General features: G+C 43.9%; 6 protein-coding genes and 2 long non-coding RNA genes across 13 annotated transcripts in view; 3 read left to right on the forward strand and 5 right to left on the reverse strand.

Moving 5' to 3' along the window:
• Positions 1-5000: 5000 nt before the first annotated feature.
• LOC122870975 lies at positions 5001-7081 on the reverse strand. Its single transcript, XM_044185442.1, has 5 exons — positions 6991-7081; positions 6664-6765; positions 6497-6574; positions 6050-6409; positions 5001-5323 (listed from the first exon to the last, which is right to left on the reverse strand). The coding sequence occupies exons 1-5, from the start codon at positions 7079-7081 to the stop codon at positions 5193-5195; spliced, it is 762 nt and encodes a 253-aa protein (XP_044041377.1). The 3' UTR covers positions 5001-5192.
• An 11264-nt stretch (positions 7082-18345) lies between these two features.
• si:dkey-9i23.8 (visual pigment-like receptor peropsin) lies at positions 18346-33779 on the forward strand. 2 transcript variants are annotated; one of them, XM_044185965.1, is made up of 8 exons: positions 18346-18829; positions 24966-25105; positions 25284-25347; positions 25548-25673; positions 26917-27055; positions 31025-31189; positions 32152-32239; positions 32372-33779. In XM_044185965.1, coding segments are annotated over exons 1-8 (933 nt in total). In that variant the 5' UTR covers positions 18346-18828; the 3' UTR covers positions 32582-33779. The 2 variants fall into 2 exon arrangements, with proteins under 2 accessions (XP_044041900.1, XP_044041890.1); XM_044185955.1 differs by lacking the exon at positions 18346-18829 and having other exon boundaries at positions 24941-25105.
• Positions 18847-29010, reverse strand: LOC122871342. Of its 2 annotated transcripts, none has more exons than XR_006376849.1 (3): positions 27164-29010; positions 25533-25658; positions 18847-21255 (listed from the first exon to the last, which is right to left on the reverse strand). It is a non-coding gene; the product is annotated as an uncharacterized LOC122871342 (long non-coding RNA). The 2 variants fall into 2 exon arrangements; XR_006376850.1 differs by lacking the exon at positions 18847-21255 and adding an exon at positions 25102-25333.
• tmem187 (transmembrane protein 187) lies at positions 32869-35066 on the reverse strand. The gene has a single exon (XM_044185950.1). It carries the CDS (start codon positions 35064-35066, stop codon positions 34299-34301), a length of 768 nt encoding a protein of 255 aa, XP_044041885.1. The 3' UTR covers positions 32869-34298.
• A 2993-nt stretch (positions 35067-38059) lies between these two features.
• On the forward strand, positions 38060-50088 carry LOC122871070 (cilia- and flagella-associated protein 251-like). Of its 2 annotated transcripts, XM_044185658.1 has the most exons (10): positions 38060-38162; positions 38389-38460; positions 38570-38731; positions 40192-41045; positions 41276-41433; positions 47657-48009; positions 48797-48879; positions 48977-49076; positions 49289-49407; positions 49497-50088. In XM_044185658.1, exons 3-10 carry the CDS (start codon positions 38620-38622, stop codon positions 49596-49598), a joined length of 1881 nt encoding a protein of 626 aa, XP_044041593.1. In that variant the 5' UTR covers positions 38060-38162; positions 38389-38460; positions 38570-38619; the 3' UTR covers positions 49599-50088. The 2 variants fall into 2 exon arrangements, with proteins under 2 accessions (XP_044041593.1, XP_044041602.1); XM_044185667.1 differs by lacking the exon at positions 38060-38162 and having other exon boundaries at positions 38448-38731; positions 49292-49407.
• Positions 38357-43628, reverse strand: LOC122871352. The gene is made up of 3 exons (XR_006376852.1): positions 43109-43628; positions 38653-38707; positions 38357-38453 (listed from the first exon to the last, which is right to left on the reverse strand). It is a non-coding gene; the product is annotated as an uncharacterized LOC122871352 (long non-coding RNA).
• A 750-nt stretch (positions 50089-50838) lies between the features above and the next one.
• saraf (store-operated calcium entry-associated regulatory factor) lies at positions 50839-55422 on the reverse strand. Of its 2 annotated transcripts, XM_044185925.1 has the most exons (7): positions 55174-55422; positions 53936-54114; positions 53206-53404; positions 52821-53114; positions 52471-52624; positions 52234-52331; positions 50839-51612 (listed from the first exon to the last, which is right to left on the reverse strand). In XM_044185925.1, the coding sequence occupies exons 1-7, from the start codon at positions 55238-55240 to the stop codon at positions 51587-51589; spliced, it is 1017 nt and encodes a 338-aa protein (XP_044041860.1). In that variant the 5' UTR covers positions 55241-55422; the 3' UTR covers positions 50839-51586. The 2 variants fall into 2 exon arrangements, with proteins under 2 accessions (XP_044041860.1, XP_044041871.1); XM_044185936.1 differs by lacking the exon at positions 53936-54114 and having other exon boundaries at positions 55174-55374.
• Positions 55423-67423: 12001 nt separating this feature from the next.
• The window catches only part of galnt7 (UDP-N-acetyl-alpha-D-galactosamine: polypeptide N-acetylgalactosaminyltransferase 7), a 21677-nt gene continuing 19097 nt past the window's right edge, over positions 67424-70003 (forward strand). The window contains exon 1 of one of the 2 annotated variants that reach the window (XM_044185634.1): positions 67424-67932. In XM_044185634.1, the coding sequence (XP_044041569.1) occupies positions 67810-67932 (123 nt within the window). In that variant the 5' untranslated portion in view covers positions 67424-67809. The remainder of the gene's footprint in view (positions 67933-70003) is intronic. The other variant, XM_044185642.1, reaches the window with a different exon arrangement.

Below are 70003 nucleotides of genomic sequence, written 5' to 3' on the forward strand. Positions count from 1 at the left end.
AATTTCTTCATAATGTACTCTGCATTGTTACGGTAGCGAACAGGTAGGTTTTGCAGCACCTCGCTAGCAGTTTTATCCAACGTTACTTGCTTGTCTTCTCGCTGATTTTCTTGTTCCCCCGATTCTTGGGTTAGAGTCAAAGTGATACGGCGGTCACCTTTCTCATCTTGTTTGAGTAATGCTAGGTATCTTTGCAGCAGAGCATTGTATTTTTTAATTTTATCATGAGCGTTCAAACCCTTTTCATTTAACACCTCCCTCATTTTTACATCCAAATAATTTTCTGCCGTACGTCTCATCGTTTCCCCGGCGCCGGGAGCAGAAGCTACCGACTGACTCAGACGGTTTAACTGTTGCGGCAAAATCAAAAACATCTTTTGACTCATGATTTATCTTCTAATAAGCCCTCCCAGCAACTCTCCAAATATCGGCACCACCGCTGACAGTAAAGGTAAGAGAAAACCTCCAGACTGTTTTCTCAGAGCCTGGTGTTTGGTTTTTAGACTGTTTTTTTTATTGGCCAGCAACTTGATAATTTTCTTTTGTTTTCTGAGTTTTTTATATTGAGCCGAGGTCAGGGGAATTTTTCCTTTTAAGAGGTTTAAGGAGAGCTCGCACAGAGACTGCAGAAAGTCAGATGAACAATGGTTGAGAATATCTTTACGTTTCCAAGGCGTGGCGTGACATAAAGCGCGTAGTAAAGGCGCATTTCTTTTTAAGCGCGCCGACATACTGGATCAGGACTTGGATTTAGGTAGATAGACGACGGGCCACTGATGGGGGAGTATTCCCGTCCTTAGTCTGTATTGTTCTGGGCACCCGGGTGTGAGATCGATGATTAAATACCCGTGAGGATCTTTGGTAGCATCTTCAAAACTTTCTAATAAAAAGGCTTTTCGTCCGGGAAACATTTGTTGAGCCAATATATTCAACTGTAATCTGTCTTGAGGGTTTTTAAACAGTACCAGATAATTACTGTTTAAACTGATGGTGCGGCTGTGCTTACCTTGATGGAAAAGATTTTGAGTCAGCATCATGACGGACATGTTCTTGTGATGTCTGTATTGTGTAAAAATTTTGACTACATCGGGATGGTCAGAGGCCTGAAAAATGACGTCGTCCAAAATAATCAAATGATTTTGGTCAGAGGGAAACAGTTTTTCATCATCAAAAGAATGAGGCAGGCCTTCAAAAAATTTAATCTTTTTATTCTTCTTTTGCAGCTCAGCATACAACGGTTGAAACGATGTAAAAATCCATACAATGTTATCAGGCAGTATATCCATCACATGATTACAGTTTTCCAAAACAGACTTTACAAAATAAGTCTTGCCACAGCCACTCGGTCCTGTGACCAGACAAGAAAAGGGCACTTTCAGTCTGGGGTCAAAGTCAATTTCTTCGGATGAAAACATTTTCTCCTCAATAACCAAAAGGCAGTGTATGTCCTAGACTCAGCAGCCGTCTTTTATCATACACAACTCTGAACTTTTTTTGGAATGACGTGTTTTTTAGAAGGAAGCCTTTCTTATCTCGCACAATATTGTGTTGAGGGATTTCAAGGACTCCCCTCTCATCAGAGTTTTGCACATAATCCTGAACCAGGTCTTTGACGCTATCAAAGTTGACAATTTCACAGCATTGGTGCGTCTGCGTAATGCCTTTTATGCGTAAAACAACCTTGTTGTTTTGAGTTTGGTAAGCATAACTTTTTGGACCCGCCGCCACAAATTCTTTGATGCTATCTCCCCCTAACTCATCCGTCAAATCTCCCAGGTAATTACCCAGCTTGAGCAGCGTCTCTCCCTCTTTTGTGACATAGATGAGGCTGTCTGTGTCGCAGTAAAGGACTCTATCTTGCAACTGTTCCAAATACCTGTACAAAGTCAGACGTCCGTAGGCTGTGGTGAAAGCGGCTATAAAAACATTATCTACCTTGTTTGGTAGCGGGATACAGCGGTCTCCGTAAGACCATTGAACCAAAGCCACTTTGTCACTGGCGAAGGAGAAGTAGTTGACTTTATATTTTTCAGAAAACATGAGGTTAAAGAATTCTTCCGGGTCTGTGACTAGTTTGGTTTGTGTTTGGTTGCTTCTCTGCGCAAACTTACCCCAAAAGGAGTTCAGACATAATTTAGACACTTGTCTTTTAGCAGGGTTTGGTCTGATTTTATCCGCCTCCAGCAAAATCCCTTGGTTTGCATGATAGTCGCTGATGTACTTTTCTCTGCTTTCCTGATCTACAGCGTCAGAAGGGTAACCCGAAGCTTCCTGTATACCTTTCAGAAAAGTGTGCATATAGTCAACAAAAATAGAATCACTGCGTCTATCAAAGTGCCATACCTCAGTTATTTCAGCTATCCGATAGCCCATCTCCAAAGCCTTGTTAAATTCAGTAGTGACCCAGACACCGGTCAACGCCCTGTCATCATCGCTATGCCGACACGGATCCTCCTGCAAATTGAGCTCGGCGCATGCTCGGCAAAGGGTAAACACAAGCTTACCCACCGTCGTTCTATAGGGCAGGACTGGAAAGTACAACTCTCTCGGCGGGTAGACCCTTGCCCTGATTAGCCCAAAGTAGCTTTGAGGTTCTTGGAAATCTTTATAGATTATTTCAGGGTATCCGAGAGGATAGGGGAAGTTGGTGTTACAGTACGGATAGAGAGATGTCACATCTACATAAGAGATTGTCTCGTTCGACGCAGCGGTGTGTCTCAACTTTATAGCAGAGGTACGCCCTCCGTACAAAGCTTCGCGGGGTGACAACGGCTGTGGAGCATTATATTGTTTGAGAAACTCCTTCAGCCCGTGATGAGATTTTTTCAGCATTGTCCACGTGTGCTCACGCATGATGATGAGTTTTACCTTGTGCGTGGCTTCTAACTCACGTAATTTCTCCTCGCAGCGCGTGTGCAACTCTCCGAAGGGGCGACCCGTCAGAGGACAGGTGTCGTGCGCTTGATAGCAAATTGAACAGCCGTGATAGAAACATCCTAGAAACTCATAGGCATATTTCACCCCAGCGATTTCAGCATACCTGTCTACAAAGAAGCGCCCCAGCGAACTGAACTGACGCCTGTAGTCGTCCGGAGAGGGGATCGCTAATGTTTTAGGTGGTAGAAAGTTTGTCAGAAACACCTTCATGCATGCCGACGCAATGGTCGCACGGCTGAAGGGGTCTACGGCGGTTTCAGAGATGTACTGTTTTCTGAAAAGCATGCAACCCTCAGCGAGAATGTCTACATCATTTTGACAATAGAGGCGAGCCTCTTTCATGAAGTTGAATGTGCCGTGCCGCACCGTCGCATACCAGCTGTAAAAGTCTGTTAGTTGCTCCATTGTCATGGTTTCAATACCGTAAGCCTGAGGGGGAGGGTACTCACCTGTATAACTCAAATGGGCCTCTGAGCTGAAACCATGAGGAAAGTACCCCTTTACTTTATCATTGAAACCGAGCGCTTTCGGGAAATTAGCTAAACGCATGGTTAAAAAGGATAGAGAGTCGATGTATCTTTGTTTGTAATCGTTATCGGTGATACAAATTACTTTTGATCCTTGCATAATCAAAGAGGGCTTTAATCCCTGTTCGACCATGGCTTTGATAAGGAGGTAGCTGTCAAACCCTTTGGCATTGTGGGCTATAAACACTGCGTTTTTGTACAAAGGTCGTCTGAAATGCAACTCTTTGGCACAATCTGCACCCTGAGAGCTCCATGTTTTACCATCTAAGGTTCGTGTACACACTAAAAACGGAACGTGAATGCCGTTCTTGTCAACATATGTTTCAAAATCATAAAACACCACTTTTTCATTGTGTTTTGTTTCAGGGGGTATCGTTTGGATGTAGCACTGATGAACCTCAGTCTCAGAGTCAGAGTTCAATTTCTCGTCGCAAATTTTACATTTCGCAGTCTGACATTTGTGTTGTTTACCGTTACCGTTTATAGCACAGCAGTACAGCCTTGCACATTTGGTACATTTTTTGTACAAAGCACAAGCGCTGGCATATGTTTGAAGCTGTCTACCGCGTTCGAGGGCTTCTCTATCGCTGATATCAGGATCTAACAGATGAGCCAGACAGATGGCAAAACATAGTTGATTCTCTCTGTTGTGGACAATGTACAGAAAACGTCTTTTTTTTTTTATGATTTCACTGTCTAGCATTTTCCCAAGAACTCGTTTCCCCCCACCCCTAGGGTTCTGGATCACTTCTACAACAAGTTCTAGCTGACCATCGGCCATAACGGCCCAGTTAGACTGCACAACACGGAGTAAGAGCCTTTCAAAGTCGGCTAGGCTGGGGAGCTCGTCATTAGATAAGACGGCCGAGACGTTACTAGGGAGATTTTCCCCGCGCAGCTCTAACTGTACCGCGTCTCGAGGAGTCACGTATGCTAATGCATTTTGTAGTAACGCATCGGCATGCCGTAGAGCTGTATTGTAAAAAATGCTGTAATCCACTATTCCATCTGCGTTAAGAGGGGGTGGAAAGTTTAACAACTGTCTGATTTGATAATTTGCAAATCGGCTTCGCCGCACAACGCGTGGTTGTGGGGAAATATGAGCACCACCTTGCTGCACGGGAGGACTGGGTATGCTGAGATCGATGTAGTTTGGAGGCGTCTAAAGGTCTGATAAAGTGGGACTTTGTTCGAGTTGGACATTATTTATTCTGATTGTTTCATTTGGTGATGATTCATTCTCTAACTGTTCAAGGTTAGCAAGAGCTTGATTTAAAGCAAGGAGAGGATCTACAGGCTGTTCGGAGCTGTTAGATGTAGCGGCTGTGTCGTTTTCATTCAAATCATTTTCAGTTAAATCGTTTTGAAAACCCGACACATTCTGGAGATTTTGTGCTACTGTGTCTGTTAAACTCTCTAACAATTCAAGGACATTATTTATTCTGATTGTTTCATTTGGTGATGATTCATTCTCTAACTGTTCAAGGTTAGCGAGAGCTTGATTTAAAGCAAGGAGAGGATCTACCGGCTGTTCAGAGCTGTTAGATGTAGCAGCTGTGTCGTTTTCATTCAAATCATTTTCAGTTAAATCGTTTTGAAAACCCAACTCATTCTAGAGATTTTGTGCTACTGAGTCTCCATGACCTCATACAAATCAAACGCTTTTAAAAACCTTAAATCAGCATCATTGCAATTATACAGATGATAAAAATCACAGTCTGAAACAGTTTACAAATTGTCACTTTGTACACCTAACTTCTGACAAATGAGCCAAAAGGCTCTAGACATCAGCTCCAATTGCTGGTGTGTAGCTCCGCAGCACCGAGGACACCTGGATGGTCTGGACCTGGGTCTGTTTGCTGGAGACAAAAAAGAAAGAGAGAAACAAAAAAGAAAACATTAACTTCATAAACGGGCAGATCTCATAAACACAGCAGCCCCTTAAGGTATGTAAACAAACAGTCAGACCATGTGCACGCGCGCACGCGTGTGTGTATGTGTGTGAGTGAGTGTGAGTGAGAGAGTCACAACTTGTTGTGAAGACAAGAGTAAGGACCAAAAACAGCTGTTTTTACTTTAAGAGAGACTGATGAGAATAACAAAAGCAAAAATCCCAGAATTTATAGCATCTTATTTGTAAATTAAAAAACACCAAGATAACGCTATAACTCAACCGTCACAATTAATAGCTTATAACAACACACAGTCAAATACAGCTTATGAGACTCCGCTTTTGTAGAAAATTACGTTTCAAAGCAAGGCCTATTTAATATCACACATACAACTTATCTCTTTATATTTAAAAAAACACCAGGATAACGCTATAACTCAACCGTCACAGTTAATAGCTTATAACGACACACAGTCAAATATACCTTATGAAACTCCGCTTTTTGTAGAAAGTTCATTTTTAAGCATGGCCTATTTAATTTCACACATACAAAACCTTCCGTGTATGCTTATGATGTAAAATGAGAGAAAAGGAACGTACATTGCTCCCTTCTGGGTAATTATTACATTTATACGGCATGATTGAATCGTCTCACAATGCACTGTAAAACAATTTAAAAAGCAAATAGACTTACAGCGTGCTGATGGAAATCCTTCGCTGGAAGCCCCGCGGGATCTCGGGTATGGAATCTCAGAACTGGTTCTCCTGCGGTTGCGACCTGATGAGAATCCTGGATCCCTGTCCGCTGGTTGAGGCCTCTCCGCGGTCATCAGCGGTTGATTAGCGGGCGAGACAGACTCCCGGTAAAATGGCGGTTGATCTTCAAAATTCTGATGCGGTATCACATCAGCTGGATCTCTTCCGGTTAACCGGGCAGCCTCTAAAGAATGTATAATGTTTTGACTGTCTGAGGTATGCCCCGTTGCGTCATCCTGTGGCTGTGATGATGGCGATAACCCTTCTTGGAAATATTGGTCCAAATCGCCCCACAGATCTAGCATGAGAAAAAGTTTTTGATAAATATTCTGCGTAAGTTTTAGGTTTAAAAAAAAAAAAACTGGTAAAAAATGTAGCAACTCACCGGGTACTGCCTCTGAAAGCACAGATGAGGAGTCAGTATCAGACGAGGTCTCGGATGTTGAGGTATCAGTTGATGACTCTGAAAGATATAATTTATAATCACGGTAGGAAATAAAAGTGTTTTAGATATTTCAGTATTAAAAATACATAATGTAGACCTGTACTTACCAGACTCCTCTGCTTGAAGGTTCACCCCTCCGTTAAGAGTCACTGCAAAGAATGAAAAAGTCCCTATGTTTCTGCCTAAAGGTTTAAACACATAAAATTTAGCTTTAAAGATATAGGTAATTTACCGGATGCTTGAGCCATTCTCCGCTGTCAGGTTCAGAAGTCCTATTCTCTGCGTCGTCTTTAACTAGTATTTATTTCCCCCAATACGGATAGATATGGAGACACAACACAGAGACCTCTCCACACACTGTCCCTGCTAGATCTGAAGCAGCTGGTTATATACCTTGAGCTCCTCCAGGTACACAATACTATGTAAATGCATACATTTCACACTTCCTCCAATCTTCTTGATCTTCACAGGACGCTGCATTCCATTCTCCAAGTTTTTAATATCCACAGTCACTAGGTACCCCATATCTTTATAAGTTCCTGTGTGTGTGTGAAAACAATGCAATGACCAAACAGTCTATATCGACAGGATATACTGGTTCCGGTCTGCCAACAGTCATATGCATACATTCCCATTTCTAGCTAAATTACCCCTAATTAACTGCAGATGCAGGGTGACAGCTACAGGGTGCCGACTCCGGCCTGTTAACACATAACCTCTTGATCTTCTCTGATTCCCGTGTGTGTGTGTGTGTGTGTGTGTGTGTGTGTGTGTGTGTTTGATGCAGAGATTAGCCTCTGAGATTTAACATTTAATTTACTTTCTTGTCATTTGAGATGTTTATTATCCAGAGCTCCAATACGGGGCTTCACACAGAAACATACAAATGTACTTTGACATTTGACATCAGGCTCAGTGTTAAAGACACTTATTGTAATTTCCTATTATGATATTGTGAAACTTTAAAGTATAATCTTTTTTAAATATGCCTTAAGACCATAAAAGAGACATTTCTTGATCTGTCTTCATACAAAGGGCTTTCAGAAAGAGCAGGAAACATTGGTCCTTTTAGGGACACAGGATGTATAGATGATTGAGAATTGCCTTAGGCAGCTGTGTCGTCAGAAAGAGCAGGGAAGATTGATCCTTTTAGGGACACAGGGTGTATAGATGATTGATAATTGCCTTAGGCAGCTGTGTGGTTTTCTTTACTCTGTGTGTGAGGAGATTCACAAGCCGATTTCAAACTGTCTTTAGGGCGATAGTATTACAAAGGAAGATCTGACACCCTCATTCCTTGATCTTCACACAATCTGCACAGGAGTTGCAAGAGATGCTGCCTGTAGACATTCATTAACGGATATCTGGACATTTATTCAGCTTCAAAACTGTAATCATTTATTTTTTATTTCACATTTTCACAGAATCATCGCCTCACGCAAGTTCCTCCTAACCTATTTTCCCATTGGCTAACCCTCCCTTTGGTTCACGCAAACTCCGCCTACCCTCCCACATCTTTCCAATTCATTCACACCTCACTCTGCACCGGACAGACAACAGAGAAGGACGTGTCTTTTGCTCCTGAAAGATTAGATTTTACAGATGGTAAATTTGTCAATTATTTTTATACTTTTGATACTATTGATTTCACTTAAATGATTGAATTATTTAATCATATTATTTAATTTACAGGGTTTTTCATTCCCACGCCTACTTTACTCCCATTCGCTCCTGCTCACCACGCATGCTTCACGCTCATTGGCTCCTGCTAACCACGCCTGCCTCACGCTCATTGGTCCACATAAGGCCACGCACTTCCGGCATGACGCACTTCCGACGCGGACGCACTTCCTGTGTGACGCACTTCCGGGGGGGGGGGGTTAATCAAAGGTCAAAGGTCACCATCCATCATCCTTCAATTAAAAAGTGGCAGAAGGTATTGTTTATCTCTCTCTCTCTTGCCCTCAGGAAGGAATCTGCCTGAGTATCTGTTAATAGCTAGTTTCACCTGAAACTGACCTAATAGTTTCCAAGATGGCCCAGTAATCAGTAATCAGGCCTATTGTTTTCTGGCTGCATCTACTTCATCACTGTTAAGTGCCTGTGATTAGCATGTGATAGGTGTGACCAAGGTGATAATACACTCAATGACAAGGAGAATGACTTCCGGATGGGAGCCGAAACGTCTCGATTCTGAAAACAGTGTCCAGATGACTACTACTGAAACCTTTTCTATGATTTCACCAGTGCTGTCTCTGTGCAATGATGCTCTCAAAATCCTGACTGAAAATCCTCAAATAAACTATTGTTTTTTAGAAAGTCACACAACTGATTGGCGACTGCTTTCTCAAGGATCTTAGAGAGAAAGGGAAGGTTAGATGTAGGTTTATAGTTGGCTGAAACCCCTGGATCAAGAGTGGGTTTTTTAAGAAGCGGTTTAATTTCAGCTACTTTGAAGGATTGTAGTACATAGCCTGTTAATAAAGACAGATTAATCACATCTAGTAACGAAGTGCTAAGGGTAAAACTTCTTTAAGCAGCCTAGTTGGAATGGGAAGATAAGATTTTATTATTAAGAAGCTCATGAAGTCATTGTTACTGAGGGCTATAGGAATACATGGCTCAGTAGAGCTGTGACTCTGTCAGCCTGGCTACAAGTGCTGAAAAGAAACCTGGGGTTGTTTTTATTTTCCTCTATTAACGATGAGTAGTAAGCTGCTCTGGCATTACGGAGGACCTTCCTATATGTTTTAAGACTATCTTGCCAGATTAAACGAGATTCTTCCAGGTTGTTGGAACGCCATTTCCTTTGAAGTTTTCTCAATGTTTGCTTTAATTTGCGGTTTTGGGGGTTATACCGTGGAAATGTAACCGCAAGGGGGCACAAGCCTGTGTCTTCTTGTGCCAGTCCTAAGTCTGGATAAATGCAGAGGAAGGAAGGGCATCTGACGTAAAACACATACCAAATAAAAAATGCGAATCGTGAAAATGACTTCCATACCGGATCAGTCGGGGCCCGGGTTGACAACGACCGCCACCGGTGCTGTTGACCTGCAGGGTACCGGTGGAAATTGGACTACTGTTGGTCAAAGACGAAGAAGGAGAGGAGGAAGGTGTGTTTGTGGGCAGAGAGAGAAGAGGAAAGCTAAGAATGTAGGACTGACAGTAGGGACTTTGAATGTTGGGACTATGACAGGGAAGGCTAGAGAGTTGATTGACATGATGCAGTGAAGGAAGGTGGACATACTGTGTGTCCAGGAGACCAGGTACTCGGTGAGTCATCTGGAAAGAGGAAAGCGGACAAGGAGACTTGGTGGTGGAACGAGGAAGTGCAGGAGTGAATACAGAGAAAGAGGTTAGCTAAGAAGAAGTGGGACACTGAGAGGACTGAAGAGAGTAGACAGGAGTACAGGGAGATGCAGCGTAAGGTGAAGGTAGAGGTGGCAAAGGCCAAACAAAGAGCATATGAGGACTTGTATGCTAGGTTGGAAACTAAAGTGGGAGAGGTGGATTTGCACAGGTTGGCCAGACAAAGAGATAGAGATGGGAAGGATGTGCAGCAGGTTAGGGTGATTAAAGATAAGGATAGAAATGTATTGACAGGTGCCAGGAGTGTGATGGGAAGATGGAAGGAGTATTTTGAAGAGTTGATGAATGAGGAAAATGAAAGGGAACGAAGAGTAGTAGAAGTGACTGGTGTGGAGCAGGAAGTAGCAAAGATTAGCAAGAGTGAAGTGAGGAGGACGTTGAAGAGGATGAAGAGTGGAAAGGCAGTTGGTCCTGATGACATACCTGTGGAGGTATGGAAGTGTCTAGGAGAGGTGGCAGTAGAGTTTCTGACTAGTTTGTTTAACAAGATCTTGGAGAGTGAGAGGATGCCCGACGAATGGAGAAGTGTACTGGTGCCAATTTTTAAGAACAAGGGAGATGTGCAGAGCTGTGGCAGCTACAGAGGAATAAAGCTGATGAGCCATACAATGAAGTTGTGGGAAAGAGTAGTGGAAGCTAGGCTAAGGGCAGAGATGAGCATTTGTGAGCAGCAATATGGTTTCATGCCTAGAAAGAGTACAGCAGATGCAGTATTTGCTCTGAGGATGCTGATGGGGAAGTACAGAGAAGGTCATAGGGAGTTGCATTGTGTCTTTGTAGATTTAGAGAAAGCCTATGACAGGGTGCCGAGAGAGGAGCTGTGATATTGTATGCGGAAGTCTGGAGTGGCAGAGAAGTATGTTAGAGTGGTGCAGGACATGTATGAGAGCTGTAAGACTGTGGTGAGGTGTGCTGTAGGTGTAACAGAGGAGTTCAAGGTGGAGGTGGGTCTGCATCAAGGATCGGCTCTGAGCCCCTTCTTGTTTGCTCTGGTGATGGACAGGCTGACAGATGAGGTTAGACAGGAATCTCCATGGACTATGATGTTTGCGGATGACATTGTGATTTGTAGTGAGAGCAGGGAGCAGGTGGAGGAAAATCTAGAGAGATGGAGGTCTGCTCTGGAAAACAGAGGAATGAAGCTTAGCCTTAGTAAGACAGAATACATGTGTGTCAATGAGAGGGACCCAGGTGGAACGTTGAGGTTACAGGGAGCAGAGGTGAAGAAGGTGCAGGACTTTAAGTACTTAGGGTCAACGGTTCAGAGCAATGGAGACTGTGGAAAAGAGGTGAAGAGGCGAGTGCAAGCAGGTTGGAACGGGTGGAGAAAAGTGTCAGGTGTGTTGTGTGATAAAAGAGTATCAGCAAGAATGAAAGGAAAGGTGTTCAAGACGGTGGTGAGACCAGCGATGTTGTACAGCTTAGAGACAGTGGCACTGAAGAAAAGACAAGAGGCAGAGCTGGAGGTAGCAGAGCTTAAGATGTTGAGGTTCTCTTTGGGAGTGACGAGGATGGACAGGATCAAGAATGAGTACATCAGAGGGACAGCTCGTGTTAGATGTTTCGGAGATAAAGTCAGAGAGGCCAGATTGAGGTGGTTTGGACATGTTCAGAAGAGAGACTGTGAATATATTGGTAGAAGGATGCTGAGGGTGGAGCTGCCAGGCAGGAGGTCTAGAGGAAGACCAAAGAGGAGATTTATGAATGTAGTGAGAGAGGACATGAAGTTAATTGGTGTGAGTGAAGAGGATGCAGAGGACAGGGTTAGATGGAGGCACATGATTCGCTGTGGCGACCTCTGAAAGGGAACAGCCGAAAGGAAAAGAAGAGGGGGTTATACCATGGAGCTAACCTTCTTGGTTATATTATATTCTTTTTTAGAGGTGCGATAGAATCAAGTGTTGTTTGCAGTGAACCTGCAGCACTATCAACAAGTTGGTCAATTTGGGAGGGGCTGAAATTAGCATAGGAATCCTATGTATCCTATGTATCGAGACATAGCATTGAATTAAATGCAGATGGGATCACTTCCTTGAATTTAGCCACAGCACTATCAGATAGACATCTAGAGTAGGAGTTTTTGCTTAATGCCGTGTAATCCAGTAATAGCAGTTCAAAAGTTATTAAATAATGGTCAGATAAAGAAGGATTCTGTGGAAAGACTATTAAATGTTCAGTTTCAATGCCATATACCAGAACAAGGTCGAGGGTGTGGTTAAAAGAGTGAGTGGGTTTATGTACACTCTGACAAAAGTCAATCGAATCTATTAATGAGATAAACGCAGTAGTAAGGCTATCATTTTCAACGTCCACATGAATATTGAAATCACCTACAATAATTACTTTATCTGTTTTAAGGACTAAACCTGATAAAAACTCTGAGAATTCAGATAAAAATTCAGAATAAGGACCAGGAGCGCGGTACACTATAACAAATAGAACTGGCTGGTCTTTTTTTCCAGGTCGGGTGTGAAAGACTAAGAACAAGGCTTTCGAATGAGTTCTAATTTAGTTTAGGTTTAGGGCTTATTAATAGGCTTGAGTTGAAGATGGCTGCAACTCCACCTCCTCGGCCGGTGCCTTGAGGAATGTGAGTATTAATATAACTGCGCGGAGTGGATTCATTTAGGCTTACATATTCTTCATGACCCAGCCAGGTTTCAGTAAGACAAAATAAGTCAATATGATATTAAATCGTTCACTAGAAGGCGGGGACCCTCTGGAGGCCAGTGGCAAAGGCGGGGACCCTCTGGAGGCCGGCGGCGAAGGCAGAGACCCTCTGGAGGTCGGCGAACCAGATCAGGAGCCGGCGGCGGAACAGCTGTGATCCAGCCGGGAGTCCGGGAATGGACAGCTGCTGCGAACCGGCAGGGAGTCCGGGAACGAGGAGCTGCTGCGGTCCGGCAGGGAGTCCGGGAACGAGGAGCTGCTGCGGTCCGGCAGAGAGTCCGGGAACGAGGAGCTGCTGCGGTGGGCCGCTGGGCGGCGGTGCAGGCGAGTAGCTGGTTAGTAGGCTGAAGATTGGCAGGTCGGGGTGTAGGCTGATGATTGGCAGGCCGCCGTGCAATCTGGTGAATGCGTGGACCACCTCGAGCCAGACGGGTGCCCCGGTATGAATTTGGCCCTGTGGGCTGCCTGTCTAGCGCCGATGGATAGAACCACAGGACACCGTTGTTATCCACCACAGAATCGAAGAAGGGCCCAGTCTGGCGCTTGGCATCGTGTAGCGGGAGGTGACAGAGCAACTAAGGAAGTGCTGGCATAGTGCGTCGGTATAGGTCCGACCTTCTATTACGGACAGACATGCAAGGGACACAGATATGGAGACAGATGGTTGTTTATCAGGTTGTGCAGGTATGGAGATGGGGGAGTCTATTGGAGGTGGTGTGGAGATCGCTGGAGAGGGTTATGCAGAGTAGCATGGGGAGTCCTTGTACCAAACAAGGTCGGACAACTGGCTGAGGTGAGTGCTGGGTTTTTATGCTGGCTGTGATTAGGTGCTGATGGGGAGCAGGAGTGTGATGGGAGCAGGTGTGGATGATTAACAGATGGTGGAGCCTGGCGTATCCGTGACAGCAAGTGAAAGAAAAGTTTTTTACTTTCTTATTTCTAACTTGTAAAAATGTAAAGGATGAAGCCAGAGCTTGCTGCTGTTGCTGGCATTGGTAAATATGTCACTGGCTGGTCATTGCTGTATTCTGTCACTGGTGTTGCATTGTCTGTGAGGATATTTAGCTATCACCAGGAGTCTTTGAAACACTTGAGAAACTTAGTAGTAGTATTATTCAGTAGCTCAGCAGATGCATATTGACATCAGCAGACATCAGCAAATGGTCGCTGGTTGACATGCACAGTAAAACCAGTACCAATAGAAAGTTTGAGTCTTCTACAGTAAAATAAAGTTTATAAAACTAAAAGTGAATACAACGTGACAGTGAAACCAAGTCACAGTTAAAACCATTAAGTGATAGCAAGTTCTCTTTCTACAGTGGGAGTTATGTATATTATGGGGAAAAACAAGGTTTAAAGTCTTCCTCTGTTGAGTTTAAACCAGTGAGTAAAAGCCTCAATTGATGTTTCTGGGATTACATTAAAGACTTTGAGTGCAAAAAAGCAGAGGGCGGGTTCCCATCTGGTCTGATGTGTTGTCACTGTGAGCAGTAAGTCTCTGGATCTGAGGTCTCTACAAGAAACATATTGTGGCAGCACATCAGGTATCAAGCCTGATGAAAAGTGCACAACTTAAAGACAGATATTAAGATCTTAAAATAAATAAACTCAGACTAACTGGAAGCCAAAGCAGAGACTTCGCAACTGGTGTGTGCTCTTGTCCTTGCTCTAGTTGAAACCTAGTAACCTTGCAGGACACCTACTTAAAATTACAGCTAAATAATTTACCATTTAACTGGTTAGCCAGAGAAGCGCTAAATTGTAAATCGCAGTTTTGATAGTTGCTTCACTTTCAGTATAATTTACTTTATTTGAACAGTATCAATATTGCTTTCCATGGAGTCATGGTCAGTTAACTGAATTCATGTAAAGAGTGAAGACACTTTTTCTGGTTCCAGCTTTTCAGATGTATTCCTTATTTCTTAATCACAGCACTGTAAATTCATAGCCTCGGGATTTTTAGACTTTTGGCCTGAGTAAATAAGGAGTTTGACATATGAGAATGGGTGCTTGATTAAAATAAGAGGAATATGTCATGGAAAGAGTTGTTAGTTTGAGCTCTCTAGCAGTCAAAATGAATGCACATGCATCTCAGCAATTAGGGGAGTAACAATAAGTCTTTTTTTAAACATTGTTCTTCAGAATGTTAGAATACTATTTAACTGAGATTCCTAAACCTGCTATTGTTCTGCTGATCAGAATCAGAATCAGAAATACTTTATTGATCCCCGTAGGGAAACTCTTTGTTACAGTAGCTTGCCTTTACGTCAGTGCACACAGGAGAAAGTACTAGAAAACGATATGATACACTATAAAACAGGTCAGAAAATAAATTAAGTATCAGGGTCTGAAAATAACAAAAATAATGTGAGGATAGAAAAACTAAAGGGAATAGCATGAGTATAGAGGCCCTAATGTGACCATGCTTTAAACTCTGAGAAGTAATAGCATTTGGATTAAGTAAGCACAGTAGTATTACACGTGCTGCAGATACATTGTTGCAGCCAAGAGAGACCTCTTGTGGACATTTGGAGTACTGTTTATAACACTGTGTAGCCGACTGTTTCAATAATAGCCGAAGTGCTATTATTGTGGTTATTTCCTCCTATTCAGAACAGTTTGCGCTAATTATATATGTTGTTTGCTTATGTTCCTTCAGATAACCACAACTTTACAAACTGATAATCAGCAGTCTATTAATACTGGATACGCGATTCAATGTACACATCTGCCTTTACTCCAGTGGAACATTATTAAAGATTGTTGACTGAACTCCTGGATTGCTGGAGTTTTTCTGACAGAAGACTTAGGTCAGACTTGTGAACGTGAGCATCATATATACAGATATATTTCACACAACCTATACATATCACTTTGACTTCAGTGAATTTGACACCCAGGATTCATTAACCTTCAATGTTTCTGTACGTTATTAATAACTCAGAACGCTGCTTTGTCACTTTTTCGACCCGCCTGCCTGAACCTGTGATATTTTCTAGGAAGCTTAGCCAAACCCGACCCGCAGGTTATGGGATGACCCCCGCATCCCTACTGTGTACATTAAACTTGCCGTGAACTTGTTTTTGGGTGCTGTCTGGGTTTTCGTCTACGAACTTTGACCCTTTCACAGTGTTTTCAGTTTATGAAAGTTAATTGTAACATTTTGGTTGCCTAAAAATATCTTGTTCAGCGTGCGGTTGCACTGAAAGACAGTCTAAGGAGTCGGCTGTTCTGGTAAGTACATTTTGTTTTAAGCCTGTTTTTCACTGGCCAAAATTGGCATCCCAATTAATATCACAGTTAACGTGAATTATGGATGCACCTTGCTAACCAAGCTAGCTAGTTCCACCCTCTCGTCCAATTATGGTGACGGCCAAAACGCCAAACTTGAGGCTTCAAAATGGTTGTCCGCAGACCAATGGGTGACGTCTTTTATACAGTCTATGATCTCTACCAGCTGAGGAAGTTAAGACCCAGTGGACCCACTTTGTTTGATGAATGTTTCCACAACAACTGGAAAGCTTATATGTGTGTGCTAACCATTTTACCTCAGACTGCTTTCTCAACTAAGGCCAGTACAAAGAAAGATTTGCTTCAAACCTGAAGCTCAAGGATGGATCGACCCCAACTTCAAACTTGGAACCTGTACGTTTTGTCATTTTTTTTATGTTGCTTTACTGTTTATTTTGCATGTTGGCCTGTTGAACTTGGCATTAGCGCATTCCGCAGCTAATGTGGCTAGCCCACACACTGGAGCAATGTTGGAGTTTGTAATAATGAGGGACAATCAAGAGAAATTGTGTTAACGTTAAGCCTCATTTGAAGCCAATTAAATAACCAGAGTAGTAGGTTGGATGTGCAGGGTCCGAAATTAACACCCGCCAAGCACCAAATATGGGTGGATCTTCCGTTTGGCGAGTAAATCTGGAAGATTATCCGCCACAGTGGAGGGTAAATGTTTGTACCAGAACAGTCATGTAATAACAAACTATGCTGAGAGTCTCGACGCGTCTTGGTGTCATTTACAGGCGCGCTGCTTCTGTCCTCTGCTGTCTGTCGGAGTTTGACACACACACACACCATATGTGTTTTTCGTCTAATCGGTGCCGCGAAACTGACCGAGTGCTCCTAGTTTCCCGGCACTGTCTACCGTACGGGACATCAAATACTCTGCTAAACTATCACTCGCCGCCGGTCTGCTGCTGCAACCCGGTATCACAGCAAAACATGTAATACACACGCCGGTCCACCGCGGCAGTGTCACGTTTTCAACACGTTCTCATTCCGCGGTCAAGTTAGCAATAACAAATATGCAACGTCTGGTAAGAGTTTCAAAATAAAACCTGCTGAGAAACATTTCAGGTGACAGTCGCAGTTTGGTTTAGGAAAAGATCATGGCTTGGGTTAAAATAAACTTCTTTAAAACAATCAACGTTGATTTAGCAAAACAACATTTATGTATGTAGTATTTTATTACGATGATATTGTTAACTAAATTTAGTATGCTTGTTCTTTAAGAGTACTACTAACTGGATTGATTTGAAAGAGAAGAAATCTATATTTATGGATTTGGAGCCAATCATGCAAGGATTTCCATGCGTTAGTTTCATAGGTGCTCATACAGTCTATGGTGCTCTGTTGTTTCTACCTTTACGTGGGTCTGCTGTGGTGAAACTACAATGGTGCGTCGCTGCTGCAAAGAATTGTGGGACAGTATTATCTCCTTTCCTTTGGTAAAGGATGGTCCAGTGTCTCCTGTGCTAGGAGATAAGAAAGGAAGCAGTGAAGCACCGTTCCTTAGCATCTAGATAATGCGACCAGCTCTTATCATGGCTGCTGTCAGCATGTTCGTTTATTTGCAAAAGAAAAGTCTGGAGAGAAGCTATTCCTTAATTTGGCATTTATTAAAACATTGGAGAATCAAAACATATCTTGTACAAGGATCTTTTCTATTCAGAAAACCACAGTCAGCAACCTGTTAATCTGTAGTCAACATTGTAGGAAAGAGTGCTCTTCTTAACATTACACAGAGTTTTAAATAAGAATGTGCAACTATCTGATAGGTTTCTACAGAGGTGGGGAGGAGCTGAGGTTTAGGCTTAGCTCTCCCTTCGGTGGTGCACAGGCTGGTCCAGCCTATTGGCACACGATTACACCCTTCTGGGGGGGGGGGACAGCGCCCTTGGGGAGGAATCCTACACTCCCTCAGTTTGTAACCTGCTAAACTCTCTGCTTCGTTCCCCACAACTGATGCTTTTCCTGTCATGGTCATTACAATACATACTGTCCTCAGTACATGATGTTCTTTCTGATCTCCCTGTTTCTTTGTATAAATGTAAGCCTGTTTGCAACAGCTAATCAACTTTTCCCTGCAGTCAGCAAGTCTGCAGGACAACACTTTGAATTGTTAAGCCTCGTGCCCTGTGTGTGTGTATGTGTGTACAGAAGTTTCAACATGGTATTAATATAATAGGCAAGCAACCTTCATTTAAATTATTAATTCTCACACCTCCACAGCCCGGGTCTGGGTTGAACCATGGGCTCAAAAACTCTGCAACACACACTATCAGTAATACAACTATTACAACCATTATTAATAAGAATAAGATTGGAGGTTTTAGCAACAATACAGTAATATAATAGACCTAAATATAACACAGTTCATACAAGAAGATTTACTATGTATGTCTGTCTACCTTTCCCCTCATCTTCACTCTGTCAGAAAAAAAGGTACAGAGTTGTATTAGGGTTTGTGGGTTAACTGTACTTGGGTATCAGAGGGTTTATTAATTAAGAGACATTTTATCTCTTACCAGGTCATCGATGTAAACCTGCCCCGTGAAGGTTAGCTGCAGCAGCAGTGATAGTAGCAGCAAAAGTATAGTGGTTGCAATTCTGGCATAACTTTCTTAAAATACAACTGCACAGAGAAATAACTAATAAAAACTACAGCTTAAAGACAGATTGTTTGAAATAATATTTGCATTTGATTCCTAAAATTAGCTTATCTTCCTTACTGTTGATGTTACCATCACCTACAGGATAATGGCAGCAGTAGTAGTTAGAAATAGTAGAAGCACACCCACAACGTGCGTCAGAGCCATTCTAGTTGAGTTAAATGGAGCATGTGAATTTTAATTGAAAATGGTTTTGATGACACTTATATCTGAGCTCTCCACTACAAACACCTAGTAACCGCTGTTGAAGGCTGTGGACTGGCGGCTCACAGAAAAAGTAAGTGTAGCCTTTTCTCTATCAAATATCAAATACTGTAAGACTGAGGTTGAGATTTAACCCTGCCTGTGCCCATGCATGAGTAAACTGGCTTCGTCTGTGTGAAAACATCGGGGCTGGAAGATAAGAATAATGGTCTGATGTCATCAGTCTGAGACCATCTCACCTGATCACTTTAATTTACATTCAGTAGCTGGTAAATAAGGAGAATACTGCACCAGTGCCAACTAAAACACACACCATCCATCAGTTGCTTTGTCTTTGTCTTCTGGACTGATTGTTCAATCATCTCTGTATATGTTCTGTAGGTCTTAGGAAAAAAATTGAATTCAGTCCATATCCACACAACCTGTACATAAGCTGTAAATTCACACATTTGTTGTCTTTATTTTTCATATATCCCGTTCAGTATGTCAATATTCATTATCGGATATGTTTATTGTATTTTCCACATGCCATAGAAAAACATACACTTCACAGTGAACATAAAAGGCACAAAAAAAGGCACACCTAAACAAAACACATAAAGGCACTTTGAATATAATGGAAGTTCTGCTGTCGTACTTGTTGACCAGGTACTAAAATCACATCTTGGTGGATAAAAAGAAATGATCCGACACTTAATAATCACATAACCGCTCAAAAGTCAAAATGATAATAAAAATAAACAGCAGTTAATTGCAAGGCCTCAGCAAAATCTTCCCCTTCCAGAAATGTCATGAATGACCCCCAAATCTTTTCAAAAGTGTTGTATTTCCCCTTTACTATAGATCTCCATAGCCAGACATTGCAACAATCCATCAACCCAACTTGACTTGCTTGGTCTATTAATGTTTTAAATCTGTCACAAAAAATATCGTCAGCATACAATCCTACTTTATTCTCAAAATCATTCATTTTAATACCTGCTATCCTGTTGTTGTCTCTAATTCCAATAACTAAAGGCTCAATGGCTAGAACAAAAAGTAATGGTGCCTCTGTAAAGAGAAAACTGTATAGATACTATATATTTGGTCATTACGGATGCTCTTGAATCATAATATAAAATTTTGATCCAGTTGAGTAAGTAACTGCCAACTCCAAAATGAGCGAGCACTTTATGTTGAATCCTATCAAAGGCTTTTTCAGCATCAAGTCCTGCCACGGCCGTATCTGGTGCTTCTTTCTTCGCATGTATGATGTTCAACACTCGTATATAATGAAGCCTTGTCTTCTTTTAATAAAACCATTTTGATCTAAAGCCTCAATAGATGGCAGGTGTTTCTCAAATCTCTGTGCAAGAACATTTGCTATTATTTTCACATCAGAGTTGATGAGAGAAATGGTGGTGGAAGGATGGACACTTTGTGGAGGGTTTCCCTGGTTTTCATTTTAGTGGCAGCTGACCCCTTTCAACCGATTCTTCAAACATGTCTAATAATGGGACAAGGAGTTTGTCCTTGAACTTTTTATAAATATGGCCTCTGACAGCTCTGATAGTTCAACTGGAGAATCTTTAGCTCCTGAAAAACATTATTCATTTCTTGTGGATTTATTATTCTTGTCCCTTCCTCCGACTTACGCAACTTTACAGATGTGTAGTTGAGGTCAAAATGAAGGCTGAGTTCGAAGATGGGTGTGATCCAAGCACACACACACACACACACACACACCCCTTCAAGGGCAGTTAGGCATCTTGAATAAATCTGGCACAGCTTTGCCAAACTCTTCTCTCATGTCATGTGTTGATGTCACCTGATCATTTGCCCTCAGATAAAGGCTTTAAATGCCTCCCATGTAACTGATGCTGAAGTTTTTAGTTAACTTTAACTGAAAATAAGTATCAACATTTATTTCAACAAATTTTAAGAAGTTTTTATCATGCAACTATCGTGGGCTTAATCGCCACACAGAAAGGCCCCTAGTAGCAGCGGATACTTGTGTATCTCTTGAGAATCCAGATCACGCAGTCCTTGGTTCAGCCTGTCGACAAGTTTCAGCTGCTTTTGAACTTCAGCTGATAGGTCCGGGAAGGACATAACGAGGCTGTCCTGAAGACGACGCGCTGCTCGCATTACTCTGTCTTTGTCTCGGTACATCAGAAATTTCACAAGGAGAATCTGCGGCAATGTCCCCTGGGCCTTGTCCCAGTTTTGGGCCAGCTTGCCTATTCTATAGGCCTGCTTGATGGTAACTGGTGGTTCTGCATCCGTGTTAAGAGGTAGCCTCGGGTAGCCACTAAAAATGTTACTGCGTCTCCGTTCTCCAACCCAGGCAATCCAACCAGTCTCAGGTTATCTATCGCCTCCATATTGAAGGTAAGCTTTTGGTCATTGCTCCGTGTTGCGGATGCATCCGTTGATAGTGATGTGATTTAGTCCTCCGCCGTGCTGATGCGGACCTCTCTGAGTCTTTCGGAAAAAGCCCCAATAGCTTCTTTAATCCCTCTATTAATAATAATAATAATAATAAAACTTTATTTATAGAGCACTTAACAAAACAAAGTACAAAGTGCTTCACAACAAGAGAACAATAAAATAAACAGCCAGTTCAGGTAAAATCAGGAACTGCTTTCAGATAAAAATGTGTTTTGAGAAGAGACTTAAACGAAGACTCTGACTCAGACAATCTAATTTCTTCGGGCAAGTTGTTCCAGAGCCTCGGGGCCCTGATAGCAAAAGCTCTGTCCCCCTTAGTTTTCATCAGTTAAAATAATCAAGGCGTGAGGAGATAAAAGCATGTACAACAGTTTCTGCATCACTAAGATTTAAAATAGATCATATTTTTGCAATATTTCTGAGGTGATAAAAACATGATTGGACAAGCTTAGTGATATGTTGCTCAAAACATAAATTGCTATCAAACAGACACCCAGATTTCTTGCAGCAGGCTTGATATGTTGTGACAGGTTACCAGTAGATGGCAGTATTTTTTAGTGATGTGTTGGGGCCCAATAACAAGGATTTCAGTTTTATTTGAGTTGAGCTGAAGAAAATTTATCGACATCCAGTTTTTTATGTCAGACAGGCAGTCCTGCAGAGAACTCAGCATGCTAAGGTCAGTGGGCTTGACAGGGAGGTACAACTGTGTGTCATCCGCATAACAATGAAAAGAAATACCATGTCTGCGGATTACATCACCCAAAGGAAGCATGTATAAGGAGAACAGTATTGGTCCCAGAATTGAACCTTGAGGCACACCGTACTTGATATGGGAAAAGAATGACATGAAGTTATTAATGCTGACACAGAATTTCCTATTGGAAAGATAAGATGAGAAAAAGTCTAGTGCAGTGCCAGATATGCCCACCAAGTGCCTCAGTCTATCTGAAAGAATGCCATGATCAGTTGTGTCAAAGGCAGCACTTAAGTCCAGCAGCACAAGAATTGAGCACATGCCTGCGTCTGCATTCATTTAAAGGTCATTAGTGACTTTGAGAAGGGCTGTCTCAGTGCTGTGGTGCTGACAAAAGCCAGATTGGAACTTTTCAAAGGTATTATTGTTTTCCACAGCAGCAAGAAGCTGCTTGGATACAAGTTTTTCGAGAATCTTCGAAATAAAAGGCAATTTGGAGATTGGGCGATAGTTATCCAGGAGTGTGGGATCAAGCCCAGGTTTTTTTAGGACTGGCTGGACACAAGCTGTTTTAAAGTAATCTGGGACGCAGCCAGTAGACAGCGAGCTGTTAAAAATAATTTGTAAAAGGGGCGCAATACAATCCATAACTTCCAATAAAAACCTAGTTGGGATTTTGTCCAGAGGGCTGGAAGATACTCTCATAAGAGACATGATGTCTGCGAGTTCAGGCAGAGTAACAGCAGAAAAATTGCTCAAAGAATCCCTGAGCGGGTGATCCACATCAGGGTTATTAGATGAAACCACTTTGCATACCTGTGTGGAAAAGTCATTTCTCAGCACTTGGCTGACAAATTAGACCTTGGTCATGGTTAGTCTCATCTTGAGTTAGCATATTTTCAGTTACCGTTGGCTCGTCCATGCTAGCTTCAAGTTCCTCCTTGTAGCATGTCTGGCTTTCTTTTTGGCTTGTATGTACATATATACATATACATATACATATATGCAATAAAGAAGGGACCTTATTTTGATGGAATGGAATCATGGTTTATGCTACATAAATAATTACAGTTGTTTACAGTTGCTAAGTCACATTTCTCTATAGTTCACTTTTTCAAAACTCGTCACACAGTCAGCACAGCAGCAGTCAATGTGGACTAACTGGATCACTTTTTATTGCTTTTACACAAAATGCATTCAGTGATCAAATTTTTCTAATTTCATGAACTGTTTTCTCACTCAAACCTCTGTGTATTTACACTCCATTTTGCATGTTTACATACTATCACAAATCTTTGGAATTAGTTTTTCTGCCAGACACAGAGAGATGCGGAGCATGACTTTTTATTTTAATTTTTTTATCCGCTCGAGAGACCGACGCCATCCGTCTTATTAGCATCTAAATATACTTACAGTACTGAAAGTAAAAGTACTCATTATGCAGAATGGCCCATTTCAGAATAATTTATATCACTGGATTATAATTAGTGATGCCTTAATGTGTAAGCATCACTAATGTTGCAGGTGGTAAAGATAGGGCTAAATTTAAGTAGGCTACTTTATATACTGCTGGGTACCTTAATCCATAATAATATATTATAATTTATTAGTTGATTTATATTTTGTAATAATAATCTGAATCTATAAAGTAACTAGTAACTAATGTTGACAAATAAGTGTAGTGGAGTAAAAAGTACTCAGTATCATAAAATGGAAATACTCAAGTAAAGTGCAAGTACCTTTAAATTGTACTTAAGTACAGTCCCTGAGTGAATGTACTTACTTAGTTAGTTAATTAGTACTTGGTTAACTATTCCACCACTGCCCATACAGGTATACTACAATCACACATGCTCTGCAGAGAAACACAGAGAGAGACGTATTCTGGTATTACGTGGACAAGGTGGATATTTTACAAGCATGGACCAGGTAAAGCAACAGTGAGCACACCTGGTTGGTGCAGATGTCATTCGGTACCACGTTGGTTTCGATCGTTTCGATAGGCTACTTCATTATCAACAAGCCTCCTCCACACGCGGCTCACCTGTTACTGTGAAAACGGAATCGCGGGTGAAAAAATCCAAAACGCGAGTTGTGTTTTTGGGCCGACTTCATAAAACATACTGCTGACAAAGAAAGTCAACAGAGCAGACATACAGCCTGTTTGTGTCTGTCCCTGTATGATACAGCAAGAGAGAAACAGAGGCGGGGCGGGGCAAGCTGGTGTGTGTAGGCAGTGGTGTGCAGTAAGAGACAGAGGTGTAGGTGTGTGTGTGAATATCCAAATCCCAAAATTGAAAATCGAATACCTAGAAGGATTTTCACCATCTCTTCCAGTCACAGAGTGGTTTACAGCCCATCCCAGGATGGTGTCACCTTTCCCTCCACCTTACTCTCCTCAGCCCCACAGAGGAAATCTTTTCTCATGGAGGTGGAAAGTTCATGACCACTAGCCACGTGATCAGATGTCCCTCTTGGACACAATGAATGCTGGATGTCTGTATAGTTTTGTGTTGCATTACTGGAATTATTTCATTTTATTTTCTGCACTTGGAATTACTCTATGCAAAAAAATAAATAAAGCCTATTGCAACATTTCTTATTCATCTCTGTGACATATAGTGAGGTAGCACAATCCAGTGCAATAAAGAACTGACCTTATTTTTGTTGTAATGGATTCATGGTTTATGCTATATGAAAAAACTAAAAGATATTTTTACAAGGACAATAGTGACACTAATTTTAATGCTACCTGTTGTAAGTCATTTTTATGGGCAATATAATGAGTAACAAAGTGGTACTGTTGGCAGACAAATGTTGTCAGTGTTCTGGTACAAGAGTTGATCCTGAGATGTGTATCAAGTGTTTTGGTTGCATCAGTGAATTTTGGATGCGAAGTGAACTGTTGTGCTGACTGTGTGAAGAAAAAGTGAACTCCTATAAAGAAATGTGACTTAGCAATTGTGAAAAACTGTGAACCTCAGTCAGCAATACCGTCTAGTCTGGTGGACATGAGTTCCCCCAACTCTATGTGGTTATTTTATAATAAACTGTGCTATGCTCTGTATTCTTTGTCTTCCAGTGAGTGAGTGGTTTAATGGGACTGTGTTCATGGAACGCCCGTGGCCAGAGGCAGAAAAGTGGATGCTGGTGGCTGTGCTGGGACTGGAGATGGTCATGGGAGTGGTGGGAAACTGTCTTGTTCTGCTGGTCAAAGTCATGGTAAGGTGGTATGGTTGTTCCTTACATTGGTGTGAAATGTTATTAATGGTAGTTGTGTCTGTAAGTACAGAAGACCATAATGGGCCATGGTTGAAATTAATTGAATGTTTTGGGAGATGATGATGTTTGTGTGATCTCAACATATGTTCACTTCTCCTCTTCTGTCTTTCATTTTCAGTGCAGGGGTCAGTTCTGCTGTCGTTATTCGCTTCCTTTCATCAGTCTCACCTTGTCAGATTTAGGTACAATTTACACTGACATCAGTGCTAGTGCATTACAGGATTATATGGTGTAATTTACTTTCTTGGTGTATCCCACTATCTCTCAACCCACCTCATTATTTCATTTGATTCTAGTATTGTAACACATTCAGCACAGTGTTGACATATAATCTCAGTGCAGGAAGTCTTCATTTCTGATAACGAACCTCTGTGTTGTGAAGGCTGCTCCCTCCTCATCATCTCCGGCTCCCTGTTGGCCATGCTGACAGAAGGTCAGAGGTCACCGTGGTGTGAAGTCGTCAGCCTGCTGAAGTTTGCCTTCATCACCTCCTCTATAGGGAGCATAGGTACCACACAGCTCTATAAACACTCATAGAGACCTCTTCATCTTGTTCTCCATACAGTGGAAGCCACAGTAACAGTCCTACATTAAGGCTTATATTCATTCTGAGTTTAAGGATAATCTAAGATTTATTGATCCAAGTTTATGTTTAATCCTTTGTTTCATGACTTATTTTTAATCTCTAGTTAACAAATCTAGGATCATTAGTCACCATTTTGAATCTGGAATATAGCATTTGTGTACATTGCACTTAGGCTATGCTGCAGTTAGTGAACATTGTAACTTGTGTTATTATAAGGGTTATTATAAATTAGTTTATTTAAAATTTAAAGTTGTTTTCTCACCTTAAATTACTAGCAGACATTGACCCATTTGTCAAATAGGGTACTATGGAGAGGTACGTGGCGTGGGGGGTACATCGGACAAAACTGATTAAGAACTACTGATTTAAGAGACACCCACACAGAGACGGGTCACTGGGGGAGACGTGCACCTAAAAAACACCAAAGGAGTCCAAACTGTGTAAAATGATGAGACCTGAAGAGTGGTGTGAGTCCTTGTCTTGTGACAAAAAGGTGAAAATATCTAATCTTTTCGCACATATAAAAAAAAGCCAGGAAATGCAAGAGTAATGGAAGACTGGAAGCAATGTGTTTTTGGAGTGATTACTATCTTAGGTGATTAGGTTTAAAATATGAGTCATTTTAACATAAGTTTTAAACTCCAGTACTTTAAACTGGTGATATTCTATATTTTACTTATATATTAGAGATATAAAGGGAATTCAATTCAATTCAATTTGATTTATATAGTGCCAGTACATAACAGAAGTTATCTCATTGCGCTTTTCCTATAGAGGTCTAGACCGAACTCTTTATAATTAATTAATTACAGAGACCCAACAAATCCCACCATGAGCAAGCATGGAACAATGGGAACATGGGAACAATACAAAATATGAAATGGACAAGCTGCCCTTCACAGAGGCCAGAAAACACAGTACTCTTGTTGAACCAAGCTAAAACTGAAAGCAGTATCAATCTTTCTTGATACATATGTTAACTCTAGCTTCTGATGCATCTACCTGCTTTACTCGAACAGAGCTAGTCATGAGAACCATCCCTGTGTCAGTACTACAGTAGTAGCCATGGTAACAGCGCTGTATTAATAATACCATTATACTAGGCAACTGTCCCATAATTCCTTTGATGCAGTCAGTTTGAGGGTTTCTTTTTTTTCCTTTACAGCTGTGCTCTGTGTGCAGCGGCTGATGGGCGTGGCATCCAGAGGAAATGCTCTCTTTGTTGTCATGGTGACAGCGTGCTTGGCTTCTTGGGTGACAGGGGTGGTGTTTGGGAGTGTCCCTGTTTTCTATGCCTGGATCAAGTATGTAGTTTACTTAATGCTTTCAGTTAGTGTTCATCATGTCTTCTTTCCTGGCAGTGGCATGATGGTGCCTGTGTTTGGCTTTGCCGCTATCCTGTTTTGTCCTACCTGTCCTGTGTGTTGTTCATTTCGTTTTCCTGTTTGTCACTGATGGATCGCCAAACTCTCCTATTCATCAGAGTGTCTATGGTGGATCAAAGTGCTTCAAATCCATGGGTTAGTGTTCTGCAATCCTCGGCGGCCCCCGTTTGTGCCAGCGGCCAGCAATCCCTGCAGTGCAAAGCACTTATCTGCCCAGTGAATTCACCAGTGTTTTTGTTGCTGTTGTTTACATTACCCCAGATACAAATTCAAAAATGCACTGCAGGAACTGTATGAGGTCATCAGCAGTCACATGACAAAACAACCAGATGGTGTTTTTATTGTAGTTGGTGATTTTAATCAAACAGACCTCAGAACTATTTTACCTAAATTCCATCAGCATGTCCACCCCCACCAGGGGAAGTAATACCCTGGACCATGTTTGTACAAACATTTCTCGCAGCTACAAAGCCCTCCCCCGCCCCCACTTTGGTCAATCAGACCACACTTCTCTGCTTCTCCTGCCTGCTTACTCCCAGCTGAGTAAAAGGGTCAAACCATCAGTAAAAACAGTTAAAGTGTGGACAGATGAAGCTACAGAAGCTCTACAGGACTGTTCTGTCCCAGGAGAACCACATCAACCTGAGGAATATACATCATTAGTGACATCATACATCAGCAAATGTGTTGATGATGTAGTGATCACAAAGACACTGAAATCATTCCTCAACCAGAAAGCCTGAATGAATGGAGAGGTGAGAGCTCTACTCAGAGCCAAAAAGCTGCCTTTTGTTCAGGTGACAAGAAAGCTTACAGCACCGCCAGAGCAAGACTGAAAACTAGCATCAAGGAGGCAAAGCTGAGACATCAGGACAGACTGGAGAGAGACCAACAACACCAAATATGTGGCAGGCGATCCAGACCATCACAGGCTACAAAAGCAGGAGCGCCCCCATCATGTGTGAGGCCACATTACCAGATGAGCTAAATACATTTTGTGCTCGTTATGATCTCCTCAACACAGAGTCAGCTGTCAAGACTACTCCGCCTTCAGAGGTCCGGCCACTGTCCAGTATCCACAGCGGATGTGAGAAGAATCCTGCTGAAAGTGAATAAAAAGTCTGCAGTGTCTAGTCTAAACGTCTATTGCTCTAAACGTCTGTGGCTCTCACCCCCATTCTGATGAAGTGCTTTTTCTCCTGCATATCAAAGACAACATCCCAGTCTGCCTGGACCCTCACCAGTTTGAATTCAGAACCAACAGATTCACAGAGGATGCCATCTCCACTACCCTCCACTCAGCGATCACACATCTTGAAAATAACAACACCTACATCAGTATGCTGTTTATTGATTTCAGCTCAGCATTCAAACAGACCCCAGTCAGTTCGGATTGGCGGTCACACCTCCTCCACTCTAGTGCTCAACACCGGAGCCCCCCAGGGCTGTGTGCTCAGCACCCTCATGTTCACGATGTACACCCATGACTCTCTTGTGAAGTTTGCAAATGACGCTACCATCATCGGCTGGATTACAAACAACGATGAGACTTCATATCAGGAGGAAATCAACAACTTGCAGAGTGGTGCACAGAGAACAACCTACTGCTCAACGTCAGCAAAACCAAGGAGCTGATAGTTGATTTTAGGAAAAAGGAGACAAAGACACACACCCCTGTCTACATCAGTGGAGCTGAGGTGGAGCAGGTGAACAGTTTTAAGTGCCTGGGAATCGGCTTCACGGAGAACCTGTCATGGTCCTCTCACATCTCCACGCTAGTAAAGAAAGCTCAGAAACAGCTGTATTTCTTAACTTAAGAAAGTTCCCGTGCCAAGTTCTTGTTAACTTTTACAGAGGAGCAATAGAAAGCATCCTGACTGGAAACATCACAAACTGGTAGGGGATGTGCATGGCCCAGGACCGGAGGGCTCTGCAGCTGGTGATTAAAACCGCTCAGAAGGTCATTGGTACCAACCTACTGAGCATCGGTGATATCTGTGAGGTGCCTGCACAGAGGCCAGAGCATACTAAAGGACAGTACCCCCCCAGCCACAGCCTGTTCACCCTGCTGCCGTCTACCAAGAGATACAGAAGAGAGATACACACAGAGAGACAGGGGACCGACAAGAAACACAGGGAAGGGGAGAGAGGCATAGCAGGACCCTGACACTACCTTTTGTATAATAGGTATATAACTGTATATATTGTTTTTAGTTTTATTTTATTCTAATTTTAAATATTTGAGGGAAGAGGGAAGCACAATGCAAATTCCACATAGAATTTTGAAAATAATAATGTAATGTTGGTGGTAATATTAATATTAATAAAATAATAATAATAGGAATGATAGTGATAGGAAAAATAATGATAATAAGACTAATAATAACAATTGTAGTAGCAGTTGTCGAGCAGGAACACGGGGGCAGCAGGTGGCCCACAACCACAGATCCAGTCTCTGCAGCTCCGGAGGCAGAAATACCTGCTGAAAGCAACAGAAGGGGAGAAGAGAGAAACGAGAAAGCACAGAACTACAGGAGAGAGAAGATGTCAAGTTAGTAAAATGCAGTAATGGGATAAAAATGCATACAGATGGAAAGGGAGAGAAGGATCATCGTGGGATCATGGGAAGTCTCCCGGCAGTCTAGGCCTACAGCAGCATAACTAAGGGATGGTTCAGGACTCACCAAAGCCAGCCCTAACTATAAGCTTTATCACAGAGCAAAGTCTTAAGCCTACTCTTAAATGTGGAGATGGTGTCTGCCTCCCGAACCCAAACTGGGATCTGATTCCACAGGAGAGGAGCTTGATAACTAAAGGCTCTGGCTCCCAATCTACTTTTGGAGACTCTAGGAACCACAAGTAACCCTGCATCCTGGGAGCACAGTGTTCTAGTCGGATAATAAGGTATTATGAGCTCTTTAAGATACGATGGTGCCTGACCATTAAGAGCTTTGTAGGTGAGGAGAAGGATTTTAAATTCTGTTCTGGATTTTACAGGGAGCCAGTGCAGAGTAGCTAATATTGGAGAAATATGATATCTTTTCCTAGTTCTTGTCAGTACACGTGCCGCAGCATTCTGGATCAACTGGAGAGTCTTAAGGGACTTATTCGGGCAGCCGGATAATAAGGAATTGCAGTAGTCCAGCCTAGAAGTAACAAATGCATGCACTCATTTTTCGGCATCATTTTTAGACCAGATGTGCCTGATTTTTGCAATGTTGTGTAGGTGAAAGAAGGCAGTCTTGAAGTTTGTTTCATGTGGGAGTTAAAGGATAAATCCTGATCAAAGATAACTCTGTGGTTCCTTACGGTGGTGCTGGAGACCAGGGCAATGCCATCTAGAGCAACTATATCTTTAGATAATGTGTCTCGGAGGTGTTTGGGACAAAGTACAATAACTTTCAGAGTTTAACATCAGAAAATTGCAGGTCATCCAGTTCTTTATGTCTTTAAGGCATGCCTGAAGTTTAGCTAACTGATTAGTTTCATCTGGCTTGATCGATAGATATAATTGGGCATAATAAGACACTTTACTGGTATCGCCTTTTACTGCTAAGCAGATTATATTCAACTATACATCTCATTTAAGCCTCAAAATATAGCTAAATTGTCAGTTTTAAATACCTGCCTAGACGCTATAAAAAAACTGGATGGCAGATAATTTCCTACAGCTCAATGCTGACAAAACAGAAGTTCTTATTTTTGCTCCTCCCTGTCTTGTCTCTAAGGTAATGGAAGGTCTCTGTTCTCTTTCCTCTCCTGTTGTGTTTTAATCTTCCTAAGTCTGTTATGTCTGTATTTATGTCAGTTGCATTATTTCTTTTGTGAAGCACTTTGCTATTGAAAGGTGCAATTGAAATAAAGTTACTTACTTACTTTCTACTCCAGGTATGACCCTGCAGAGATGCTGTGTGCTGTCTTCTGGGAAAGCAGCTACTCAGACATGTTGGTCTACATACTCTGTGCTTTAACTGTCTGTATCTTCCCTCCCTTCCTGGTCATCTTCTTCTGCTCTCTACTGAGTGCCACCGGCTGCCGATCGAGCTGCAACAGGTAAAACACTTCAAAAAAGATCATGTCAAGTGACACAACACAAGCTGGAAACTGGTCAGATGATGTTTCAGTCAATTAAAAATACAGTAATTGATGTTGTTTATGCCAGGGGACCTAAAATTAACTTTAGTCCAGTGATCCTTTAGTTGCTATTGATTTTGTATTGAACTGTGTTATCTATGCTGTATGGTACAGTATATGAGAAGATAAAATCAGGTGGGAGTAAAACCTAAAATTTTAAAAGCCATTTGAAAACGTCACTGCAATTGGTATTTTTAAATTCAATAATCATGAACTTTAAAGGTACATTCCAACATTTTGGGAAATTGTATAGTTTGCCATCTTATACAGGTTCAAAAGAGAAGATCGATATCAATTTCATGTCTATGTGTCCAGCACAAAGATAAGTCCAGGACATGTTTAACGTAGCTTAGCACAAAAACTGGAGGCAGAGGGAAACTTCTAGTCTAGCTCCATTAAAAGTAAAAAAAATTAACCCAGGTGGATGGATGCATCAGTACAATTATCAGTGCATCACCGTTCAAATGCACTTCAGTATGTACTGTACAACACACAATGAACGTATTTCACCATTCAAATGTACTTCATTACATACAACAGTCGGTGAACACGTAACTGTTCCAATTCACTTCAGTACGTACAATGGTCAGTGAAGGCATCACTGTTCAAATGCCCTTCAGTACGTACAACAGTCAGTGAACATATCACCAGTGAATGCATTACCGTCCATTACAACATGATGTTTGCGTTGATCCTGGGGGGGTGGGTTTACCAAAAGATCTCTACTCCCTGATACCATGTCTAAACCACCTAACACAGTCCTTCTCCCTTCTTAACCGAGCAATCATAACTTATTTCTAATATGTATTGAAATAGCTCTGTACAAGTAAACAAAGCCAGTGTTACTTCATCCTCTCCATCTTGTTTCCTCTTTGTCTCAGTGATGATGATGAAGCAGATCTGTCTGCAGTCACTCCTCTGCTGGTGGCCTCCTACATGCTCTGCTACACTCCCTTTGTTGTGTCTGAGGTGACACATGCACTCATTCACTAGACATGAGCTACTGTATCTGCGTGTACACAGATGTAAAAGCTGCAGAGTGAACCCATATTTGCCCACTCAGAGACTGACTTTGTTTCTTTCTCTCCATTGACCAATCAGCTGATCCTACTGGGCAGGATGGACCTGTCACCGGCACCTTATTGGTTAAGGACACTGTCATCAGTGATGTCATACCTGGACTGTGGTCTGAATCCTCTAATCTACTGCTCCCATCAGGACTTCCGGGAGGCGGGCCTGGCCCTGCTGTGGACCAATAGGAAACCATCGTCAGAGCCTGTCCTCACTGCTATCACTAAACATGACCTGTAAGCATGTGAATTTGTTTTTTGGGATTTCAGAGAAATGAAAGGCCCACTTCTTTGTTCTCCGTAAGATATATAATATCAAGTCTTTTTTCTTTCTTTTTAACATGTAAAGAAATATATATTCTAATTGCTACATTTTATTTTTGTTGCAGTCATCCAATTTTCCACCTGAAATGTTTCAATTATAATTTTATCAGTTCAGACACTACAGGTTTTCTATACCTTTCAGCCTGAAATGTTTTTGAAACAAGAACATACTTTGTAGTAGGTAATAGTGACACACCCAAACTGTTTTTGTTTCCAGCTTTTAATGAAATTAGAATGAAATTGGTGTACCAGTAATTTATAATGCGAACACACAATGTTGACAATACTCTTTTCCTGATGATGTCATCACCTGGAGCTCATAGTTTACAGTTATTTATATCTCACTATGTAGCCCAAGGGTAACTTATTGCAGTAAACCCAGAAGCAATGGCGTTAAGTAGGCCACTTACAGTGGAGATTACATTTTATTCTCTGCTGTTCATGCCAAAGTCACTGTCTTCCAGAAGGCTGTCTAATGTAATGTACTACCAGAACTTGGCAGGTACTGAATCTGAATTTCTGAGAGAAGATTGACAAGGTGTTACCTGTTTAACAGCAAGTCATTAGGGAACTGACAGGACGGTCAGTGTGTGGATTGTACATGGTGTTGTAAACTGTTGTTTCATGTGAAAGATGAGTGTTGTCTAACATTGTCTAACAGTATGTACATGTAGTATGTCAGTGTTTTGTCCCTTGGCATATATTTGAATGCAATAAAAAGATTAAGATTTGGAACGTTGGTAGTTATACAGTAAGCCACCAAATGCTCAGTTCCTAAGGAGGGCCCCAGACAGGATCTTAGAAAAACTGCAGCCATGAGTTCACACCCCCTCAGCGGTTCCCTCCCCTGCATTTTTAATTATTTGGATTTTTAATTTGAATTATTCAGTCAGGTGTTTAATGTTATTCCCCAGCATGAAGGTCTAAATCCTGCTCCAAATCCACCAAAAAAGCAAGTGGTTAAAAAATATTATTTATGTTTGTTGCCTAAAACTTGCCATATTTACCTTTACAATGTTTTCACACCTGAAATGTCCAAAAACCACACGTGCTTATTTGTGAATTAATCACATGTGAAACAGCAATGCACATTAAACGTTATATGTGAAATCTGATTTCACATGTGATCTTTTACATCCCATATGTGAGATATGAGTTTGAAGCATGTCTTCGTCATCGTTTATCACACGTGAAATGTCCGAAGATCCAGGATTTGGATTTAAAGGCCTTCAGTGTGTGGGGGCTTCCCAGCTGGTGTCAGACTCTGCAGCTAGAAAGAGTTTTCAGAAATACGTGTGAAACCTGTTTACACACTAGGCTATTTGCATTATGAGTCATATCTAACATTTAGTCTGCATATAGCAACTTTGATTACAGTCTGGACTGTGGCAGAGCCGGGGGGGGGGCATCATGACTTGGGGCTGCACTGTGGAAGTGTGAAGCCTAGCTGCTGCTTTGATCGCTCTGTGTAGCTCTGAGCCGTTTTATGTGAATATTTGGACAAAGGCGTATCATGACAGACTCAGAGCCATGTGGAGAATGTTTAATAGCCCACTGAACTGCTACTAAATCATTGTCGTCTGAGATGAATTCGACTTTTCCTCTTCTACACGCTCATCTCCCCCGCTCGGTTCTCACTCCCGCTGCGCCCTCTGTGGCAGCGTGGTCAGGAAACAGAAGCTGAAGTGGAACTGGAGCACATCGCACACTTTGGACCAGAAGTGTCCGGTGAGCCGCTGGAAGAGCCGGTGCCGAGCGAGCCGGTGATCCAGCAGCTTTAGCACCACGAACCCCGCACATGACAGCACCGCCAGCAGCAGATATCCCCGCGTGCGACCGTCCCCGAGCCGCAGCTGCACGCGAACTCCCATGTACACCGCAAGGGCGACGTGACAGCCCAGCGCCACTTCGAACCCCCGCTCGTGCGCCAGCGCCAGGCCGTAGCTGAGGATAGAGAACAGCTCGAGCGCTGCCGCGTGCGACGCGCGCCACTTCGCCGGTCCGCGCTCTATGAAGCGGATCCACACAGGAACCCACGCGAAGATCGGCAAGGTGAACCACTGGTCGAGCACGGCGGGAGCGCGCCGTAGCACCGCCAAGCGCGTCCACTGCACATGTCCGTAAAAGACAGCCATGAAGGCGAACACTTCTCTCATGTACCGGCTCTGTTCTGTTTCTTTGACGCCTCTGTGCCACAGCAGCCAGTACAGTCCCATGTAGATATAAGCCACGTTAACCAGACAGTTACAGGGCATCGCCAGGAAACCGGGCAGATAATCAACCCGTTTCTCTGCATAATGCTCATAAGACAAGTCCACGTCGACATCGGCGAACAGGCTGGTGTTCGCCAAGGCGGCACAGAGTAGAAAAGGCGCCAACACGTGAAGCAGCGCCGACTTCATTGCTGATTTATACAAAACGTATCCTTCGCTTTTCCGCAAGTTTCCAGACAGACTGAAATCAACAGTCGGAGCTGTTGTTGTTATTCCGGGTTCCAAAATCACATGATGGAAAATGGAGGGTTTGGATTGGCTGCCCTGCTTCTCGGCCCACCCCCCTGAATTGACTGAAGTGTGAACGCGCACAAAAAAAAACATATACAAGGCCTTTCTCATTTCTGTTTGCACCTCCTCTCCTGTCTCCTCTCCTGTCCTCCTCTCTTGTCTCCCCTCCTCTCCTCCTCTCTTGTCTCCCCTCCTCTCCTCCTCTCTTGTCTCCTCTCCTCACCTCCTCTCCTCCTCTCCTGTCTCCTCTCCTCACCTCCTCCTCTCCTGTCTCCTCTCCTCTCCTCCTCGCCTGTCTCCTCTCCCGTCTCCTCTCCTGTCTCCTCTCCTCTCCTCCTCTTGTCACCTCCTCTCTTGTCTCCCCTCCTCTGCTCCTCTCCTGTCTCCTCTCCTCCTCTCCTCCTCTTCTGTCTCCTCTCCTCACCTCCTCTCCTGTCTCCTCTTCTATCTCCTCTCCTCGCCTCCTCTCCTGTCTTCTCTCCTCTCCTCCTCTCCTGTCTTGTCTCCTCTCCTCTCCTGTCTCCTCACCTCCTCTCCTCCTCTGCTCTCCTCTCCTGTCTCCTCTCCTCCTCTCCTGTCTCCTCTCCTGTCTCCTCTCCTCTCCTCCTCTCTTGTCTCCTCTTCTCACTCCTCTCCTGTCTCCTCTCCTCCTCTACTGTCTCCTCTCCTGTCTCCTCTACTGTCTCCTCTCCTCACCTCCTCTCCTTGCCTCCTCTCCTGTCTCCTCTCCTCAACTCCTCTCCTCCTCTCCTCTCCTCCTCTCCTGTCTCCTCCCGTCTCCTCTCCTCACCTCCTCTCCTCTCCTCTCCTCCTCTCCTCTCCTGTCTCGTCTCGTCTCCTCCTCTCCTGTCTTGTCTCCTCTCCTCCTCTCCTGTCTCCTCACCTCCTCTCCTCCTCTCCTCTCCTCTCCTGTCTCCTCTCCTCCTCTCCTGTCTCCTCACCTCCTCTCCTCCTCTCCTCTCCTCTCCTGTCTCCTCTCCTCCTCTCCTGTCTCCTCTCCTGTCTCCTCTCCTGTCTCCTCTCCTCTCCTCCTCTCTTGTCTCCTCTTCTCACTCTTCTCCTGTCTCCTCTCCTCCTCTACTGTCTCCTCTCCTGTCTCCTCTACTGTCTCCTCTCCTCACCTCCTCTCCTTGCCTCCTCTCCTGTCTCCTCTCCTCCTCTCCTGTCTCCTCTACTGTCTCCTCTCCTCAACTCCTCTCCTCCTCTCCTGTCTCCTCCCGTCTCCTCTCCTCACCTCCTCTCCTCTCCTCTCCTCTCCTCCTCTCCTCTCCTGTCTCGTCTCCTCTCCTCCTCTCCTGTCTCCTCTCCTCACCTCCTCTCCTCTCCTCCTCTCCTCTCCTGTCTCGTCTCATCTCCTCCTCTCCTGTCTCCTCTCCTCACCTCCTCTCCTTGCCTCCTCTCCTGTCTCCACTCCTCCTCTCTTGTCTCCTCTCCTCCTCTCCTCCTCTCTTGTCTCCTCTCCTCACCTCCTCTCCTGTCCTCCTGCATACAGGCTGCAGTATATTATACATGTGACGGAGTTACTGAGGCTGCAGCTGTCCTCTCAGGACTATAAAATCTGTACTTCTGGAATGACATTTGCAGACAACATGAAATACAGAACCTTAGTTCTGATCGGAGAATGTTCTTGATGTCTAATAAAGTGACGTTAGCAGCTGTTTGCAGGTGTAAACATCAAGTCACGGTTACAACAGCTGAACTGGGTGCAGCCGATAAATCAGAATTAATATGAAGGTGAAACGTCATTCAGGAATGCGGTTAGAACAGCGCAGCAGGATCATCTTAGATCATGAATACAACGTGTGGATACAGAAGCATCACTGTGGCGTCCTGCTGCCACACAGTTTGGAGATTCCAGCTGCGCCGCGCTTCTTGTGTGCAACACGTGCCGAAAACACTTTGCAACGGACACACCTGTGCACCCTCGCTCACAGCTCCTCCTGCGAGCCCCCTCTCTCCTCGAGATGCATGTCAGGAAGTGAGACGTCCTTCAAGACGGTGGACTGAGATCGATTTCCGGGTCACAGGCAGGAGGACGGAGGAGGCACAAAATATAGAAATGAGTTTAGCTATGTAGTGACGTCTGTGACTGTCTCTGATGCCGTATGTCCTTTAGTTTGTTTCTCTCTAAATGCTGTAAGGTCTGTCTGGTCTCACTGAGAAGACCTGATTAAATGAAGGTTGTGTATATAAATGAGGAATGCAAATGAAATTGTCAGCACTCACAAATAGTATATAATACTTTTTAATGTTGCCCAGCAGCAGAAAGAAACGGCTGCGTTCCAGCCCTAGGCACAAGGGAAATACTGTATATCGCACACTACTGCTGCAACAGCCAAACGAGAGACCAATTCATTTACACATTAACCACAAGAAAATCCATGTGCATAACCTTCATAGGAAATACAAATAGATATACAGTATCTCAATTCTATTCAATTTGATTTATATAGCGCCAATTCATAACAGAAGTTCTCTCATTCCGCTTTTCCCATAGAGCAGAGTCTAGACCGTACTCCTATAATATTATTTACAGAGACCCAACAAATCCCACCATGAGCAAGCACTTGGCGACAGTGGCAAGGAAAAACTTCCTTTAAGAGGCAGAAACCTCGAGCAGAACCAGACTCAGGGGGGCGGCCGGCCGCTGCAGCCGTCTGTGTGTTCGCTAAAGAAGTTCAAAAACTGTATGCAGAATGTTAGACATGGTGTACAGTAACCTCGGGCTATCCAGATGGTATTAACTAAATGATTATGTTTGAAAACATGTGGCACACAACAATTTATAACTTTACTGTATACCATAATAGAGGCCCATCAACAACATTTTTCCTTTTGAGCACTTATTAAAGCAGTCCTTCATGCCATTGCATTGGCTGATAAAGTATGAAATGAGACAAGTGTTACTGATTTGTAATATTTTTTCCTTCCACTCTCCTGTTTGGGCAGTAGTTGCTGGTCTCTCCTTGCACTCTGGATGGCCAGCTTCATCAGGTTTGATCCAACGTTCTTATTATCCTGGTCGGGGTACCCCTAGTTATTTCAAAATATGTTCATTATCAGTACCTATAGTGACTTAGAAGAGTTTAATGACTGAGAAAGGACATGTGAGTCATTACAATGGCCATTGTTATTAGAGGATGCGTCATCGTCCATACAGACATGGAATGTGTCCACATGTCTGCTCTGCTCATCAGGCCCCTCTCTCACTGTGCCACAGCCTCATGAAGCGTGACTTCAGCTTTAAAGCCTGTAAATCCCCCGGGACAGAGAAAAGGTACCTCTCTGAAAGGTAATACCAAAACAAAGATGAGAAAATCCAAAAATGCAACAGAGGGAGTCAAAAAAAGCACGAGGCAGAACTGGTTTGGTCAGTTAATGATACTACGGTCTGATCACAGAGCATGACAAACAGGAGGAAGAAGGGATTAAAATACAACAGCTGGAAAACATGAGGCAGCATAAAATCAAAGATGACACAAACCGGTGGCAGAGGGACAAGCAGAGCGCGACCACGGAACCCGCACAGAGACGGACACCTGCCGAGTTAAGAGGGAAAAGTGGTAAGAGACTGCATCTGTATTCTGAATATTCAGCTAAATATATGTTGCTCTGTAGGGAGATTCAGATGCTGCTGCTGCAATTTGGGCACATTACAGACTACGAGGAGGAACAAACAAACAGACTGTTGAAGAGATCAAATTTAGCAGTGGTGGGAAAGTTATTCAGACCCTACACCTGGGTCAAAGTAGCAACACCACGATGTAAAAATGCTCTATCACAAATAAAGTCCTACATTCAAAATCTTACTTAAAGCTGCACTAATCAATATTTTTCTGTGCAATGTGACAGGGGTCACTGGCAGCGACAAACCCACAGTGAATATCACCAAACTCCAGCTTTAAGTAAAAGTATGGAAGTATTATCAGCAAAATGCAGCAGAATGGCCCCTGTATATTATTCTTATATTAGTTGATTATTGTTTCTTCATCATACACACATAAGCAACATTTACATGTTATAGCTGGTCAAGGTCTGGCTCTACTTTATACACTATTGGATAGCTTAATCTGTAAAAATACATAATAGTTTATATGCATCATGTCACGTTATGCTTTCAATGCCAAATCTCTTCACTTGTGACTGAAGCTGTGACATGAATGTAGTTGTGGAGTAAGAAGCACAATTTCCCTTTGAAATGTAGTGAGGTAGAAGCAGCTGGTGGAACACGTTCCAGGTGGGGCGGTGCCACATCCAGTTTCAGCAAACATCCCAGTATGATTGAATGCCAAAAAGTGAATCCAAAAGGAATTCCTACTTTGTAGTTAAATATTTAACTGTTATTTTATTCCAACATGAAATAAAGCAGTAAGTTACGCCTTGACAACATATCAGGATATCTTATTTTGGTCACCCACACAGGCGACTTCAGTATAATATAAAACATGTAATAGAACATGTTTGTTCCTGGAGATGCCCCTGTGGAGCTTGTTTTGGTGGGGAACCCAAGAGGGAGGTACAGATCAGGAGAAGAAAACTGTTCCGATTCACAGAGGCAGACTCAGACAGGTGATTAAGGTACGGAGTTTACTGTACAGTTCAGAGACTTGATGGGGTTGAGGGATGGGAACCAAAGGACGGAGACCGAGGGGTATGAGGGGAGGCGTGGGTAGATGAGGAATGGCTGAGGTCCAAGTCCGGAGGCGAGCAAAGAGACTAGAGCGTGTAGTCTAGGAGCCGGGGCTGCGAACTACCACGTGGGTTGAAACACGATGTGGCGATGATACACTGCAGCGCTTGATCAGTGGATGAGTTGCAGGTGTGTTGGGTGATGGAGAGCCACGCCCACAAACTCTAAGGTTAGGGCACAGGCCACAACAGAAACATGAAGTGCAGTTTGTGGCGTTAAGCTGCTATTCAGACACCTGCTCTGAGGTGTAGAGACAGTAAACTCCTCAAACCTCTGCTTCAAAACTCTCACACAAGTGAATTCAACTGAATTATACGTACTGTATATCTACAGTTTCTGCAAAACCAGAACGAATGATTCCACCACAGCCTCCTCCAAAGCCACATCCAAAATGTCCCCCAAAACCACCCATCAAACCTCCACAGCTCTTCGGTGCCATGAGGGCTGGGATAGAAGAGGAAAAGGAGAGGAGGAAGCAGGAGGACGAACAGTGGAAAGACTTGGTGGTCAAGGAAAGGGATGAGAGTGAAGGACAGGACATAGGGAAGGTAAATGGAGATCCCAGAGACACTGAGTTGACCACTCCAACCGTGACAGAGATGCCTTCCCTACTAGAAGAGACAGTAATGAAATCTAGAGTGAATCAGGAGGTGGAATTGCCAAAAGGAGGGAAAATATTCTGTCTCAAGCCCCCTTGTAGAAACAGACCAACGGCAGCGCTCACAGCTGAGCATCGCGAGTCTCAGCACCCAGGGAAACAACCCCAGAACAAAGCAAATGGACAGGTCCAACCTGGTCCTCTTCCACAAAGGGGCCCTGCTCGGGTCAACCCTTTAGGGACAGACTCAAACACAGAATATAACAAAGAAATCCAGATGTCTGGGCAAGGGAGGCAAGATTGTGAAGTGATTTCTAAATTTCCATCTGGACATCGGGCAGGGACAGAGGTGGAGGGGACACGTCAACCAGGGCTGCAGAGATTAGAGGACGCACAGGAAATTGCTGAGACACTTCCGGATGGAGAGCCGAAGCAAACAAACCAGAAGACCAATGCAAGAGGAAAGGTGAAGAAGCTTGCCAAGAAGGTGATGGGAAGATTGAAAGAGGCAAGAGAGGAGAAAAGAAAAATCAAAGTGGAAGAGATGGAGATGGGTGGAGTAAGAGAGGATGTTACTGAATTGACACAGGTAAGTTTCACTTAAATCCCTTTTTCTTTCTGCAGTGCCTGGCACGTTGTAGCAAGCAGCCAGCCGCAGCCTTCTGTTTCCCAAACAACCTGTGTGTGCTGCTTGTTCCACGGTTCCAGCAAGAAACATGTTTTTTATGAAATAAACTGAAAGCTTCACATACACTGCAAACCAAAACCTGTAGCAGTATTTTCAAAAATATATGCTCCTATTACATGCTTATTATCAAGGATGAAAGGAGTCATGGGGAGGAAGGAGGGATGGAGGAGGAGGAGGAAGAGGAAGGGATTGATGAAGATGCGGGGGACCAATCAGCAGTGACAGAGACACAGAGCCATGCTGACCTGGTGGAGGGGAGGATTAAAAGAAGAAACGCAACATCTGAAAGGTGAAGACACACACTCTCTCCCTCTCTCGCTCTCTCACAGGTGTACACACACCTTCAGTGTGTTTGACTAACTGCCTCAGCCTGAGAAATAAAACTGATAAACTGATGCCAGACTATGGAGAGATTTTTAGCACTTTCTCTGTCCTAGCATATTACAGTACAGTCTATATGCAAATGAGAAAAATACTTCATGTCGTTGAGTTGCATTATGGGAATTGTAGGGTCCAGTGTTTTTCAAGCCTGGCTCAGACTTAAGGCTATCAGTGTGTCTACACAGGAGGCGTTTCAGCTACAGTCTGATGCAACACGCTTCTACTTTAATCAATACAGCTGTTTACACAAGCACAGTTTTACGCTTCAATTCTATTTTCTTCCGTTCTATGCGTGTGACTACGGCATCAGTACTGTGCCTGAACGCATCCTGTGTAGACGCAGACGGAGGAGGACTGAGGCAGTGTGTAGACGCAGACGGAGGAGGACTGAGGCAGTGTGTAGACGCAGACGGAGGAGGACTGAGGCAGTGCGTAGACGCAGACGGAGGACTGAGGCAGTGTGTAGACGCAGACGGAGGAGGACTGAGGCAGTGTGTAGACGCAGACGGAGGAGGACTGAGGCAGTGTGTAGACGCAGACGGAGGAGGACTGAGGCAGTGCGTAGACGCAGACGTAGGACTGAGGCAGTGCGTAGACGCAGACGGAGGAGGACTGAGGCAGTGCGTGAGCGCAGGCGTAGGACTGAGGCGGTGTGTGTAGACGCAGACGGAGGAGGACTGAGGCAGTGCGTAGACGCAGACGTAGGACTGAGGCAGTGTGTAGACGCAGACGGAGGAGGACTGAGGCAGTGCGTAGACGCAGACGTAGGACTGAGGCAGTGTGTAGACGCAGACGGAGGAGGACTGAGGCAGTGTGTAGACGCAGACGGAGGAGGACTGAGGCAGTGTGTAGACGCAGACGGAGGACTGAGGCAGTGCGTAGACGCAGACGTAGGACTGAGGCAGTGCGTAGACGCAGACGGAGGAGGACTGAGGCAGTGCGTAGACGCAGACGTAGGACTGAGGCAGTGCGTAGACGCAGACGGAGGACTGAGGCAGTGCGTAGACGCAGACGGAGGACTGAGGCAGTGTGTAGACACGCTGTAAAAGTCAGGATATTTCAGCCTCCTTCGTTCAGTTACAAGTCCCCAACTTATGGAAGTGCAATACTAAATTGTTGGAGTATTCCTTTAAGTACAACATTTACCTCCTCAAGCCGGATGCATGTCACAGCGTTCTCAGCAGAGTCCCGATTTTTCATGACCTAAAAGTCCTGTATCTAATCATTGTTGCTTGTTAATGTTGATAATCTAAAGGAGTAAACAGTCAAGTTTCCATTACAGTCCGACTGGAAACCACCTTCAGATACGATCCCTGAAACTGCAGAAAACATTCTGGTTTATTCCTGAAACAATACTAAGTTTTAAAACATTCTGGCACATTTCTTTATTGTCATTCCTCATCACAACTTCCTCCTTTGTCTCTTTCTCAATCACACACACACACACACACACACACACACACACACACACACACACACACACACACACTGTCTTGTACTTAGAGTCCTTGTCTTATTTAGAGAGAGTGGGGGAGTTCCACCCTTCATCAGGAAACATTCACTGTTAGTCAAACTTGCCTCACCACTTCAGTATTTCATTATTTGGTCTTGTCTTCCACTTCGCCTTCTTTCTTTCTTTCCAGCTGCCCTCCTCTCCACTCCTCCTCTTTTCTCCCATGCTGTAGCCTCATCTTCCTCCCTCCTCTTTCTGTTCTCATCGCTCTACCTCTCTTTATTACTCAGTAGGAAAGTCCCCTGTTTTCCCCACAGTCATCATCTCTTATATGCACACACACACACACACACACACACACACACACACACACACACACACACACACACACACACACGTGCATAGCCCTGTGAAGTTGTGGAATGTGGGTGGAAACTCTGGTTCTCCAATCAGTTAACTTGGTTTTAGCAGGCTGTTGGTTAAACTAGTGTGATAGGATCAGGGCAGTTATCTGCTTTACTGTGTATCTTTAATCCTGAGCACACATGAGCCGCACTGCTGCACTGGGTGACATGTTCCTTCATCACCACGAACACACACACTGGAGTTTATTCTGCCTCAGTCCCACACACACCGTCCTGCTGCCCCAAACACTCACTACAGCACCAGATGTGGATTCATCCGCCGCTGGAAATAGTCCCCAACAAATGCACTGTTTCCTTCTGTTAGTCTGATAAAAACTACAGCGAGCAGCTGTTTGAGGAATTGACTGAGTATATATTTGTGAGCTGTTTTGAAAGATTTCTGTCTTCAGGAGGAACCAATGGGCCGAGTGGCACAGACAGGAAGTCAGACAGTATTGAGAGACGGAGTAAAGGCCACAGAATTCTTTATCAAAGAAAGTGCTCGTCAGAACAGCGTCTGATTTCCCCTCTCTGGCAGGGCTGCATCAGACAACTGTAACTCTCCGAAACCAACAATCCAAAATGCACACATCACTTCACTTCACTTCACTTCACTTCACCCAGGGATTGGTCGGCTGTGTGGAGGTGAGAAAGTAAGCAAGTGCAGCATTATGAATGTCTTCAGGGACAGGCAGTCTGAAGGCGTGCGCCTGGATGGATTACTGAACAGGTCCAGCGGCCCCAGGGGTCAGGGGGCCCCAAAGCCATAGCTTTTTTTTTTGAAGTGGCTGTTATTAATACTTCTTGCTAGAAACTCCAAGTGCTCAGTCAAAATTGTTAATTTTCCCCTACATAATACAACCATATACTACTTAACAAAGTGTAACCTGCACCACAGGTTTCCTCTGACATGTTTCTATAATATTTTTTATAATGGCGTATGCTTTAGTGTTTTGTAAAATATTTGTGGAGAGGAATGTCAGTGTGGGTCAGCTGTGGCAGAAAGCTTTGGGAAAGACATCTGTTTTCAACCAACAGCACAAATTTAGAGTTGAGGTAAAAGAAAGAATTTGACATTTTGGGAAATGCACTTACTTTCTTTCTTGCTGAGAGTTAGCTGAGAAGATCCTTTACTAATGACTTGATTATTTTCATTTTAGATCCATCTGCTGAGTATTTTCTCCATTAATTGATTGATTGTTTGGTTTGTAAAACTTGAGAAAATAGTGAGAAATGCCGTCACAACGACCGAAGTGACGCCTTCACAACGCTGTGACTATTGGACAAATCAAATAATTACAAAGACAAGAACAGGAGGACCTGTTTCACAGTAGAGCCTGTTTCAGTGTTCATAAGTGTTTGGCCGTAGGATATCCTCACAGGACTACACACATCCTCACACACAGGCCTACACACATCCTCACACACAGGCCTATACACATCCTCACAGGCCTACACACATCCTCACACACAGGCCTACACACATCCTCACACACAGGCCTACACACATCCTCACAGGCCTACACACATCCTCACACACAGGCCTACACACATCCTCACACACAGGCCTACACACATCCTCACAGGCCTACACACATCCTCACAGGCCTACATACATCCTCACACACAGGCCTACACACATCCTCACAGGCCTACACACATCCTCACACACAGGACTACACACAGGCCTACACACATCCTCACACATAGGCCTACACACATCCTCACAGGCCTACACACATCCTCACAGGCCTACATACATCCTCACACACAGGCCTACACACATCCTCACAGGACTACACACATCCTCACACACAGGCCTACACACATCCTCACACACAGGCCTACACACATCCTCACACACAGGCCTATACACATCCTCACAGGCCTACACACATCCTCACACACAGGCCTACACACATCCTCACACACAGGCCTACACACATCCTCACAGGCCTACACACATCCTCACACACAGGCCTACACACATCCTCACACACAGGCCTACACACATCCTCACAGGCCTACACACATCCTCACAGGCCTACATACATCCTCACACACAGGCCTACACACATCCTCACAGGCCTACACACATCCTCACACACAGGCCTACACACATCTCACACACAGGCCTACACACATCCTCACACACAGGCCTATACACATCCTCACAGGCCTACACACATCCTCACACACAGGCCTACACACATCCTCACACACAGGCCTACACACATCCTCACAGGCCTACACACATCCTCACACACAGGCCTACACACATCCTCACACACAGGCCTACACACATCCTCACAGGCCTACACACATCCTCACAGGCCTACATACATCCTCACACACAGGCCTACACACATCCTCACAGGCCTACACACATCCTCACACACAGGACTACACACAGGCCTACACACATCCTCACACATAGGCCTACACACATCCTCACAGGCCTACACACATCCTCACAGGCCTACATACATCCTCACACACAGGCCTACACACATCCTCACAGGCCTACACACATCCTCACACACAGGCCTACACACATCCTCACAGGCCTACACACATCCTCACAGGCCTACACACATCCTCACACACAGGACTACCCACAGGCCTACACACATCCTCACACACAGGCCTACACACATCCTCACACACAGGCCTACACACATCCTCACAGGCCTGCACACATCCTCACACACAGGCCTGCACACAGGCCTGCACACAGGCCTGCACACAGTCCTACACACAGCCTACACACAGGCCTGCACACATCCTCACACAGGCCTACACACAGGCCTGCACACATCCTCACACAGGCCTACACACAGGCCTACACACAGGCCTACACACAGGCCTGCACACATCCTCACAGGCCTACACACAGGCCTACACACAGGCCTGCACACATCCTCACAGGCCTACACACAGGCCTGCACACAGGCCTACACACATCCTCACACAGGCCTACACACAGGCCTACACACAGGCCTGCACACATCCTCACAGGCCTACACACAGGCCTGCACACAGGCCTACACACATCCTCACACACAGGCCTACACACCGGTCTGCACACATCCTCACACACAGGACTACACACAGGCCTGCACACATCCTCACAGGCCTACACACAGGCCTACACACATCCTCACAGGCCTGCACACATCCTCACACACAGGCCTACACACAGGCCTACACACAGGCCTGCACACATCCTCACAGGCCTACACACAGGCCTGCACACAGGCCTACACACATCCTCACACACAGGCCTGCACACAGGCCTGCACACATCCTCACACAGGCCTACACACAGGCCTGCACACATCCTCACACAGGCCTACACACAGGCCTACACACAGGCCTACACACAGGCCTGCACACATCCTCACAGGCCTACACACAGGCCTGCACACAGGCCTACACACATCCTCACACACAGGCCTACACACCGGCCTGCACACATCCTCACACACAGGACTACACACAGGCCTGCACACATCCTCACAGGCCTACACACAGGCCTACACACATCCTCACAGGCCTACACACATCCTCACACACAGGCCTGCACACAGGCCTACACACAGGCCTACACACAGGCCTACACACATCCTCACAGGCCTACACACGTGTGCATGTGTGCGTGTGTGTGTCCACCTAACCCCCCAACCCAATCTCTGACTGAAGATTTCACACTTGCATTACATTTTAGAAGCTCTTCATATGTTTTGTATGTACAATTTGTAAAGTAACTAAAGCTGTCAGATGGTCGTGGTGCAGTAAAAAGTACAATATTGCTCTCTGAGATGTGGTGGAGTGGAAGCTGAAAATGGCATGAAAAGATACTAATCAAGTAAAGTACAAGTGCCTCAAATTTGAACGTAAGTAATGTCAAACTATTCCTTTAACCTGCAAAAAAGATTTCCACCGACTGTGAGCGATGCAGGGGGTGGGGGCTGCTGCTCTGGTAGGTAGGAGTGGGGCCTGAGTTTAGCACTGGACATCAATCATGTACTGCTGAATCATCCAAACGGGGAGCATTTCATAGAAGACTGGGCTGCTTGCAGATGGTCAGTGAAGTGTCTGAGGAGTAGATATTCTATTCATCTCCTGCAGATTCTCTTAATATGCAACCATTCAGCAAATGTGATACTCTTTTATCTTTTATTTTTACCTGTCATACAAAAACATTCATATTGAACATGTAAAAGCTTACAACAAAGCTTTTACTAATACTGTTCCCCCGCCATTTGACACAGTCCTTTCAGCTCCTTCAAAGTCTGCAGTCCAGTGAAGCTGGTGGAGGAGCTCCTGTCAGGTGATGAGTGGTCACAGTTCCTGTACAGAGACCAGAGCTCCACTCCCGACCCACCTCCATACCAGACACGCTCAGAGGACACAGCACAGCTCCGTGGGGACTTCCACTGTAACTCTAGTGCTGAACTGGACCTCGCTCTGGATGTGTTTGAAGGCAACCCTGCCGACCCAGAGGAGGAGCCTGTCTACGAGGATATCGATCTATCAAATATCACCCAAAAGAGCCAAACACGCGAGCAACAGATATACAGTAATATACCAAATATATTACTGCACAGTGAAGCAAGTCAGATGAGTAAGTATAACCAGAGTGGATTATGTGTTTATAAGAATGTATGATGGATTATCCTTTGATTTCAACTGCTGGGTTCGACGTGTGGTTTTTCTTTAATGTTTGGATTGAAGCTGTATGAAAACCTACATAGATGTTTACTGATATTCAGTATCTTACATTTCAGCTTGTCTGCCTAATGTTTTCTGGGGTAAACAGTCCGGTGGAAAGTCTTTGAAACCCCCTTCAGATAAACTTGGCCCACTGAAAGCCAGACTCATTTACTGCTCCTTAAAGTTACGATCCTTAAGAATATCATGAAATCAAATCCCATTTTTACTATTCATAACTGATCTCACTGATATCAGCCTTGCGGTTTATTGTTCACTCCCCACTTTACTGAATACAAAAGTTCAAACAGGCATCTGTAGAACATGATATTAGTTCATTTCTCTAGTCTGATATGAACTCATATATACTGTAAAACTTGAACACTGACAAAACCTGACTTTACCATCTGGTCTTCATATTCAGGCAGTATATTTGGCCATTGTTCCAGGCCCTCTACATACAAATTCAGTTTGATTCGAGACTTTGAATAGAATGAGAGAAAGAAGGCAATGACTCGGCTCCGAGGCAGAGAAAAGTCTGTTCACAGGTCATTTGCTTCTTAATTTAAAATGATGTCTTTTCAGAAAATCCATTACTCCACTCCTGATATTTCTGTATTCTCTAGTGTTATAAAATGCACGGCGTTAACAAATTCCTGAGATACTGGTAGCATTGCAGAGTGTTGATTCTTCTTCAACAGGCCCCAGAACCAAAGACATTTACGACACAGTGGAGTTTATCCAGCCTGTGCAGCCTGCAAACACATACTTTTCTGATATTAAGGTTGGTGATAGGTTCAATAAAATGTGCCATTTCAGTATTTTGTGTTAAATATCAGATCACGTTTTAATTGTCATATGCATTTGTCTGTGTCTGCTAGTCTGAGAGGGTTCTGGACAGTTCAGTTCAGAAGTATCTCATCAAGCTGAGCAAGAGGAGACGCAGAGCAGCACGGAAACAGCGCCGTGATGGGAGCCATGGTCAGGCGGCCATCTCTTTTCTAATATCCATCCATGTAGAAAAGTCTACTATCTAGCCTGGTTACTGCACATGCACTGTTTCACACCGTCTGAAGTCTGACACACACAGAGCAGAACACAGAAAATAGTGGAAAATATGACAGACCATCTTTCTATATGAGGGAATATGCAAAAAGTAAGTGTAGAAGAATGACATGAGCCTTGTTTTGAAGCAGAGTCCTTCGGCCACTCTCCATCCTCCACCTCGCCACCACAAGTCTTCCCTGCCTCCATCTTCTATAACATCCCAGCTTCAGGAGGAGAGGAGGAACAGCAGCTCTCCACAGGAAAGGTTTGTACGAGGAACCGTTATTTCACTATTTTGATGAGTCCTCTTCAACTGATGTGTTGATCAGCTGTGATCCTGTGTGTGTGTGTCAGTCTGGAGGAAGCAGTCCCAGATGTCTGGCCAAGATAAAGACAGCTCTGAAGGATCAAACCTTGCTGAGAGCAGCGCAGCCAGAGGAGGACAGAGGAAAGTAGAGGACGCTTCTTCCATTTCATTTAGTGTCTTTAATATTAACATATTATATCAATTATTACAACAGCCAAAAAATGCTGATTATTTGTGGAATTGTATGGATGAGGAGAATGTTTTTGCCTTGAATGTATTGGTTTACCCAATGTGATTTTGAAAATGTTTCATAACCAGCGAGGGTGGTAATGCCTCCACACAGATGATGCGTAATCTTTCAACTTAGTTTTATATGAAAATCATCAAATTTGGAGTTGTTCAGTGTCCTTTTAGTAGGAATGTAATGTCTGATGTGTGTAAATGTAATGCTACAATACCAGAAATAACTTCTGTTTTATACCAAATTAGACATTCATATGTATGTCAAAACAACAAAAGACGCAAAGTTTGTGGCAGGCACCCTCACATCTACATCAGAATCCACGGAAAGTCGGGACAGCAAATCTTTAGGAAGTTTAGTTTTTACACACAGATTCAAATAAACGGACTGCACTCGTAGAGCGCCTTTCTAGTCTTTTTCCACCACTCAAATCGCTTCAACTACAAATCACATTCACAGAATTCACAAACAGTGAGGGGTCAGGGTCTTGCCCATGGACACCTTGACATGTGGGGTGGAGGAAGCTGGGATCGAACCGCCGGCCTTCTGATTGGTGGAAGACCTGCTCTGCTGCTAAGCCACAGTTGCCCAACTTGAACCTGAGATATTATTAGTTTCACCAAGAAGTTACATCACAAGTCTGTGAATGTGCATACTGATCACTTCCTGCATGAATCCCTGCAGTTCAACTCTGAATCAGGTGCTAAATAACCAGGAACCAATGACTGCTTCCTTATATTAGTCAGTGTCCACACAGATAAAGTGACATACTGCGCTGTTGATAAGAATACTTAACTACTTCATGATTGCCAATACTTGCTCTTCTCATTGTAGCGAAGTAGTTTCTGATTTATGCTGAAAGGAATGGAAGGAGGAGACAGTGTGTTGACGAAAGGCGGGTACTGGTGCACATACACACTGTAAAGAGTGAGTACTGACAGTGTTACTGAGCACGCCCGGGCCTGGTCAGTACTCGGCTGTGAGATTGTGAGGGCTGACCCTGACCCTGACCCTGAACACACAGAAAATCAGAGCTGCTCCTCACTCTGCTCCTCTCAGATGATATCACGTATCAAATGCCAACAAACTGTGCGTCACTTACAGTGCGGGTGTTTTTACTTTTGGGAAGGAGAGCAAAAAGCAGCAGGTTTAAAAAGACACTTATTTTATTCAGTAGTTACCAAAATATCACACATCCACTACAACACGCTATACACATTTAAACTGAGTTGATTCAATGATATGGAAAGCAAAAGGTATGAGGGCTAGCAGGTGAAGCAAATGAAGAGAGGAATAATGAGACTGACAGATGGATGAATGTACAGGTGGTGTTACCAGTTCGAACCATTTCAGGCATGATTCTTACCCCCGTTCAGCTGCAGTTAAACTGATGGAGAAGCTGTGCATATTATTTATTATATTATTATTCCGTATATTTGTTTTATGTGAATGCAAAAGATGCTGCAGTTTTCATAGATGTGTGTGTGAGGCAGAACACTCTTCACACAAAGAAAGTCAATAGGTGCTTAGAAAAGAGACTGCAGAGAGAAAACAGATAGCTATTCTCTCTACAAGACCACATGAATAAAATGTAGAAATTACACAGTAGATTCCCACTGAACAAAATGCCGATCAAATCAATGAACAACTGCAAGATCGTCATCTTCTGAAAACACATGGAAGTCATTCCATGTTCTTCCAAACACAAAGCCTAAAGTGCTTCCTGTCAGTAGCTGGCATCACTAACCCTAACCCTCCAGAGGAACACAGAACTGTTGGACACAGTCTCCTCCTGGTGCTTTCACTGGCAAACGCCGAGCTGGTCCGTTACCGGTGCAGCAGTTTCAGTTGTGTCAGTGCCGTCCTTTGTAGAGAATCCGTCCACCTCCACAGCTTCTATCTTCTCTTGGTTCCTCCAAAACCTGACAACCAAACAAAGCAGTTAGTGAGCCAGCTGCACGCACAGCATGTGCCTGGGTGCTACTGACCTGTGGAGACGTTCGCTGTTACAACTACTACTGAAACACACTGCGTTCACTCCAGGCAAAAAGAACTGGAGGCATTATCTGGTAATTCTGACTTCTGAATATCCTGATCTAATCCTGATCTTTCCTTTGCTTTTATTTTCTATTCTCATGTAAATCTTTTTAACTTTTCAGTACACACTGTTTTCAGCCAGAAGTTTGTGTTTACACCTCGTCAATGTGTAAATGCCTCTGAAACAGCATTTATGGAGCGTTCCAGTAGCCACTCCATGGAGCCCACAATAATAATAATACTCATTAGGCGTGGGTGATATGAATAAAGTCACAGTGTATGTACTTATATGGTTCAAACAGTCAAGCAAAATATAGCTGACACTTCTCTATGGTCTCACAGTGTATACTGTCATATCACCCCAATAACAATCATCATTTCCTTTCAGTATCAGTCCTTTCATTAATATCGAATCAGTTCAGCTGCCTGATATCAGAGGTGGTATAAGGCTGATGACGTGTCTGGTCTCACACGTGGCTCTGTTAGCTAACGTGCAGGGCTTCTACCTGAAGCAGTGCGCGTCCCGGAGGAAGAGGAGGAGTCTCCAGCAGGAGGAGGCCTGCTGTCGGTGTAACTGGAGTAGGTATAGTTGTAGGGCTGGCTTCTGCGAAACAAACACACAGCACAAATAACCTGACGGCTCTGAACGGAATGGAAGTGGAATACTGTTAAGATTGGGTTTTCTGGGAAGTCACGTATTCTCTATTTTTCACTCATTTCCCTCTCTCCATCGCTTTACTAACCTCTGACGACCAAAAAGATATCCCAGCACCCCTCCTGTCCCCATGCCGGTCCAGAAGCCTCCGCCTGTGCCAGGCGCAGCTCGGCCTCCTGGGTACTGTTGTCCGTGAGTGTAGTCACTGTGGAAACCGTAGCCTGGGTTGGCACCAGGATAGCCTGAACACAAAACAAGAACAGATTCAAGGTTTCAGCAAGGTAGTTGTAATCTTATTTCATACTACAGCTACTTCTACAAAGAAAAGAACATGACAATCCTGCACATCCTCCCTAACAAAGACGTGTTGCTGACGACGCCTTTTCCACGGAGAATCTGCAGTGCAAACCGGACCATCGATTGTTGCTCTATCCACACCTGTGAAGTCAGGTTTGAATCCCGGGGGTGGTGGTCCCGCAGCGGAGCCATGGTGATTATCTCTGGGGTAACCGGCCTGTGGGCCGTCGTGCCCCCCCCCGGCTGCATTCCCGCTGAGGAACAGCTTGTAGATGCCGTAGGCTAAGAGCAGAAGCACAGCGAGCACCAGCAGGCCTCCTGAGTCCTCGCTGCCTGATGGGTACGGGCTCTGGCGGCTCTGCTGGTTGTGCTGGTCACGCTGATGCTTGTTTCCAAAGAAACCGCTGAAGAAACTGGAGGCAAAGCCCCCAAGACCTGAGACGGACAAACAGAAAACAAACGTTTCTACTATCTGGTCCTTGTGTGAAGATGAAGCCTCGTAAATCTCATATTTCCATCCTCCTACCTCCAAATCCCTTGAATCCACTGTGGGAACCCCCGCTGCTGTGTGTCCTCCTCCGGCCCTCTCCAGTCAGTTCCAGTGTGTACTCCAGCCCACAGGAGCCCTTCAGTATGTAGGCATCAGCAGGGTGGCTGTAGCCCTCACAGCTCACCTCAATGCGCCCAAATCGGTAAGCGTTGTCCATATCAGTCTTACACTCCCACTGTGAGGGGGAGGAGGAAAATTACAACCAGTGGTGACCCCACCATTCAAAACCTTATTCTCAGATTCAAACGCATCAAGGACGAAACGGCTTTCGTTTCCAAAATCAGCAGATATGAGTACAACAGTACAGTCAGTCGCAACTCTCGAAAAGTCTAAACTAGCAGCACCAAGAGGCTGCAAGATCCCTCACTGGCTTCCCACCAGCAAACACAGCCATTGTGTTTGCTAGAAGTGGAAAAAGATGGACCATTTAGAATTGTGACCAAGCTGTGTACTGAGCGAGATATTTTACAGCGTAAAAATCAACCTGTCAGCGCTCTCTGGTGGACAAACTCTGTAATGGACACACTGTTTCTGCATGGCCTCAGACATATCTTTGACATGTCATGACATGTGTGCTGATACCAATATAGAGTGGCCCATATATCAGCCTGGCAGATTATCAGTCGGGCTCTGGTTGGAATGCATGACAAAGCTGGTGGTACTGCTGCCGGGAGTCCAACCCCAGGCCCAACCCCAGGCCCTATACCTGTACGTCCACTCCATCCCAGCCTTTGTTCTGACACTGGACCACCTCTGGGACGAAGGTCTGGCAGCCTGCGGAGCCTCCAACACACTGGAGCTGAGGCACGGGGCTGGAGCGCCTCGCTGCGGTGTAGCGATCCCTGTACAGAGTCAACACCTGGACGTCCCGCAGCAGCACGCTGCCTGCAGTGGGGGGAGGAGAAAAAGACTGGCTTCCATTATAATATTATAAGTCACCTTACAAACATATAAAAGCTCCTGCTCTGGAACAAAATGCCTAGTATCACATTCAGGGCTTCTTCTAGCCAGTGTGAGTTGGATTTTTAAAACAGACAGCAACTCAGGAAGCAACAGGTTTTCCAGAGAATGGAGCTTCATGCCTTTTCGATTTCTTAGTCATTTTGATCAGTGTACATGGTGGATGCACACAACAGTACTGCAAGAAATCCTTCCTGTGTGAAGCTGGGAGTGTTCTCTGTGGTCAGTTTTAGGAACAGCATCCCAACAGAACATTTCCATATACTTTTTAACATACCTTTGTCAAAAAATTTAGACTTGTTTGTCTTCAGAGTTTATAGTTGCTTTTCAGAGTGGAAAATATCGGGTGGCCCCTGTACATTCTATACTAATGCAACAGAAGGCAAAGGAAGGCGGGACATACAGCCTTCCACCACAGTCCAGTGTGTCCAAATGCAGAACCATTGCAGCGGATAGTAAGATGGATTTGTTGAGACATTTAAGAGATAAAATAATAGTATGTCATTATTATTTGTATTAGTAGTATGTTTATTTTAACGTTAGCCATGACGCACTTGTCAACATGCAGGCCTACTTGGGGGGGAAACACGACGGGGGGGTAACAGAGGGAGCTGAACCGACATGACATTACTGTATGAGCAGGAGCGTCAGTCACTTCATTTAGCTAGAAGACGTAGCTTGGCATGTGGATATTCTTGCAGGGTCTGTATGCGTAGACTGTTTTTAAAATGTTAGCATTAAAAATAACGTGTAGGCTACTTCAGACGTTAATGGCCATATGTTTAATTTGGTTTCAAAATTCGCTGAGCAAGTTGGAAGGCTGTGAGCGGAAGTTGTGGCGTTTTGTCTGTCTGGTTGCCGATGGTCACTGCTACTGTTGTAACTTAGTTTGCTACACTTCCTAAACATGGCGGCTGCCTATAAAAAAAACTTAAGTCAAACATCAAATGTTAACAAGCAGAAGTCGACGGAAGCTAAACCTACCGTCATCCCAACTCTTGATGTGCCCCACCAACAAAAACTGCAACAAAACGGCAATAAACCGTTTCATTTTCTTGCTGTTTATTCCTACACGAGATTCTGACAGTCGTTGTTTCTCTCAACAACTAATTAAAGTTACTATGAAACCGGAAACGTCTCACTCTGCATTACATTGGACCTGACTGGTGGTGAAACAACCCGAACACAACACAAAAAATCTTAACTTCCGTGTTGCGTCATCTGTTTTTGCCGTCGCCAACCAATGAGTAACGTGCACGACTGCCGAGTGGATCTTCTTCTTCGATTTGCTGGCGGGCTGCAAACCAACGTTAAAGGTGCATGCCGCCACCTACTGTATCGGAGTGTGTAACATCATGACTTTAACCAAAACTAACAAACGGGGGGAAAATAAAACAAAAAACACCTCTTTATACATGTTATATTCTAGATATGAAAGCTGTTTCTTTCAAATCTTTAAATAAAGCCCTTTGAACCTGTAAGTGTTTCTCCCGGGTCCCTAACAGACCTTTGACGCTCCGCTCCCTGCCTCTCTGCCACTCGGCCCTTCAGTCTCTCTCTTTCCATCCCATCAGCACGTTCAGCAGATTCCTTCCAGTTACAAGTCTCACATTTATCTGACTGACTGTTTCATGGTATACAAGCTAGCACTGTCATAGTTTGGGGTTTTGTCCTGTTTCCTGTTTTATTTTGTAGTGTTCTCCTCCCCTTGTGTGTCGTGTGGTTTTACTTCCTGTCTTTGTTTGTGTTCCTTCCAGTTTAGATTGTTGGCCCCTCCTTGATTGACTGCACCTGTATTCTTGTTGTCTCACCTACCTTAGTGTATTTAGTCCGGGTCTTTTCCTGTGTTTGTTGTCGGCTCGTTGTCCATACCGACATTTCTTACCGTGAGTCCTATAATATGGATTCTTTTGACCTTGCTTGTACTGTGGACTCGTGAACTTTTGCCTGCTCCCTGTTGGATTTGTTTGGACTTGCTCCCTGGTTTTGACCAAGCCAGAACGTACACTCCCTGTCTCCGTCCCCGGAGCCTCGCCGCTCTGGAAGAGCCCAGGATCCCCCAGTGTTACTTGCAGTGTATAATAAAACGGTTGCTATCTCATCCAAATACCACTTCCTTGAGTTCTGCATTTGGGTCCTTAAACTGTGCATATAACAAGCACTGAGTCCTGTGTGTCCTGGTCTTAGCCTAGAACAGATAACGCCTTCTTTCCTACATTTACCTGATTATTTCTGACTCTGACAGATTTTTGGATTTTATACTTTACTGCCATTATTCCCTGACGAGTTATTGATTTTGCTTCTGATCTCCCAAAACAAATTTCTAAAATGTCATTATCATTTTTGTTTAGTGCATTTTTAGTAAGTTTATCAGCAGTCTCATTTCCCTCTGTTCCAGCGTGAGAAATGAATGTCTATTCCCGGTTGCTGCAGATTCAGTGGGCTCATATAAACCTCGATTAAAAGATCCTCTCGGACCGATTCTCCCGACTGTATACTTTGTACTGCAGCGGCACTAACCGGTTTAACCTCCTCTGCTGTGTGTCCTGAGAGCCTGTTTGAGATCCTCCAACACTTCCTCGGTCAGATCCTGGGGGGTATATACCCAGCCCTACAGGTTCCTTACCTGAGTGTTTTGATCCATCTGTAAAATATTAAGATAATTCTAGTAACTTTTCTTCACATACTCTTGAACCATGCACCCAGTGTTATCCTTCCTCTCTGCCCACTCTCTCCTCTTTTCTAGTGTTTGCAGATTTCCTTATCTTCTCACCCAGCATGTTAGAGATACCTTAGTTCTCCTCAGATGCAGAGGCAGTCCACTGGATTCAACCAGCGCTGCATTAATGCTCCTAAACTAAGTCTTCGTGCTCTGTGTCGTGTCCTGTCCGGTGTTTCTAGGTGAGGTTTTGCTGCTGCTTCATTCACCATGCAGCCACAGTCCAGAGCAGCTCTTATCGGAGCCCTGTATGAGTGTAATAATGCTTCTTTGTCAGCTCCCCGTTCACTTCCGACCACACACCTCATTACATCTAACACCTTTTTACATTTGGCCTCGATATCTTCAGTATGCTTCTTCCATGTGTGTTTTTCATCAGTCCATAGATATTTAAAGGCTTGCTGTAGTGTGAACCCCTGCTCGTCAGCTGTTCTCTCTTCACTGAGCAGCGTAAAGCCTGATGGTTCTGCTCCTGAAGGTTCGAGTCCCCAGCCATACGACCATCTCTCTACACTGCCTGTTGCTTTCTGTAAACTTTTCAACACATGTGAGCAATTCTTTCCCCTTTTCCAGATTGCTCCATCGTCTGTGTACACTGCTGACTGCACACCTGTCCCTGTATTTCCAAAGAAATCATTAATCATGATATTAAATAGAACTAGACCAATGACGCTACCTTGGGATATCCCGTTTTTAATAACAAAAATCTGAGATTTCTGATCCTACTTGAAATGTTGTGTTTGATAGAAAATCCATGATCCCGTTATACAACCTTCCACCATGCTTAGCTTGTTCAGGTTAATTAACAGACCTTCTCTCCACATGGAATCATACACTTTCTCACTGTCAAAGTAAACTACAGCCATCATTTCCTTCATATTAAGGGTCTTTGCAATTTCATGACTTACTTTAATTAGAGCATCTGCAGTGGATCTTCCTTTTCTAAATCCACTCTGATACTCGTTTAACAGTCTTCCTTTTTCTAGTATATAAGTATGATAGCCTGTAGGCAATCATTTTTTCCATCCATTTAGTGTGAGGTTAGTGCTGTCAGATTCATGCCATCCTCCACTTCACAGGTAGTCTTCCCTCTGTCCGTATCTTAGTGAAAAGTGTCACCACTGTTTCTAACGCTCCCTGTGGTAACTGACCGAACACAGCATAATTCAGCTGATCTCGTCCCGGAGCAGAACATCTGCTGCCCTTCTCGTTTCCCTTAAGGTGAAGTCCACATCCAGAGCGGAGCTGGTTTCTACCTCTTTACCAGCACCTTCTCATGATCTTTCAGGACTTCTTCGTTCCTTTCTGTCTCTCAGTGAGGTGATTTCCACTGTGAACGCTGGCAAAGACTCTTCCTAGGAGCTTGGCTTTTTCCATTTCTGTTATTGCTGATTGGTCTCCATCTGCAAGTACTGATGTTTTATTGTTTAACCATCTTTTAACCATATTCCATACACGAGCCACATCTCTCTCTCTTCCAACAGAAGAACTAAACTGTCTCCTTTTAGCTGTTTTCATTATTTTGCGTGCTATGGCTCTTTCCCTTTTATTTTCCATCAATTTGTCAACTTTCATGTTGTTTCTGAAAGCACTATTTCTTTCTTTAATAGCCAAGCTACACTCATCATTCCAGCATGGCGCAGGTCTCTTATTCTCTTTATCACAGTTGTACAGTTTATACTTTCTGAGGCAGCTTCAGTTATCATACATGTCATTTCAGCAGCACATTCATCTACATTTCATTCATTTTAATGTTACGAGCTAATTCCCTGCAGCATTCTTTTGTCCCACGGAGCCTTTTCAAAGCACCATCTATATATAGGAGAACTTTCTTGGGTATATCTATCTATATTTATATTACATATAATGGGAAGTGGTCACTACCTATTGTCACAGATATGCCAGGCTCCACCATCCACTAATCACCCACACCTGCTCCCCATTAGTCCCAATCACAGCCAGCATATAAGCCCTGCACTTACCTCAGTCTGTGTCCGACCTCGTTCATGACTAGGACTCTCCACGCTGCCCGGCGTTACACCCCTGTCGCCGGCATTCCCCTGTCCCCAGCGTTCCCCTGTCCCCAGCGTTCTCCCTCTAAGGCGAGTCCTTCCCCCTAATAACTTCCCTCTCTCCATACCTACAATATCTGGCAATAATCCAATAAAGAACATTCTGGTTCTATCTCGGTGTTCCCTACCTGTCTGTTCCGTAACACCTGTGTTATCGTTGCATATTTTCCACTCACATAGACTAGCCATATTTGCAGAAACCAGTGTTAAATCAATACATGACATCTTATTTATATCTAATCTCGTTCCTTTACCATTGTTTAGACAAACAAGATTTCTGGGATCTATCGCTTCTTGAATCACTGCACCATTCTAATCAGTACGATCACTTCCCCATACACTACTGTGTGCATTGAAATCACAGCACCAGACTTCTCTGTGACTTTCCTCTCCCAGCATTTCCTCAAACACTGCTGCTGTTAGTTTGACATGGATTGTAATAATTCATTAATCTGATTGAGCCTTGTGTTCTATACACCTCAATAACTGTGCATCCAGGTCCACCTGAAGGATGTATTCTTCTGTACGCTAAATCATCTTTAATGAATGTGAGACAATGTGTCTGTCTGTGTTCTGAACTTGGAGGATCATTACTGTTTTCCACTGCTTCATGTTCCTTGTTGACCCTCTTAATAGCCTCTGCATATGACACTTTGTTTATTATTTGAAATTTTGGACTTCTCTTGCATGCTTTTGAATGCTCTTTCTTCTCCTTCGCACTGGCTGGCAGTATGAGCCCTTCTTTGACATGTAAAGCATCTTAATGCCGGAGGAATGAAGCTGAAGAAGCCTAGCAGAACTTTTCTTGGGAGGTTGTTTTCAAAGTCGATGGTTACTGACAGCGTTTCTGCTCTTTCTCCATTTCTTTTAGTATTAATACGTTTAGCATCAAGCACTTTCCCTCCATTGAGAGAGACAGTGGTATTCCAGATATGACTCCCCTGTATCAAGCAGCTGAGCCAGGTTCATGGGTTTTTACTTGTACATCCAGTGTAGTCATTTTCAGCGTTTTGTTGTTCTTGACTCACTGCATGTACAAGTATACGCTTGTTATTCAAGTACTTTGCCTACATCCTCTTCCAGAGCTTTAGCCACCGATATGAGATGGAAATGATCAACAAACTCAATTATGACTTTCCAGGCCTTGTTTTGGTTTTCAGATATGCCCTAGCTCTCTTTGCCATTTCATCAGATTCTGACCTCGAACTGCTGAAATTACCACTATTTCCATTTTTCTTTTTCTTCCTTTTGAACGCCACATTCTGCCACTCCATACCTCCATGTTCCCATCCTTCGTCCTCACTCCCAAAATCCACTATTATTACATTCACGATACAGTTGTTTGTATTTACCCGCTACTCGATTCCGACTCCTGCTCCTTGACCGACTCTAGCCTAACTCCACTGTGCCGGTTTTCCAGTCCTACCCCCACTTTGCACATCCTAAGTCTCTTAAAGCTAGGGTAGGTGCTGTATTTCAGAAGCATCTTTTGTTATATTTGTTGAAATTCTCTTTACACCCCGACAGCAATCAAACCAAATGCTCTGGAATAGAACATCCGGTATCTGTGGCTGTCGCAGGTCTGCAATAAACCCATCCAATCCGGCTGGCCTACCTGCGGGTCTGCGCCACGTCAGTGCGCCGGTGCGCCGCTTACAGTAACGCCATAGATACAGTCTGTGGTGACGGCGAGGGCCGGTTAAACGGTGTGGAGTGTAATCGGAGTAGGTTTGGTGGGTCTCGTGGCCATACAGTCGGGGTTATGTACATATGCAAACTCTGTCTGATTTGATGGCTCAAAGATAGAGCTCTGTCTGTTATGTGGGAGTCCCATCCCTGCCACTCATCATACCTGTGAGCGGGTTAGCTTTATTAGCCTGTAGTCAGTAGCCCCCCCCAACAAAACTTTATGAGGAGGATTCAAGGGCAGAAAGCAGCACGCTGTCGGCTTCATCCGTCAACAGATACTGTCCTCCGGCCTGTGCTGGACCCACAGGGGTTCACTGAGGAAGAGGCGACGTCTCCAGAGGAGGAGTTACAGATGTGCAGCTGAATCTACCTCATAACACTCATGTGCTGTATTTGTTGGAGTCAAAAAAAGCAACAGACAAGAAGGCGAGTGAAATGCTGCAGACAGTCTGTGGTTCAGCACTGAACCACCTGCAGAGACACATCGGGGCCCTCTGTCCTCTGCACAAAGCAAATCCAAGGAAGCTTCAGTGCTGAAACAGGTTTTGGTAGAAGGCCTGTTTCTGTAAGTGTGGAGCAGTAACTGATGTTCCTTAAACACACAGCTCCGACCCAGAAGTCTGATCCTGTTCTGTCTGGTAACTTCTTTGAAAAACCCTGGTTTAGTTGAACGCATCTCAGTCTCTGTCATTCAGTGTGTGCACATTGTGTCAACATTGTCAAAAGGTTTAACCCTTTATCAAGGGTTTCATTATGTGAACAATCATTTGTGGTTGACTGCAGACTCAAACACACATTCAGTAAGTAGGAAGATTCTCAGTCCATGTCACAGGGTCTGAGAAGTCCCTGTTCACAGTGTATTTCCTGAAGCCTTCGTCTGAGAGGTAAAATTACCTGCACACACCCACAGTATCACCCCAGCCCTCCCCATGCAGTCTTCAGACAATAGAATTTCCACAGACAACAGTCTCCAGTCACGTATCATGCTTCTAATGCACACTGTCTGTGTGTATATTCCACTTGTCATCCCCTGCTTGCTGTTTCCTGCAGACTCCTGTATGAGGCAGGGCAGTAACACCTGCTTAACATCCCCGGGTAAACAGTGCTGCCAGCTCTTCCAATCAAAGCAGCAGCACTCGCTCCAAAAGTCACTCAAATACACTCATTTGCATGTTGATGACATCATCACGCATTCATTTGCTTCGTGCAGTGAGGGAGAGATCTCCTTAATTTAAAACGCTGATAGAGAAATCTTTGGCTAAAGAATCACAGACTCATATATTTGAAGTCAACAATAAATACATCTACAAAGGGAGGGGGGAGATCAATGAACAATTTAAATATTTACAAGACCAAACCAACTACTCGCATATTTCCAACATGTAGTGATGTCTTAACCCAGAGAGAGAGTGAGAGAGCAGCTCAAACGACCTGTTGAGATATTCACAAGCTGTGACACCCTGATCCGAAGAGTGAAGCTGCCCCACCCGGACCGCCTGAGGGGGGCAAGAGCCGCAGCAGGGCAGTGAATTCCGCTGTACTGTATTCAAATATATTTCCCTGATGGGCTGAATAGTTGCTTTTTAGAAATAGTCACTGACAGGGTCTGAAAATGAAAAGCGCACAGAAACTGTCTGGAGCTTATGTGAAAGGCTAAACGGCATTAACCCGTTGTTTCCTGTTGTAGTAGTGTCCAGCTGTGAACTGTTTTGTAGTGTTTCTCAGGGACCCGACAAGTTATTATTTTTCATTTTTGGATTAAAAAAATTACTTGATTCATGTACCAGGTTTATATTCAGCTCCATTGTTATTCCGTTACATGCGTGCAATGCATATAAAATAATGAATCTGCCACAAGTCCGTCACTGGTGTTGCATTGTCTGTGAGGATATTTAGCTATCACCAGGAGTCTTTGAAACACTTGAGAAACTTAGTAGTAGTATTATTCAGTAGCTCAGCAGATGCATATTGACATCAGCAGACATCAGCAAATGGTCGCTGGTTGACATGCACAGTAAAACCAGTACCAATAGAAAGTTTGAGTCTTCTACAGTAAAATAAAGTTTATAAAACTAAAAGTGAATACAACGTGACAGTGAAACCAAGTCACAGTTAAAACCATTAAGTGATAGCAAGTTCTCTTTCTACAGTGGGAGTCATGTATATTATGGGGAAAAACAAGGTTTAAAGTCTTCCTCTGTTGAGTTTAAACCAGTGAGTAAAAGCCTCAATTGATGTTTCTGGGATTACATTAAAGACTTTGAGTGCAAAAAAGCAGAGGGCGGGTTCCCATCTGGTCTGATGTGTTGTCACTGTGAGCAGTAAGTCTCTGGATCTGAGGTCTCTACAAGAAACATATTGTGGCAGCATATCAGGTATCAAGCCTGATGAAAAGTGCACAACTTAAAGACAGATATTAAGATCTTAAAATAAATAAACTCAGACTAACTGGAAGCCAAAGCAGAGACTTCGCAACTGGTGTGTGCTCTTGTCCTTGCTCTAGTTGAAACCTAGTAACCTTGCAGGACACCTACTTAAAATTACAGCTAAATAATTTACCATTTAACTGGTTAGCCAGAGAAGCGCTAAATTGTAAATCGCAGTTTTGATAGTTGCTTCACTTTCAGTATAATTTACTTTATTTGAACAGTATCAATATTGCTTTCCATGGAGTCATGGTCAGTTAACTGAATTCATGTAAAGAGTGAAGACACTTTTTCTGGTTCCAGCTTTTCAGATGTATTCCTTATTTCTCAATCACAGCACTGTAAATTTTTAGATTTATAGATAGATAGATAGATTAGATAGATAGATAGATTTATAGATTTTTAGACTTTTGGCCTGAGTAAATAAGGAGTTTGACATATGAGAATGGGTGCTTGATTAAAATAAGAGGAATATGTCATGGAAAGAGTTGTTAGTTTGAGCTCTCTAGCAGTCAAAAAGAATGCACATGCATCTCAGCAATTAGGGGAGTAACAATAAGTCTTTTTTTAAACATTGTTCTTCAGAATGTTAGAATACTATCGTAGAAAAGGTTTCAGTCGTAGTCATCTGGACACTGTTTTCAGAATCAAGACGTTTCGGCTCCCATCCGGAAGTCATTCTCAATTGTGAAAAAATGGGACGGGAACTAGAAATTTAAGCTACTCTGTGTTACATAAGCCCCGCCCTCAGGAAGGAGTCTACCTGAGTATCTGTTGATTAGCTAGTTTCACCTGAAACTGACCTAATAGTTTCCAAGATGGCCCAGTAATCAGTAATCAGGCCTATTGTTTTCTGGCTGCACCTCCCTCATCACTGTTAAGTGCCTGATTAGCATGTGATAGGCGTGACCACGGTGTTAATACACTGTGATAGACTTTGGGCAGATTGAATCTCAGACCACCATTTCTGTTCAAAGAGGGGTTCTCTTTTTTCACAAAAATGGCTTCCTTGACTCCCCGTTCAAACCAACTCTTCTCTCTACTCAGACTCTTCACCTCGCTGTCTTCAAATGTGTGGTTTGTAGCTTTTAGATGCAAATGCACGGCGCTCTGTAATCCTGAGTTAGCGTGTCGTCTGTGCTGATAAAGTCTTTTGTGAAGCGGCTGTTTGGTCTCGCCTATGTACCGTTCTTTGCAGTTTTCCTCACTGCACTGAATGGAGTAGACAACATTGCTCTGTTTCTGTGTGGGTAACTTGTCCTTAGGGTGAACGAGTTTCTGTCTTAAAGTGTTGCCTGGTTTAAAGAAGACAGGAACATCGTGCTGTCTAAAGATCCTTTGTAGTTTTTCAGACAGTCCAGACACATAAGGAATGGAGACACCGTTCCTTCTTGGTTCAGTTACACTTTTGTCCTGTTTTTTGGCTCTTTTAACTTTGTTGATAGCCCAAGTAGGATAACCACAGGCTGAGAGAGCATTCTGGACATGCCTCTCCTCTTTCTTCTTACCCTCTGAGCCGGTGGGCACTTCTTTGGCTCTGTGTTGTAATGTCCGGATTACACCCAGCTTGTGCTGTAATGGATGGTGTGAGTCAAAGAGCAGGTATTGATCCGTATGTGTTGGTTTCCTGTACACTTCTATCTGGAGCTTTCCGTCCTCTCCTCTGAGAGTAGAACAATCAAGAAAGGCCAGGCGGTTCTCTTTGGCGTCCTCTCGTGTGAACTTGATGTTGGGGTCCACAGTATTGATATGCTCTGACAATGCTTCCAAGTCTTGTTTCTTGATTTTCACAAAGGTGTCATCCACGTAGCGGTACCAATGACTTGGTGGTGTGCCCGGAAACGAGGATAATGCCTTCTTCTCAAACTGTTCCATGTACAGGTTGGCCACGATGGGAGAGACCGGAGAGCCCATAGCACAGCCGTGAATCTGTCTGTAGAAGTGTCCCCGGAATTGGAAGTAGGTTGTGTTGAGACAGATGTCTAATAGTTTACATATGTGTTCAGGTGTAAGCTTGGTCCTTTGCTGCAAGGTGGAGTCCTCCTGCAGTCTTCTCATCACCGCTATCACTGCTTCTGAGGTGGGGATGCAAGTGAACAAGGACACTACATCATAAGAAACCATAACGTCATCTGGGTCCAACTGGAGATGTTCCACTTTGTCCACAAATTTCTGTGTTTTCCACATGATGTACTGTGTTCACCACCAACGGAACACAGTACATCATACTGACTTTGCTGTCTTGTAACACATAAATAAAGTTTCTGTTTCATCCTAACAGTAAATACTTGCACTCTGCAGCTAATGTAGCCTATCTGTAGATGGTGCTGCAGGTTGTGGACCTAAACCTGCTATTGTTCTGCTGATCAGAATCAGAATCAGAAATACTTTATTGATCCCCGTAGGGAAACTCTTTGTTACAGTAGCTTGCCTTTACGTCAGTGCACACAGGAGAAGTACTAGAAAACGATATGATACACTATAAAACAGGTCAGAAAATAAATTAAGTATCAGGGTCTGAAAATAACAAAAATAATGTGAGGATAGAAAAACTAAAGGGAATAGCATGAGTATAGAGGCCCTAATGTGACCATGCTTTAAACTCTGAGAAGTAATAGCATTTGGATTAAGTAAGCACAGTAGTATTACACGTGCTGCAGATACATTGTTGCAGCCAAGAGAGACCTCTTGTGGACATTTGGAGTAGGGTTTGTGTAGCCAACTGTTTCCAGCAGAAGTGCTATTATTGTGGTTATTTCCTCCTATTCAGAACAGTTTGCGCTAATTATATATGTTGTTTGCTTATGTTCCTTCAGATAACCACAACTTTACAAACTGATAATCAATTAAGTATTAATCTATTAATACTGGATACGCGATTCAATGTACACATCTGCCTTTACTCCTGTGGAACATTATTAAAGATTGTTGACTGAACTCCTGGATTGCTGGAGTTTTTCTGACAGAAGACTTAGGTCAGACTTGTGAACGTGAGCAAATCTAATACTACATTGACTGTTAACATTCATAAACTAGAAACTTTGGCACCTCACTAGCAGACGTCACAAACAGCAGCAGTGAAGGGCAGGTCAGGTCAGTAGCAGTGAAGGGCAGAGGGCAGGTCAGTAGCAGTGAAGGGCAGAGGGCAGGTCAGGTCAGTAGCAGTGAAGGGCAGGGCAGGTCAGTAGCAGTGAAGGGCAGAGGGCAGGTCAGTAGCAGTGAAGGGCAGGGCAGGTCAGTAGCAGTGAAGGGCAGGGCAGGTCAGTAGCAGTGAAGGGCAGAGGGCAGGTCAGGTCAGTAGCAGTGAAGGGCAGAGAGCAGGTCAGTAGCAGTGAAGGGCAGAGGGCAGGTCAGTAGCAGTGAAGGGCAGAGAGCAGGTCAGTAGCAGTGAAGGGCAGGTCAGGTCAGTGGCAGTGAAGGGCAGAGGGCAGGTCAGTAGCAGTGAAGGGCAGGTCAGGTCAGTAGCAGTGAAGGGCAGGTCAGGTCAGTGGCAGTGAAGGGCAGAGGGCAGGTCAGTAGCAGTGAAGGGCAGGTCAGGTCAGTAGCAGTGAAGGGCAGGTCAGGTCAGTGGCAGTGAAGGGCAGAGGGCAGGTCAGTAGCAGTGAAGGGCAGAGGGCAGGTCAGTAGCAGTGAAGGGCAGAGGGCAGGTCAGTAGCAGTGAAGGGCAGGGCAGGTCAGTAGCAGTGAAGGGCAGAGGGCAGCTGTGGTGAAGGGCAGAGGGCAGGTCAGTAGCAGTGAAGGGCAGGTCAGGTCAGTAGCAGTGAAGGGCAGAGGGCAGCTGTGGTGAAGGGCAGGTCAGGTCAGTAGCAGTGAAGGGCAGAGAGCAGCTGTGGTGAAGGGCAGGTCAGGTCAGTAGCAGTGAAGGGCAGAGAGCAGCTGTGGTGAAGGGCAGGTCAGGTCAGTAGCAGTGAAGGGCAGAGAGCAGCTGTGGTGAAGGGCAGGTCAGGTCAGTAGCAGTGAAGGGCAGAGAGCAGCTGTGGTGAAGGGCAGGTCAGGTCAGTAGCAGTGAAGGGCAGAGAGCAGCTGTGGTGAAGGGCAGGTCAGTGGCAGCTCAGGCTGCCACCAGAAGTGCAACTACTAGCTGCTGCCACTATTTGAGCCAGCCCTTGCTGCAACAGTTGCTAAATCTAGTGACAAAGTCGCCAAGTTGGCAAAACTGTCCGTAAGTCCATGAGTGACCTCTGTTGCACACTAGGTCATGTCAAAATGAAAGGATATAATTTGAATATTTAAAATTTAAATAAAAATCTGACTGAAACTGAAAATACTACAGAAAAATGAATATATCAGGCAACATTTCTGCTTGTTTGGCGCCACAGCGCCCAGAGGTGAGCTATTTAATGGCGCTACAGGGTAGGCGTGTGTCTCTCAGCTGGGCAGAGCTACAATGCAGGAGGCTGCTACGCCGAATCAGAGGCAGCAGCAGGTCAGGGAGACAAACTATTAAGAAGCTCACAGGGATAAGAACCGGAAAGGAGCAGTTTCCACCAGCCTGGTGGATATAAAGTATCATTTTAGCGGAGTCGCGATCCTACCACTGCCTGTTGTCGAGTTAGTAACAGCCTTGTTCAAACTTGCACCATCAGCAGCTAACTAGTTAGGTTAGTTGTTAGCTGCCTGGCTAATCTGCCAGACGGTTTGCCCTTGCTGGGAGCAGTAGCAGCTAACCTAGCTTAGCTATTGGCAGCCTGGCTAACCGGGAAGCGCTTCCAAGATGAGGCTGAAAGTAGGATTTATTCTACGGAGTTTGCTTGTCATTGGGACGTTTCTTGGTTTGGTGGTGCTCTGGTCTTCTCTGTCGCCGAAACCCAACGATGAAAACCCTTTTGAAAAACGGGTGAGTTGACAACAGCAAACCAGTTCACCGTAACGCTACGTATCCAACAGAGGAAACCACACGTAACAGTTATCCGTGCTAGCAGAACTCCAACCCGTCACACGTCAAAATGAGTTACAAGTCTGTGGATGATTACTGATCGTAGTGGTCGTAGTCGCAGGTTTGCGTGTGTATTCAAGAGTAAAAAGCATCACTCCTAATATAACATGAGAACCCACTCATTCAGCTGTTGGCTAGCCTTACTACCTTGGTTGTCATGGAGATTACTTCTAGCTAGCAACTAACGCTAGCTGCCGTGATACTTATGTAGTGAGTAGACACATTTGGTACAGTTTTTAATACTGGTACCTCTATTCACATGTTACTGTTAACATTACGTTCCTGAATCACACACGTTCATTCCCGGATACATATCCGCATATGTCACCAGGTTGGTGTCATGCGTCGCTAAGGCGGAACTGTGTTGAAAGTTTGACAGCAGTTCAGTCATGTCTTTGCTAAAAGACCTGGTATTACGACCACAAAGTGTCCGGAATACTGTGTGTTTGGCTTTGGCACTTGCCATTGCCGTACAGTGAGGACGTCACGTCAAACTTGGCAGCTTGACCATGAAGATAACTTTATGAAGGCGATTGTTTAAATGATCAGTTCAAGTAATACAAACAGTGATATAGCTTTCTTGTAATCACATTATTTAGCCTCTTGTTTTTGCCTCTGAAATTGTCACAACTGACACAAAATGAGTGAAGAACATGCACTGGGCTGGATAGAGTTGACATTATTGGGGTTTTCACAGTTTAAAAAATGGGTTGGTGTTTCTGGGATGAAAAGAAGTTATGCCTGTTATAAAATGTCAAGATTTTTTCCGTGAGTAATTAAGAGCTACAGGATGCACCAACCTCATAACTTTTGCTAACATACCCCACAGTCAGGAAAAATTGTCACTTTTAAGTAAAATACTTTTTAATAAAGTAGATTGAAATCTCTATCCAATCTATCTACTGGTACAATTGTGCAAGACAGTTAAAGTGTGCCAACTAGCTGCCCCTGTGTTCTCCACATAATACATTCTGAAATGAATAATATCATCTCATTTAGATAAGATAAATGAAATCAAATTTGTAAATTAAAGATCATTTACAAAAATATTAGTTTATCCAATGAGTATTTTAAATACTTTTTAAGCACATATATGTGTTGATTTTTCCCATACCCAGCATTAATTTAACTCATTGGTCCTCTGATAATTGATGTTCCATCTGGATATACACCTTCTGTTGTGTGGAACGCTGGGTATTTGTGTGTGCAGACCTCTATTCCTGTTACTTAATTTCATCAGCTCTGACTGCAGTTTGAGTTCTGTGGGTATAATTTAAGAAGTTCAACCACATCAGTACTAAAAGAAAACATGAATGGGGCCAGAGCAGGTGACATTGAATCCTATTTAAAACTGCTGGCCAAAGATAAACATAAATACAGTAAGATTGTTATCAAAATCAGCTGTATTGGCCAGGTATGTGTACACATTCAAGGAATTTGACTGGTTTTTCTTGCTCTCTATGTACGTACACAGAAATAGACATACATATGGCTAAAAACGAGGACAACAAGCTCAATAAGGTGTATGTATGTATGTATGTATGTATGTGTATATAAAAATCATTTTTAGTACAAAAAACAACTGTAAGACAATTAGTGCAATGGTGCTGAAATTAATCTGATTAATGTAACATGTGCTTTATATACATGAGGTAGGTGGATATGACAGTATGTACTGTGTGTGTAGAGTTAAAGTGATAACATTTACATGAAACAATGAAATAATTTACAGGTACAGTGGATGTTTTTGTCACAAGGTTAATGCACAGGGATTGTTCCTGACACTATGTGACAGGTGTAAACTGTTCATCAGACTGATGGCCTGTGGGTAGAAACTGTTCTTGTGTCTGGTTGTTTTGGCATATGGTGCTCTGTAGCGCCTACCAGAGGGGAGAAGTTGGAACAGGTTGTGACCAGGGTGTGATGGGTCTGCAGTGATGTTTTTTGACTCTGGACAAATATAAGTTCTTAT

Source organism: Siniperca chuatsi, linkage group LG3 (genome assembly GCF_020085105.1).
Source record: "Siniperca chuatsi isolate FFG_IHB_CAS linkage group LG3, ASM2008510v1, whole genome shotgun sequence".
In the NCBI taxonomy this organism is placed as follows: Eukaryota; Metazoa; Chordata; class Actinopteri; order Centrarchiformes; family Sinipercidae; genus Siniperca; species Siniperca chuatsi.

Coding starts and splice junctions, on each gene's coding strand:
- LOC122870975 (XM_044185442.1), bottom strand. CDS start 7,081: ATGGGGTACCTAGTGACTGTGGATATTAAAAACTTGGAGAATGGAATG. Junction 6,575..6,663: donor CCTTCAAGCAGAGGAGTCTG/GTAAGTACAGGT, acceptor TATATCTTTCAG/AGTCATCAACTGATACCTCA. Junction 6,410..6,496: donor GCTTTCAGAGGCAGTACCCG/GTGAGTTGCTAC, acceptor TTCTCATGCTAG/ATCTGTGGGGCGATTTGGAC.
- si:dkey-9i23.8 (XM_044185955.1), top strand. CDS start 24,941: ATGCTCTGTATTCTTTGTCTTCCAGTGAGTGAGTGGTTTAATGGGACT. Junction 25,106..25,283: donor TTCTGCTGGTCAAAGTCATG/GTAAGGTGGTAT, acceptor TTTCATTTTCAG/TGCAGGGGTCAGTTCTGCTG. Junction 25,348..25,547: donor TCTCACCTTGTCAGATTTAG/GTACAATTTACA, acceptor TGTGTTGTGAAG/GCTGCTCCCTCCTCATCATC.
- tmem187 (XM_044185950.1), bottom strand. CDS start 35,066: ATGAAGTCGGCGCTGCTTCACGTGTTGGCGCCTTTTCTACTCTGTGCC.
- LOC122871070 (XM_044185658.1), top strand. CDS start 38,620: ATGAGGCAGCATAAAATCAAAGATGACACAAACCGGTGGCAGAGGGAC. Junction 49,077..49,288: donor GCGCCGTGATGGGAGCCATG/GTCAGGCGGCCA, acceptor CTTGTTTTGAAG/CAGAGTCCTTCGGCCACTCT. Junction 49,408..49,496: donor AGCAGCTCTCCACAGGAAAG/GTTTGTACGAGG, acceptor TGTGTGTGTCAG/TCTGGAGGAAGCAGTCCCAG.
- saraf (XM_044185925.1), bottom strand. CDS start 55,240: ATGAAACGGTTTATTGCCGTTTTGTTGCAGTTTTTGTTGGTGGGGCAC. Junction 53,405..53,935: donor GGGATGGAGTGGACGTACAG/GTATAGGGCCTG, acceptor TCCCCCTCACAG/TGGGAGTGTAAGACTGATAT. Junction 52,625..52,820: donor ATTCAAACCTGACTTCACAG/GTGTGGATAGAG, acceptor TTTTGTGTTCAG/GCTATCCTGGTGCCAACCCA.